This window comes from Arachis hypogaea, chromosome 20 (genome assembly GCF_003086295.3).
Source record: "Arachis hypogaea cultivar Tifrunner chromosome 20, arahy.Tifrunner.gnm2.J5K5, whole genome shotgun sequence".
NCBI classification, from domain to species: Eukaryota; Viridiplantae; Streptophyta; class Magnoliopsida; order Fabales; family Fabaceae; genus Arachis; species Arachis hypogaea.
Genome location: NC_092055.1, coordinates 17,784,132 through 17,856,220, shown reverse-complemented (window position 1 = coordinate 17,856,220; position 72,089 = coordinate 17,784,132). Strand labels below are relative to the sequence as shown.

Below are 72,089 nucleotides of genomic sequence, written 5' to 3'. Positions count from 1 at the left end.
TGAGTCAAGCAAGGCACCAGGCAGCGATGGGTATAATATGAATTTCATTAAGAAGTGCTGGGATGAAGTAGGTAGGGAGTTCACTGATGTAGTGATGGGGTTCTTCCAGTCAGCGGTACTGCCTAGGGATTCAAATATCACTTGGGTGGCGCTACCACCGAAGTTTGTAGGAGCCAAAGAAATAAAAGATCTCCGACCGATTAGTATGGTATGTTGTATGTACAAGGTCATATCTAAGGTGTTGGTTCGGAGGATGCGAAAGGTTATGCCGGGTTTAGTTGGGGAGACCCAGAGTGCTTTTGTGAAGGGCAGGAAAATCCATGATGGGGCACTGATTGCATGTGAAATTGTGCAGTGACTGAAGGTAAAGAAAAAGAGCTCCGCGGTTATTAAATTGGACTTTCAAAAGGCTTATGATAGGGTCAAGTGGGGCTTTGTGGATATTGTTCTGCAAAAGATGAGATTTGGCCTTAGATGGAGGGCTTGGATAAAGGAATGTGTCTGCTCCGCATCTATGGCGATTCTTATCAATGGCTCCCCTTCTAAGCCTTTCAAGATGGAAAGGGGCCTAAGACAAGGAAACCCTCTGTCTCCCTTTCTGTTTGTTCTAGTTGTAGATGTTCTCCACAGGATGATTAGAGAGGCTGTGAGGAATGAGCGTCTTTCCCCACTTTTGGTTGGGCGGGACAACATTGAGCTGTCACACCTGCAGTTTGCTGATGATACTATCCTGTTCTGTCCTGCTGAGGAGGCGACTATCAGAAATTACAAACAGTTGTTGAGATGTTTTAAGCTGATGTCTGGATTGAGTATCAACTTTGAGAAGTCTAGATTTGTCCCGGTTAATTGTGAGCGGCGCTGGACACGGCGGATGTGTCATTTGCTGGAATGCAAGGAGGCATCTCTCCCAGTCAGACACCTGGGCATTTCTCTGGGGGCAAATCCGAGGCTCGTTAAGACCTGGCAACCTGTGATAGACAAGGTGGAAGAAAAGCTGAGTCTGTGGAAGGCTAAGACGCTCAATAAGGTGGGCAAGCTGGTCCTCATTAAATCGGTTCTTAATAGCCTGCCCGTTTACTATCTCAGCTTGTACAAGATGCCTAAGGCAGTGGCGAAAAAGTTGATCTCTCTACAAAGACGGTTCTTATGGAGTAAAGAGGATGGAAGGTATGGGATACCGCTGGTAAAATGGAAAATAGTTATGGCTCCAAAAAAGGCAGGAGGCTTGCGAGTTGGGGATACAGTGGTTCGAAATACAGCCTTACTTTTTGAGTGGTGGTGGAGATTTTTGAAAGAGGACTGTCTGTTATGGAAGAAAGTTGTCTGCTCCTGTAATAATATAAAACCATCTGAGATGCTGAGTGGCCAGTCGATACCTACAAAAGGGGTCAATGGAAGGAGGTCTGCCAATTACAAATCAGAGAGCCGCATGTTAGAGAAAGGATGATCAGAGGCTTGTCCATGGAGGTAGAGAATGGTGGAACAACCCGGTTTTGGGAGGATAACTGGTTACCTGGCGGTCTGTTGAAAGATGTGTTTCCAAGACTGTTCTCGGTCTCAAACCTGAAAGGATCTATTATAGGGAATTGTGGGTTTTGGGATGAGTTAGAGTGGAGTTGGAGCTTTCAATGGAAGAGAAAGTTATTCCAATGGGAGTTGGAGCTACTAAACTAGCTTCATGAGAGGATACAAACAGTTAAGCTCACAAGTGAGAGAGAGGATAGTGTGATATGGAATTTTGATAAATCTGGTTTATTTTCGACTAACTCCTTTGTGCAGGTGATGCAAGCAGAAATTCTTCCGGCGGACATCACGAGATATAGTTTCACTAGTGCTATTTGGAGAGGTTTCGTACCTCCCAAGATCAAGCTGTTTTCTTGGTTTGTGTTAGTCGGCAGAGTAAATACCAAGGATAGATTGTATAGACTAGGCGTTATTGAAGCGAATGATAACATGTGTGTGTTGTGCTGTAAGTCTATAGAGTCTGCGTTTCATTTGTTTATTGGGTGTGAGATCACTTGGCAGGTGTGGAGTGCTTGACTGTTTGCTCTTGGGAGGCTCTGGACAATGGCAGGTTCACTAAAGGAGCACTTTTAAAGTTGGACAAGTGATTCAGTGAGGAAGAAGGACAGCAGGCGGTGGTTCATGGATTTTTATGCTGTTATATGGACAATTTGGGTTGAAAGGAATGTGAGGATCTTCAGAAATCAAGCTACTAGTGTGGAGGGAATTATCAGCAGGTCGTTCGAGTTCTCTGATGAATAGTTTGGTGGTGAACCCTATGGTTGTTGATGACAATGCCGTAGAGGACTAGGAATTATCACGTACTTGGTGTTATTGGTCTATACTGTTTGGTCTTTTAATGTTCCACCTTATGTGTTGAGCTCTTTATTTCAAAAAAAAAAAAAAAAATAGTTAGTTGAAGTTTTGTGCTAGCTAGCTAGGAATGGATAGCTAGGAATGGTGGAGATCGGAAGGGGTCAAAAAATGGATTATGAAATGATTAATGCATGCATAGTATATCTGGTTATCAATCGCATTTACATAAGTATATCAACAATGCAAATTAATTGATTGTTGGCATCACCTCCTACTCCTAATTACTAATTTCCGGATCCACCAAATGTAAGCACAACGGTCCTGTTCACAAAGCCCTTCACGTTTCAGCATCAACGATCATTGGTGGATTAAATAATTATCTCTTCTTTAATTTGTTTTATTAATTGGCACCACCAAAAACATGACCTGGCTACTACTGCATTTAATTTCTCTCTACAGTTTACAGATACAAACGACGCTTTTAATTAATTAATTAATCAAGGACCTAACATTCTAACACTATTATTGACAGATACAAACATTACAAAAAAAAAAAAAAACTATTTTAACATGATTTTTTTTAACAATCATAGTTAAGTATAAAAATTAATATATATTTTTTAATAAATATCACAAATATCAAATTTTCTTTATCATTACAACAGTATAAATTATTTTTTAGAATTATTATATATAAAAAAAATTAAAATTTATCAAAAAAATAAATTTTGACATTATTTTAACTATGAAAATATGTTAATAAAAGTTTTGTCAAAAATAGTATTTTTAACATATAAGTAATTGTAAAAAAAAATTTAAATCTTATTTTGATAAATATTGGCCGTCAAAAATAATTTGTTAAAAAAATTTGAGAATATATTTTTTTATACTTATTAACCGTCAAAAATGTTATTTATTTTGACACTTATTGACCATAAAAAATTCTCAACAAAAATTTTTAACAACGAATGAGATGAGATCTTGAAACTGAAGAATAAACTGAGATTTTGAAGATAAAGAATGAGTAGTATGATCCTAAACTGAGAGCAGTGTGATGCCAAAATTGACGGAACTCAACGAAAAAAAAAGGAATAAAGAGTAAGTTGAAAACAAATAAGTGTCTCTACAATCAAATTATTCATCAAAAAAATATAAAGAATTTGACATTTATAATATTTGTCAAAAATATATATTAACTTTTATACTTAACTATGGCTGTTAAAAAAAATCATGTTAAAATAGCTCTCTTTTTTTGTAGTGTGTTTTTTTTTTATAATTTGATTGTAGAAAATTATTCCTCAATTTTGACACTTATTTGTTTTCAACATGCTCCATTATTCTTTTTTTTTCTTGAGCTCCGTTAATTTTGGCATCACACTGTTCTCAGTTTGGGATCATACTACTCATTCTTCATCTTCAAAATCTCCGTTTATTCTTCAGTTTCAAGATCTCATCTCATTATTTGTTAAAAAATTTTTGTTGAGAATTTTTTATGGTCAATAAGTATCAAAATAAATAGTATTTTTGACAGTTAATAAGTATCACAAAAAATATATTATCAAATTTTTCTAATATTATTTTTTATGGCCAATATTTATCAAAATAAAATTTAAATTTTTTTTACAATTATTTATATGTTAAAAATACTATTTTTGACAAAACTTTTATTAACATATTTTCATAATTAAAATAATATTTAAATTTATTTTTTTGACAAATTTTAATTTTTTTTACCACATAATAATCCTTAAAAATAGTTTATATTATTGTAATGAAACAACAAAATTCAGGATCCGCCCGCCGGTTGCACAGACTAGAGATCATTATTATCGGTGCATTTGGTTCATATATAAATTAGTATTAGAGTAACAATCAGATTCCTAAAAATTTTGATCTTCGACTAATTAAATTTTAAAGAACAAAATGTATTAATTTAGTTCTTTATAATAGCATATAGTAATTATGTGATATTTTTCTATCAATTCATCGTATAAAATTTAAAGGTATTATTTATATATACCGTTATTTATTATTATGTATTTATTTATAAAAAATTGTCATGTAAATAATAATTTTTAAAGTAAAATTTTATCTATTTTAATAGAATTCATGATAAATAAAAAATAATTAATAAATATTATATAAAAATTTAAAAAATAGTAACTATTTTATTGTCTAAAATTATATTATTGTTATATTCATGTGGCGGTAATGGGACATATTTTATAGTAGATAATAAAATACATAGATAATTTCGTTTCGTTTTATACAATAATCTATTGATAGAAGAACATACATTTCCATCATTTATTATAGTGAATGATCTAATTAGTATTTTTTTTTCTTTAAGAATTAATTAATTCGAGGTCGAAATCTTCAAAGATTTAATTGTCATTTTACTATTATTATTACCAGGGACGGATCTACTCTTTAGGGTGTGGGGGCAAGCGCTCCCACTACAATTTGAAATTTTATTGAGTAGTATATAATAATAATAATATTTATTTGTCCATACTAAATTATTAAATTTGACCTTACAATAATTTTTTATTCAACTTTCGATATTTGATAGCCAATTTAAGAACTTCATATTAGATGTCCATTATAATTATCAAGTTTTAAATTTAAATAAGATTGATATTCTTTCTTAGAAATCGACTCGAAAGAATATTATCTATTCATTTGTATTTCTTCTTTTAAAATTAGCTTTAGTTTTTTTCATAATAACTACACTAATTAAATGAACTTTTTCAACTATGAATAATATCATCAAGAGCTAATTGTATGAAAGTTGAGTTTTAAATAATTGTTTAACGGCATATATAAAAAAAAAGACATTTTAATTATATTGTCAAGGTTTTAAAATATGAAATATAAAAAATTAAATTTTAAATTAAATTTTATTATTTAAATTACTATTTTAGTATTTTAATTTGTAATTAGATATTTTGAAACCTAATCATATTTTACAATAATAAAATATAATTATAACAACAATTATGCTATGTATACATAAAATAATCACTTGTACAGAATAAATCTAAAAATACAAATTTTAAAATATAAAATATACATTAAAAATAAGTTAAATGATATATGTATTTATACTTAAATTTATAGTAGATAATTTGATAGCTAATTTTTTATGTAAACGCAATATTTTTATTATAAAAATTATTATCATATTATATATATTTTACCCCACTATCAATATTTTCTGGATCCGTCACTGATTATTACTAATGCAAAAACAAATAGAATTAATAAATTAAGTATATTAGTTAATTATAATAAAAAAATATAATACAAGTCTCATATACTCTTTTTTTGTTATATATTAGTCTAAGTCATAAGAAAGATTTTTCTTTCTATATTAGTATAAATAATTATATACTCTTTTTTTTTATTAAATTGAGTTGAGCTAGTTATATTTAAATAAATTCTTTGCTTATTTTTTTTTATATTTTTTTGAGAATAAAAAAATATACATTTTTGGTTTGGCCAATTAAAATAGGTGTTTAATTATTTTTATCATGATAGAATTGTTAATTTCAAATGACATTTCAACAGCTATTAATAATAATAATAATAATAATAATAATAATAATAATAATAATAATAATAATTTTATTATTATTATTATTATTATTATTATTATTATTATTATTATTATTATTATTAGATTTGTTGGAGTAATAATTTTAAAAATACTTCTCAAATTGATTTTTTTAATTATCGAATTTAAATATAATTTAAAAATTTCATTAAAACATATTTGATTAATTAAGAGTGTAATTGAAAATAAGAATTTTTTCTCTGTTACAAGCAATCATATGAGATATGAGAAATGGTGTTTCCAATCATTAAAGACATTTGTCCTCACTCCCTCCCTCCCCTAAACCTCCCAGAAAGAGCTTACGCCTCACCCTCTTCACTCTCACTCTGAATCTATGGCTGCTGTCTTCGGATCTTCTCTGTCTCACACTCTCACAGTCCATTCCTCTCTCCTTTTTTCTTCTCCCTTCTTCTCACTTTCATTTCTCCAACACACAGAACAGTTGCTCATCAACCCACGCCACTTTCTCTTTGTCTTCAACGGCAGAACCTTATTGTCGCTGCTGCTTCTTGCTCGCCGCCCCTCCGTTGTCGTCAGAAGCGGATCTCGCAGTTCCTTACCCTCTTCACTCTCGCAGCAGATCTCCCGATCTTTTCTACCAGATTCGCCATCGCCATTGCTGTTTGCTCGCCACCTCTCCATCACTGTTAGAAACCTGTCTTGGAGCGCCTTACTCTCCTCTCTTGTAGTAAGCCAGCAGCGGACACTCCCTCTCTCCAAGGCGATGAGAAGATATCTTTTTAGCTCCTCTCTTTGTCATTTTTTTTCTTTAGATTCTATTTTTATTAGATTATTAAAAAAGCATAATGAGAAATTGTGAATTTGCTTATTATAGATGATTATTATTGATTATGGCTGATTATTGTTGTGGTTGAGATGAAGATGGTGAGACATAAGGTCTATTTTGGGAGATTTGGAGGAGGGAGGGAGTCACTCAGATGTTGCTTATTGTTGTTGTACTTGCTTTGGAAAGTGAAGGAGGATGGGAGGAGATGGCAACATCACTACAGGCGCCATCGTTAAGAAGAGAGAGAAGAAAAACAACAAGGAGAGAGAAAGAGAGAGGCAACAAGAGAGAAGAATTGAAGAAGGAAAAGTGGATGAGCAAGATGACACTAGCAAAGAGTAAGACCATTGTCGTATTTGAGGGAGAGAAACTGTGGAAGAAGAAGCGAAATCGTATTTAAGGAGAGAAATAGTGAGGAAGACGTTGTTGTTGTAGGAGTTTCAGCTAGCTAGGAAGATGATGTTGTTGTCGTTATTGCAATTTCTGGGTGACTGAAATATGTTGTTGTTGTTGCAGCTTGCAGCGGTTTCTAGGAGGTTTGGGGGAGGGAAGAGTGACTGAGATGCTGTTTATTGTTGTTGTAATTGCTTTAGGAAGGGAGGAAGTGAGGGAGAATGAAAGAGAAGGAGAAAAATGGGTGTAATGGAATCTGTTTGACCGTTCAGCCAACTCTGTTAACGAAATAGATTTTTATTTACGATCAGATATTTTTGTAGCGTTTTCTAATATTTTAAGTGTATTTTTGTCGTTAATAAAAGTGAAGGTTATTTTTGTCAGCGTTCTGATAATTCGAAGACGAAATTGGTAATTTACTCTGATAGAATATATGATGAGCTATACTGACCACCTCAGAAGGATGGATACTTAATAAAAAAATCTCTCAAAAGAAGAGATTGTCGTCTTTGAATATTGCAAACATATAAAGTTGTAGGGTGTAGCTGAGTTTTAGAGAAATCATGCAGAATGCAATGGTAAAATTTTGGCTCCAAAATATGAATTTGCTTCGCACGCTGAAATATTTGAAATGGAGTCTCTTTCATTTCTGAAAAGCAAATAAATGAGATTTATTACTTTGAAAATTTCTGAAAATTATTGTCACATAATTTAGTTCTTCTATTACTTATTATCAATTGTTTAACACATGTGTTGGATAAATTTTATTATAAGATAATTAAATTTTTAATAATATATATTAGAAAAAAATTTACTTTTTTTGAGAGATGTTAAAATGACACTCTTCTCCTCTATATTTGTACAATATACATTTTCTTTTTTATATAACTTTTAAAAAACTTCTTCTTTAATTCATTTTAATTTTTTTTGTATTAACTAATGTTAACTTTATCTATTTTTCAAGAAAAAATAAATTATTTTTTACAAAAATACCTTTTAGCAAAAATTTTATTTTTTTTGTCATTAAATTTTGCTTACCAAAATACCCTTTAATAATAATTTATCAATAAAAATTTAATCAATAAAAATTTATCCATTACATTCCACTCCTGGTAAAAATACAATTTAATCAATAAAAAAATAAGTTATTAACAGATATCTTGGTAAGCAAAATTTAATGACAAAAAAATAAAATTTTTATTAAAGGATATTTTTGTAAAAATAATTTATTTTTTCTTAAAATATAGATAAAGTTAACATTAGTAAATACAAAAAATTTAAAATTAATTAAAGAATTTTTTTTTAAAAATTATAAGACAGGAGAACATACATTTTACAAATAGAGGAAAAGAGAGTGTTATTTTAACATTTCTCAAGGGAGAGAAGTGAATTTTTTTTATATATTATTATAAGATAAATTAATTAAAAAATAAAATATTAAATTTAAAATTACATAAGAATCTATTTAAGTATTTATTTTTTATTTTATTTATTTAAAAAGAAAAATCCAATTTTGGGTGTAGAAACTTTGGAGTCATTGCTTAAACACATTTATTGGTCGAGTTAAGTCTCAAAGTAGTCCCTGAACTTACACTCGAGCCTCAAAGTAATCCTTGAAGTTAATAACTACTCAAATTCGTCCCTGAACTTGTACTCCAGGACTCATAATAGTCCCTGAATCATTTTCCGTTCATCGGAACCTTAAAACAACGTTGTTTTGAACAAAAAAAAATAAAAAAAAAAAAGAAAAAAGAATGTAGCGTAGAACCCCCCAATTTGAAAAAAATAAAAAAGAAAAAAATAAAAAAGAAAAAAGAAAGAAGCATAGCGTAGAAGCCCACCCCTCCTCCCAATTCCCAATCTGTTCCCTTCCCCATCCCATTCCCAACCCCTTTCCCTCCCCCAACCTTTCCCTTTCCTTTCTCCATCCCCAATCCGTCCCCTTTCTCTCCTCCAACCCTTTCCCTTCCCCTTCTGCTTCTCCAACCTGAGATCATTCCCCTTCCCCTTCTCCTTTTTAATTTGATGCCTGATAAAGCGATGATTATTGTCGGTCTAGAATTTCTCTTATAGAAACAAGCAAGAACTTCGTTGTAAGCATAGCTCCAAACCAACAAACAACTCTCACATCAAATTTAGATTGGTTTTGTCACATGTACAATCCCCAATAAGAATTAACCGAAGTATTTAAACTTCGGGTCGTCTCACAAAGAATTGCAATGAAGTGAATGATTATTGGCTATGAAGATGCAAGGGGTTTGATTTATAAAGGGGCAATAAAACAAATGACAAGAAGAGTAAATCAAGCAAGTATTTAAGGAAGACAAGTAATAAAGAGAAGCAATTAATAAGGAGAGACATTCATAGCAAAGGTTGAGATCATAGGCTTTCTATCCTAGTCATTAATCACAACGATACTTAACAAGAATTTATCTTATTTCGTCATCTCCAATATTGGAAGAAGGTGTGAATTATCTTCCATGAGAGAAAATCAAACAAGACTAGCTAATCTCAATCTAAAAATCCTAATCAACTCACTAATTAAATTAGCAAAAGATTGGAGTCAACGGAGATGATATTAACTAACAACTCTAGATCACCAATCCAAATTGGGTATTAATGCCTCAAGGTTGTCCAATTACTCTTCCCTACTCTTAACTCCACAAAGGGCTCTAAGTTGACCATCATTTTCAAGCAAACCATATTCAAACGAGAAAGTAAAGCTTAGGGAGAGAAATTTTACCCACTTGAATATTGTGTTGAATGATGGTGGTTTAGGGAGGGTGACCTCGACCCATTCCCCTGTGGTCTTCCCTTGCAACTTCCACCTCTTTGCAAGCTTTTTTAAATTTAGTTTCTCGCTCACCAACTTCTTCTATCTCTTCCCCATCACTCAAATCATAAATAGGAGGTTTAGTGAAGTCTACCTCAATATCAATTCCAAGCATAACGGAGAAGGACTCATCAAGCTCAAAAGGATCATATGTTGATGCGGAATCATCATATATAGGAAGAAGGCTCACTCACAATTCTTCCAATTCTTCACTCACAATATGCCTTGGAGGTTGCACATTCTCCTCAACATTGCTTTCTAATCCAATGGAAGAAGGCTCAACAAGATCATCGAGGGGATTGATCAATGTGGACAAAAAATCACTAATGATGGAATCCAATTCTTGATCAATTTTTCTCAATTCTCTATCCACTTCCTTGACATCACTCTCCTCTTTATCGTTAACTTGAGATTCCTCTATGTATTCAATATATCCTAAATATCCAACCACTACTTCCTTTTGTCCAATAATCTCTACCTTCTCCTCTTGTTGCACTTCTTGCTTTAACTCCTCTTCCTCACCTTGGAGCTTCAAGTTCACTTCCTCACTAAGCTCCTTGGATGCTTCTCCACATTTAACAATGGGAGTGTCTTGATCGCATAGACTTAGGCGGGATGAGACCATGTTGCTAACGGCTTCTACCATGATAGCCATTTTGGCTTCTAGCTCTTTAAACTCCTTTTTCGTCCCCTCTTGTTGCTTTCGGATATGAGAGTCAAGGTCTCTTAGTTCTTGTGCAAGGACTTCATTACGGGGCGGTGGTGAAAGAGAGGGTTCAATGTCTGAGGGAAAGGTATTATAGTCGGAAGGTGGTTCACATTGGTGAGAGTCTTGAGGTAGTGTATGAGAAAATTGTGGTTCATGGGAGTATTGGTGTTGGAATGGTGATGGCTCTAGATATGGTTCATATGGTGGTCGGTATGATGGGTATGGCTTAGGATCATGTGGAGGTGAATGGTGGTATGAGACTTGTGAGTATGGTTGTTGAGGGCTATGTTGAGGGAAGGGGTCATATGTATGTGGTGGTTGTGGTTGACAATCACAATAGGGGTCATCACATACATTAGATTGGTATGCATTAGGATTAGAATTATACCCGAAAGAGTTCCAAGAGTAGTCATGTTGGGGTGGCGCTTGAACGGCTTGGGTGGCATAAAATGCCTTTTGGTCCTTACGCATCTCCGTGAGGAGGGTAGTCATGTCCCCTAGCACTCTTGTCAAGTTTTGATTTTCAAATCCTTGATGCATGTCCTCATTAAAGCTTCTATTTTCTACAACATAGTTTGAACCAAACTCATAGCCAAAGTGATGAGAATTCATGGTGATAAAAGAAAGCAAAAACAAATTCTAACAAGAAACAAAGAAACCAAATCCTAAAACTAGAAAAAACTAACAAACAAACCAAAAATCAAACTATTCACAGTATATACAACAGTCAATAACATAGCACCATTGCAACTTCTCCGGCAACGGCGCCATAAATTTGATGGGCGAAGAATTTAGTGTCGGTTTAGAATTTCTCTTATAGAAATAAGAACTTCGTTGTAAGCATAGCTACAAACCAACAAACAATTCTCACATCAAATTTAATTTGGTTTTGTCACAAGTACAAACCCCAATGAAAAGTTAACCGAAATATTTAAACCTCGGGTCGTCTCACAAGGAATTATAATGAAGTGGTCAATTATTGGCTATGAAGGTGCAAAGGGGTTTGATTGATAAAAGGATTCAAGAAATTAAATGACAAAAAAGTAAATCAAACAAGTAAAGAAAGCAAGTAATAAAGAGAGACATTCATGAAAAGGATTGAGAATATAGGCTTTCTATCCTAGTCACTAATAACAATAATTAACAAGAATTTATCTTATTTCGTCATCTCCAATGTTGGAAGAAGGTGTAAGTTATCTTCCGTGAGAGAAAGTCAAACAAGACTAGTTAATCTCAATCCAAAGGTCCTAATTGACTTACTAATGGAATTAGTAAGAGATTAGAGTCAATGGAAATCATATTAACTAATAGCTCTAGATCACCAACATGAATTGGGTATTCATGACTTAAGATTACCTAATTACTCTTTCCAAGCCAAGAATGTTCAAAATCTACTCTAAAACCCAACCAAGTATTTGTCAAACACTTAGTGGGTATAAATGGAAAGCATAGAAAATGTGCAAAAATACTAAAATCTAACAACTACCAATTGCAAGGAAGTAAATTCACAACTCAAATCATCAATAAAAGAAACATCAAACATCAAATTTCATCAAATGTAAACCAAATCCAACAAGAGTTCATTAACATAAAAGAGGCAAAAAAAAAAAGGAAATTAACATGGAAACTAAGAGAATCAAAGTGTAGAAGTATGAAATTGTAAAGAAAGCAAGATGAGAACAATAATCAAAACCTAGATCTAAGATAGAAATAAGCCTAAGAACCCTAATTCTAGAGAGAAGAGGGAGCTTCTCTCTCTAGAAACTAAACTACATGATGCTATTCTACAACTAAGTGCTCCCCCCTTGCTCAATCTTCAACTCAGAAATGAGTTGGAATTGGGTCTAGGCAGCTCAAAAATCGCCCCTAGCGATTTCACTTTTAAGTGGGTCATGTGCCAAGCGTCATGCGTACGCGTGGGTGACGCGTGCGCGTTGCTTGCAAAATCTCCAATGCACGCGTATGCGTGCATGACGCGTGCGCGTGGCCCTCAATTCTCCAAAAGCTCATTTCTTCATGAATTCTACATTTTGCATACTTTTTTCTTTATTTCTTCCATCTGATACTTGTCTTATGAACCTGAAATCACTCAACAAACACATAAAGGCATCGAATGAAATTAAAGTGAATTAAAATCACCAATTTAAGGGCCTAAAAAGCATATTTTTACACTTAAGCACAAATTAAGGGGAAATTACAAAACCATGCTATTTCATTGAATAAATGTGGGAAAAGGTGATAAAATCCCCTAAAATAAGCACAAGATAAACCACAAAATTGGGGTTTATCAATGCCTTCCCCCTCTTCCTCCCCAACCATATTCTCACATTCACAAGAGCTCTCCTCAACCTTTGCTGCCGCTGCCTTTCAGTGGCCTCTGTTTCGATGCCGCCGTTGCTCGCTAGCCTCCATCTCCGCTTGGTCTCCCTCTTCTCTCCTCTGGCACGGTTCTCTCTCTCAGCCACGGTGATTTTTTTCTTTAATTTTTTTAGTTATTCAATCATTATTTTTTAATATTCTGGGTGATTGTTGCCGCTGATCCTGTTTAAATATAACAACAATGGTTAATTTTAGTTATTTTCTATTCTGTAATTATTCCTATTTTTTTGTTGTTGCTATTTTTTGTGCTTGTTGCTGTTTAGGTTGATTGATACTTGCTATTTAAGTTGATTGATCTTTTTTTATTAATAGATTTTTTTGTGACATTTTGTGTTGTTGATTTTCATTTTTGTGATCTGTTGAAGAAGAAGAACAGTGTTGAAGAAGAAAAAGAAGAACGATGACGTTTTCTTAGGCTTCTGTTTTCTTTCTTTTTGTTTGTTTTTTGTTCAAAACGACATCGTTTTAAAGTTCCGATAAATGAAAAATGTTTCAAGAACTATTATGAGTCTTGGAGTACAAGTTCAGAGACGAATTTGAGTAATTATTAATTTTAGGAATTACTTTAAAATTTGAGTGTATGTTTAGGGACTATTTTAAGACTTAACTCTTATTCGCCTCAGGTACATGAAGAGATATTATTGTCGAGAAGATTTAATTTGTTCCAAGTGCATTGCATGCAAGCAAGCTGAATTGGCTATCCATTTAAATCTTCCAACCGATTTTAATGTTAGATATTATTATCTATGTACAAATATTAATCATACTGATTAACCAATTAAGGTGGCAGCCAATTACAGTCAATTATTAGTTGAACCGTAAGAAAGTCAATTAAAAAACAAAAAAATTTTTAAACTCATCATCTAAAGTAAGTTTGACACACCCTTCAAAATAAAAAATACGAAACTTTCTCTTCCTTTTTTTCTCTCATTATTAATAAATATCCAAAATATTAAAAAAAAATCTAAAGCCAAACGAAAAAAAATTCAAGATTATTGAGAAACAAACATCCGAACTTAACAAAAAATGTTCCAAGTCTAAAAAAATATATTTAAAATTATTAAAAAAATCCTAAACATAACAAAAGAAAACATCTAAAATTATTAAAAAAAAATATTTAAAAATGATCTAAAATTATTAAAAAAAAATCATTCAAAACCTAAAAAATAATAACAAAAAAACATCCAAAACTTAATAAAAAGAAACATTCAAAAAAATAAAATATAGACAGAAGAAGAAGACGTACAAACGTTGTCATTGGACGAGAGAAGGGAGATGCCAAAATATTAGAAGACGTCGCGGTGAGAGGAATTGCAAGCGAAGAGCTTGGTGTTGCAGCGAGAGGAGTTAGACGGGGTTGTGCGACGTCACGATGAGCAGAGTTGCACGCAGAGGGCGTGAAAAGGCACAACAAGAGGAGTTCAAGGGGGAGGGCGCAACGGTGCAGCAAGAAGAGTTTGAGGGAAAAGGTGCGACGTCGCGGCGAAAAGAGTTGGAGGGGGAGGTTGCACCAGGAGAAGTTGAAGTGGGAGGGTGCGTGTCTTTTGAGCACAATCCTAATTTTTTAAAATTTAAAAATCATGCTTTTTAAAAAGTTAATTGCTACATTAACCAATTAGCTAGCTTTATGCCGTATATAGTTGGTTATCTATACCTTCCTTTTTGTCAACTTTTGACACCACTACTGGTCTTGCCATTGATAAATGGGTTAAATATGATATTGGTTCGTAAGGTATAGGCAAAGAATTTTATTCTTCTCCAACTTTTTTTTGCATATAAAATTATCCCTAAAGTTCACTTGATTTTAAAATCATCATTTTAAACAAAAATACCATTGTTCCCCAATTTATCCCAATCCCTCATCTTTCCTATTTACTACAACGAAAGGAGAGCAGAGACGTGAGCAGATAGGTGGGTGGCAGCGATGCTGACAGGCAGAGATGTCGGCGGCAGCAATGCAGGCAGGAAGACACATTGGCGGCAGCGACGCGGGCGCAAAAAATGCAGGCGACAGCGACGCGGGCGGGCAGAGATGCAGGCAATAGCGACTCGGGCAGGCACACACGCAGGTGGCAGCGATGCGAGCGGGCACAGACACTCGCGGTGGTCTGAGTCGTCCTCTTCTCATCGCGGTAGTTGCCCTCCATTTGTGCTCCCTCAAGCTTTGTTCTTCAGCCTCTCGTTGCATAATTTTCTGAGTATATGGTGATGATTTTTGTTGTTACTTGTTGCTGATTCTTCTTCTTCAGCTTCTGTTAGTTTTTGTTCTTGTTGTTGGTGATTCTGTTTGTTCATCCTTTTCTCTTTTGGAATTGGTCTCTGAAAATTTGTGAAATTTGTGTGAGAAATTGGTGTTGTTGATTCTTGGAGTATATGTGAGAAATTGTGAAAATTAGTGTTGTTGGGTGTGAGAACATGGTGATCCTTCAACAATGGTGGATTTGAGAGAGTAGGAGTCAGTGTGTGTAAATTGTGGAAGGGTAATTTTGTTAAAAAATTAGAGAAATGATAATTTTAAAATCAGACTGAACCTTAGGGAGGATTTTGTATGCAAAAAAAAGGTTGGGGACAAATAAAATTTTTTACTATACTTTAGGGAACAAAATTGTACTTAATCCTTGATAAATTGACTGTCGTTCATGGATAGGCCATCGATCGATGAGGGTGTAAACTCCGGGAAATTAATAAATAATTAGTTAATAAATTAATTATTATTCAAAGAAATTAGAAAATTAAATTTGATAGTTTAGAAAAGTAAAAGTATTTAAAATACGAATTTTAACACTAATTTAAAATATTTTAGCCCAAAACCGGACTAACGGACCGAACCGGCCAAATTAAACCCAAACCGGACCCAAGATCCAACATATAAGAATCTTGACTCAGCCATTTCCTCCCTCAAATCACAAAGAACATGCTGAAACTTTGGGGTGAGGGGAGAAAGCAAAACCTAAGCCCTAGCTCAACTTCAATTCCACATATCTTCCAATCCGAAGTTTCTATCACCGTATCGTTTGCGGCCACGCGACCACCGCATCGATCTGTTCAAAACCATCAAAATAAAGTGGTAAGGAATTGACAATTTTTCACCCAGCCTTTTTCTTTTTAATTTCGAAATTTTTGGATTTTAGTATTAAGGAATTAGATGATTTTGATGGTTTAGGTAAATTCTAGTAGTGGAAAATCATTGAATTTCGTCTAATACATCCGTGGGTACGGTAAGAACTATTTAAACCCTTGTAAATTATTGAAATTGGTAATTCTATGTTGATTATAGTGAAATTGTATGGTATTAGATTAAATCGTATGAATTGAAATCAAATTGTGGATGTTGGATGCCTGATTTGAGCCTTAGAAGCTAAGAATTCAATTGGTGAGGAGTTGGAGACTTGGAGCGTGTGGAAGGGAGGATTTTGAGGTGTTTCGAGTTTAAGAAGGAATTGGCCAATGTATGCTTTTCGTTTCTCGTAGTTAATGTATAATGTCACGTGAAAACTTAGGCTAGTTGACTGTAGGATAAGTTGAATTATGAATTGTTGAGGATTAATGACTATTGTTGAAAATTGTTGAATAGATTGGATGAATTTTGTATGTTGGCATGTTATAGCTTGAGTGAGAAGTGTATGAACATGATTAGAAATATTTTGGACTGTTTTGGTGTAAAATTATTGGTTTGGAATTGAGAATTTTAGAAAGTTAGAGATTTTGTAAACTTTAGTAATAATTGATTTTTGACCAACTTTGATGGGCCATAACTTGGCTTCCAGACTCCCAAATTTTGTAAAATTTATCTTGAATAAAAATTGGGTCCATGAAGTTTACCACATTTGAAAAATGGACTAAAAACAAATTTTAATAAAAAAGTTATGTGCATTCGAAGTTGGGTATGTAAAATTAATTTCTGCAACTTAACAGCTTTTTGAAAAAACACAAGGCATGCGTACACGGAAACATGCATGCGTATACGAGACTTCTCTTCTATTCAACACACTCGCGTATGCATGAGGCATGCGTATGCGGAAATGGCCAATATTGAACGTGTGTGTACACGGCGGTGTGCATGCATACGCAAGTGACCCCCTATTTTGAAAACCTGCGTACGCGGGCGGTATGCATACGCCTAACCACCCTATTTTGAAAAAGTTACATTTTTGAGATTTATTCTCTAATGTTTCAAACCTCTTTAATACCTGTTTAGGGTCCATTAACGAGTTTTTAAGCTTTGGAACAAGAGTGAATATGTTTAATGAGTTAAGGGGATATTGAAAAGGATTTACGAAGTGATAACTAAGTAATAAGGTGTTGGTAATGCTGAATAAGAAGTGATTGATAAAGATGATGATAATAATGATGAATTATGATTGAATGTGATATAAATTGATGGTGATAATGACATTGATAAATAATGAATTAAAATCTATTTGGCATGAGTATTTGAAATTATCTGAGACACAATTTTCCCTAGGTAGACGCAGTGGTTTGTCACTACTTGCTCCAGGTTGAGATTCGATACTCTGTTGACCCTTTGTCACAAGATGTGACTGGACACTTTAACTTTTCGGATTCCCCCATAGGCATATATATATATATATATATATATATATATATATATATATATATATATATTTGAGTTTGGGATTTTCTCATGGATATTTTTGAGCTTGGGGATGCGCGCACAGAGAGACTGTCCAAAGTTAGCTACCGGACATGTCGGGTTTGGCTATATGACCGATAGATGAGACTCATCAGCCATAGGACAGGCATACATAATATGCATTTGTATGTTTTGCTTGAGCGTGCATTGTTTTGGTTTGCCTAACTCTTTAACTATGCTTATCTGCTACTTGCTCTACTTGTTGTATCTATAACCTATCTGTGCGTTCTTTGTTTGATTTGTATGTGTATGTATCTAAGAGACCCTTTCTTGGCGGAGGTGTGATGAGGGTTGTTGCACCCAGTGATTAGGAGGTTTGAAGAAAACAGAAGGTGTAGAGTTAGACTAGAACTAGAATTCCTTAGATAGAATACCGAATTTCTGGTTTAGTATAATCTTTAAGTTAAATTTGAATGTCGGAGTTCTAGAAATGCCTCTGGCTTTTCCGAGACCTTATATATTATCTATGTGGGCACCATTACCATACTAAGAAACCCCCGATTCTCATTCCATACATATATTATTGTTTTCCAGATGCAAGTGGAGAGACACCTTGCTGAGTATTTTGGAGTTTCTTTGGAAGTGAAGAACTATTTTGGGACTTAGTGTTTTGTATTTTGCTTATATATATATTCTAGATCTCGTTATTTTTATCTTTCGGAACTTTGATATTTATGTATATGTTTTAGCCTTCTTTTCGGTCTTGTTTATCTGATTTACATTTATCCGGACAAGTGTGATGTGACTTTCTGTTTTGACTTTGCTTAGCTTCTTCAAGGATCCTAGTTATAATTTTCTTCAACTATATGTATATACGTCTTTTCTTTTAGAGGTCGTAATACCTCGCCACCTCTACTTTATGACTTAAGCGTAAGGCTTTGTGTAGTAGGGTGTTATATTATGGTATCAGAGCAATTCACTCCTGTAAAGCCTAAGGGACAGACTGACTATGCTTCTAGGCATACTATGGATGTGTGTATATGCTAATTAGGATATCTAGTTGATATATATGGCATACTTATTCATGAGCATGCATTTGGAACTTCGAAAAACTAGACTTGAGATATTGATACTGATCACCTTGATATCGATTGTTTGGTGTGAACAGGAACCAGATGACGTCTTGTGGATGCTGATATGGTCAAGGGACAGGTCGGAGTGGTAATGAGGAACCCAAAATGACTGCGAATAATCTCGTGAACTTTATGATTGCCCTGGAGAGTATGGCTGCTGCTATGCAGGCCACAGCTGAAGTACTCGGTCAGCAGGTTAATAACAAAAATGGGGGTAACGGCGGAAATGGGCCGATGACCTTAGCGACCTTCTTGAAGATAAACCCACCAATCTTTAGTGTAACCATAAATCTGACGAAAGCTGACAATTGGTTTCAGGCAATGGAACGAGCCTTGCAAGCACAACAAGTTCCTGAAGACCAGTGTGTTGAGTTTGTTACTTATCAACTAATGGGTGAAGCTCAATATTGGTGGCAGAAAAGTTGACATCTTCTGCAGTGAGACAATGCTGTGTTACCCTGGGACGCCTTTCAATCTTAATTCTACAAGAAATATTTTCCCAACTTAGTCAGGACGGCAAAGGAACTCGAGTTGCTACAGTTGAAGTAGGGTTCAATGTCAGTGGCAGAGTACACCAGTCGATTTGAGGAATTGTGTCAGTTTTCTAGGGTGTGTCAGAGTGCTCTGAGGAATTTTGAAGAGTGGAAGTGCACAAAGTACAAAGGTGGACTTCGGAGTGATATTCTGAGTACAGTAGGACCAATAGAGATTAGAACCTTCTCTGAACTGGTAAACAAAAGCAGAGTTACTGAAGATTATTTGAAGAAGGAAGCCTTAGACAAAGGTAATCACCGAGCTATATTTAGGAGAGATCAAGGGAGGAACTTTGCACCTAGAGGTCAGAATTTGAAGCGAGGAGGCTATGTTCCACAACCACATCAGGGTTAGAATAATTTTTGGAGGTTCAATAATAATAACAACAACCAAGGATGAGACAAGGGAAAGCAAACTCAGAATCCTCCTAACAACTTGACGTGTAGGAGATGTGGAGCATGTCATCCAAATACTCTGTGCAGAGCTAGTTTGGGTGTATGCTGTTACTGTGGTGGAGCTAGGCATCTGTCCTGGAATTGTCCGGAGAGGAAGAGTCAGAAAACTGGGAGAGCTCAACAGTAGGATGCGTATTCATTACGACGGTGGATGGTGCTAAGAGATCGAACACTCTGATCGGAGGTAATTGTGAAATTAGTGATAAACCTTAATTGCTTTGTTTGATACTGGGACATCACATTCATTTATATCATTTGAGAAAGCTAGTGAGCTAGGATTGAGAATATCCATGTTAGCATATGATTTTTAAGTACATACTCCTGCCTCTGAGGCTGTCGTGACTAGGTTAGGTTGTCAGCAAGTTCTATTTAAGGATTTATGCTTTTAGCTGCAAGTGTGTCGGGCGATGAACATAGTTTGAATTAGATTCTGGTTGTAAGTGAATTTTCTGAGATATTCCCCGAAGACATACTTGAATTTTCTCCTTCTTGAGAAATTGAGTTTGCGATTGAACTGGTGACTGTAGCCGGACCAATTTCAATTGCACTCTATCGAATGTCGCCTTTGGATCTGGCTGAACTTAAAGCTCAGATGGAGGAGTTAATGAGTAAGAATTTTATTCGTCTAAGCGTTTCTCTGTGGGGAGCACCGGTGTTGTTGGTGAAAAAAAAGGATGGAAGCATGCGGTTGTGCGTAGATTATAGACAACTGAACAAAGTAACCATGAAGAACAAATACCCACTGCCGAGAATTGATGATCTAATGGATCAATTGCAAGGAGCTGGAGTCTTGTTTAAGATTGATTTGAGGTCTGGTTATCACAAGATAAGGGTAAGAGATGAAGATATCCCTAAGACTGCTTTCAAAATTCATTATAGTCATTATGAGTATACTGTAATGTCTTTTGGGTTGACAAATGCCCTTGGCCTGCGGTGTTCATGCACTATATGAACCGAATATTCTATTCTTTTCTAGATAAATTCATCGTTGTCTTCATTGATGACATTCTAATATACTCTAAGACTGAGGAGGAGCATGCGAAACACTTGTGGATCGTCTTACAGATTCTAAAGGAGAGAAAGCTCTACGTAAAATTGTCTAAGTGTGAATTCTAGAAAGAGGAGGTGAAGTTCTTGGGTCATATGGTGAGTAAGCAAGGAATAGTTGTGGATCCTTCAAAGATTGAGGAAGTAACTGAATTAAACATATTCTCTAACTTTTCAAACCTCTTTAATACTTGTTTAGGGTTTGTTTGCGACTTTTTAAGCTTTGGAACAAGGGTTAATATATTAAATGAGTTAAGGGGATATTGAGAAGAATTTGCGAAGTGATAACTAAGTAATGAGGTGTTGGTAATGCTGAATAAGAAGTGATTGATAAAGATGATGATAATAATGATGAATTATGATTGAATGAGATATGAATTAATGGTGATAATGACATTGATAAATGATGAATTAAAATCTATTTGGGATGAGCATTTGAAATTATCTGAGACACGAGTTTCCCTGGTAGACGCAGTGGCTTGCCACAACTTGCTCCAAGTTGAGATTCGATACTCTGTTGAACCTCTATCGCAAGATGTGATCGGGCACTTTAACTAGGCGAATTCTCCCATGGGCATGCATATATATATATAAATTTGAGCTTGGAATTTTTCCATGGATATTTTTTAGCTTGGGGATGCACGCACAGAGGAACTATCCAAGGTTAGCTACCGGACATGTCAAATTTGGCTATATAACCAACAGACGAGACTCATCATCCGTAGGACAGGCATACATCATATACATTGGTATGTTTTGCTTGATCGGCATTGTTTTGGTTTGCCTAACTACTTAACTATGTTTATCTACTAATTGCTCTACCTGCGGTATGTGTAACTTATCTGTGCTTTCTTTGTTTGATTTGTATGTGTATGTATCTAAGATACCCTCTCTTGGCGGAGGTGTGAAGGTTGTTCCATCCTGTGATTAGGAGGTTTGAAGGAAACAGAAGGTGCAGAGTTAGACTAGAACTAGAATCCCTTAGATAGAATATCGAATTTCTAGTTTAGTATAATCTGTTAAATCTGAGTGTTGGAGTTCTAGGAATGCCTCTGGCTTTTTTGGAAACTTATATATTGTCTATGTAGACACCTTTACCATACTAAGAACCCCCAATTCTCATTCCGTATATATATATATATATATATATATATATATATATATATTGTTGTTGTTGTTTTTCAGATGCAGGTCGAGAGGCACCTCGTTAAGCATTCTGGAGTTTCTTTGGAAGCGAAGAACTATTTTGGGAGTTGGTGTTTTGTATTTTTCTTATGTGTGTGTGTGTGTATATATATATATATATATCATTGTATATATTGTATTTTGTTCCTCTTAGAGGTTGACTTGGAGAAACAAGTGTTTATTTTGTAGTTTGGGATACATTTTGGGTTGTATAAATATATGTATTTATACTCTGGCCGGCCTTAGCTTCGCACGTTGTGTCTAGAGCTCGATATTTGTATCTTTCGGAACTCTGATCTTTATGTATATATTTTAGCCTTCTTTTCGATCTTGTTTATCTGATTTATGTTTATCCAGACGAGTGTGATGCGACTTTCTATTTCGACTTTGCTTAGCTTCTTATTAAGGTTCCTAGTTATAATTTCCTTCAACTATATTTTGATACGTCTTTTCTTTTAGAGGTCGTAATATCTTGCCACCTTGTTTTACGATTTAAGCATAGGACTCTGTGTGGTAGGGTGTTACAGATGGCATCTATAATTATCTAGTTTATAGTATTAACTTATGCCTAGTATATCGTTTAATAAGTTGTTATAAAATTCAATTACCATTATTATATAATGAGTATTACGGATTCAGTGAACTCCAGAGGCAAAAAAGAAATATCTAAAATCATTTTAAAAACATCCAAAACCTAACAAAACGAAACATTCAAAATTATTGAAAAAAGAACATTCGAAACATAACAAAAGAAAACATCCAAAATTATTAAAAAGAAAAAAAAGCATCCGAAAACTAAAAAAAGAAACATCTAAATTATCAAAAAATCATCCAAAACCTAAAAAGAAGAAAACATACAAAAAAACATATAGAACTTAATAAAAAAAAAATAAAAAACATGATATAGACAGAAGAAGAAGACGTACAAACTTCGTCGTTGGAGGAGAGATGGAAGACACCGAAGGATTTGAAGGTATCATGGCGAGAGAATTTAGAGGGGGTGGTACAACGTCACGACGAGCAGAGTTGCACGCGGAAGGCACAGCGAGAAGAGTTTAAAGGTGAAGGCGTGGCGGCGCAACGTAAAGAGTTTCAGGGGAAAGACACGACGTCACGGCATAAAGAGTTGGAAAGAGAAATCTCACCATAAAAGGTTGAAGTGAGATGACGCATGTCTTTTAAGTGCAATTCTAAATTTTTAAAATTTTTAAACTTTTTAAAAATTTAGCCACCAGATTAACCAATTTACTGCGTGCCATATAAATATATTTATTTATACTTTTTCTTTTGACACCATTACAGGTCTTGTCATTGATAAATTGATTTTCATGCATGGATAGGCCATGGATGGGGCATCTATAGTTATCTAGCTAGTTTATAATATTAACTTATGGCTAATATATTGTTTAATAAGTTGTTACAAAATTCAATTACCATTATTATATAATGACTATTACGGATTCAGTGAACTAAAGAGGCAAATAAGTTTAATTATAAAAAAGTAAACTATTTTTAAATAATACTTTGCTATATATAATGAGAATTTTTCATTTTTTTTCTATATGACTCTTAGCATATCGAGGGGTATCTTAATTTTTGAATTATATTGAATAGAAAAATAGTAAGGAACATTTTAAACTTGTATAAAACCCAATTCATCATAAACATGTAATTGCGAGAGAGAGAGAGAGATCCTTATGGCCGGGAACATTGTGGCATATACACTAGAAATATTGATGATCGGAATGGTTATTTATTTGGTTGTTGCTGAACTCCACGAGGCTAATTTTGAACAACATTGGACTCCATTTTATCATATTTCATCAAATCTTCAAAGTTGTCTCGCGAGATGTGAGCGACTCTTTCCTCTTGATCTCCGTAGGAGGATGTCATGCCTTAGTAATTGCGAATATAAGCATAACTAATACTTTAGTAATGATAAGCATCTAAGTTATTGTGAATCTTTTTTGTTTTTTTCCCCTTATGTTTCTATTACCATATTGTATGAATATTTGAGGTGATGATAAATTCTCACATCTTTTACGAAGCTAATCATGGTACTTTAATTTGACATATCATGAAATAATAAAGACTTCAATTCTTCAAAAGTTTATTTTACCATTAAACATTTTTTTTTGTATCCATCGTAATCATGCAATGCTATTGGTTCCTTTATTTAATCTAATTCAACCTAAAAGAATTGGACTAGTATTGTCACCATACAATTTTTCGGGGAATACCATAAAAATTCCGTTGCCGGGACTTGAACCCGGGTCTTTCGGGTGAGAGCCGAATATCCTGACCAACTAGACTACAACGGATTAATGTTACAAGATGTAAACATCTTTTAATTAGTATAATATTTGGCTTTATCATTAGAAAACAGAAATTGTGCCCTAAAACATAATTAAGGAGGTTCGGTTGGATAAACATTCGAATTAAGTGTCGCGCAAAGAGAACTTTAATTTCCTAGTACCAAGAATTTATAAATGGTAGTAAAGTCATAAATTAAATATTTTATCACGATAAGAAAAGCGATGAGTACCATTAAATTTATCGGTAAATTTAGTGTTACATGTTATTATTAGATTTATCGTTAGATTTATAGACAGAAATAAGAACTATTTCATCATATTAAATTTTTGCCATTAGATTCACTATTTCGACAATGAAGTCGCTAATAATATATAATTAAAGAAAAAATGAGAAACTTGGTATGGATTAGTAACTGTCGGATTTACCGGCGGATAAATCCAACAGTAACTTAATTTAGTGTGATGCAGTGTTTTAGTCACCCGTAAAATGTTACCGTCGGATTTATCTGCCAATAAATCTGTCGGTAACTAGCCTTAAAATTCAAAGCACAAATCCTTTCCCTTTTCATTTCGAATCCCCTTCTCTCTCTATCCTCTCTTCTTTCACATTCTCTTGAAACCAATACCTTCTTTTATTCTCTCCCTTTTGCAATTCAGTGTCAGCCACAAAATCTTCTCTTCCTCTCTGTTTATCAGAGCTTCCTCTAGCACTATCAGAACTTCCTCCAGCACTGCTATAACGCTCCACCAACAGCAGCTGGTTTTGAAGTTCAAGTTCATGATCATTTTTTTTTCTGTTTTGGTTAATTTAGGATTTAGTTATATGTTAATTTTTAGTTAGTAAGTAGAATTGGTTATGATTGTTTTTTACTAGTTAGATAATTTAGATTAAGATTAGGATTTTTTTTTATTAAAATTGCTATTAGTTTATATATAGTTTAACATATAGTTATGTTTGTTGAATTTGAATTTAAATTTGTTTATTGTAATATTTATTTGTAGATCAGAGGAAATTGACTTCCAACAAATATAATTTGAAAAATGGAAGTTATAAATTTTCATATTACAATATCACTTTTTTTCATATATTTTTAAATTGTATCATTATATAATAATATACATTTTTTCCTGGAAGGTTTTTGAGCTTGCCTTGAAGAAAGAGAAGAAGAAATCATCTTGAAGATTTGAAATTAGTTGATATATTGGATATAGTTTAACATATGGCTTGTCTCTTTTTTTTTGGTCTTGTTGGCATTGGACTCGTCTTTCATATGTGGTATCCCGGTATCTATCTTTTTTTGATGGACTCATGCTGGTTGTTTATTTTATATGGTTAAAGAATTGCGGGTTTTGAAACATTGGATATTAGGTTTTGAAATGGTTATTGCTAAACATATGTAATAATGACTTATAACTATAAGTTAAGATGTGAATGATAGATGGGTCATGCTAACTTTTACTAATTTGCAGATTTTTGAATTGCCATGGCAACGTAATTATATAATGACTTATATAGATTTCTGAAGGTTATAATATTACTATATAGTAGTATAATGATTTAATTTATATAATATTTTGTTCACAATGATTAACTCTACTAACCATCTCTTATTATTATTCTTTTAATAATAAGATTTGAGAGATTTTTATCATTCTCACTAATATTTTTCTTTATATAGGCTAAGTCAGGTCAACTGTAAAGCCTTCAACAAATAATAAATTAGGTTTAGATTTAAAAATTAAAATGAGTTATTTAGTGTAAAGTTAGGAATTAATTGAATGTATTTATAATATAAGACATAAATTGACACACAAACAAATAATATTGTGACATGCGATATAACAGTCTAGATCAGTATATCATGTGTCAATTATCATTAAGTTATTATATAATTACACGTGGTCAAATCATAATATGATATATAATTCACATTATCAAGCGATGTTAGTATGTAAAAAAAATAAAAAATTAATGTGATATATTTTTATCAATTTTAAAAATATAATTGATATAATTTAAATTTCAAAAATAATTTTAATATAGGATGACTATTTTAGTTAGAGATTTAGTTAGGAAGTATACATTAAAAACTAATACATAAGCATGATGAACAGTAATTTTACTCAGGTGCTCATATATTTTTTTTTGAAAGACAGGTGCTCATATTACTCTATATGTTAAATCATCTCATATTAATCTATACCAATATATAATGAGATACACAGGTTTGGTGTCCAATTCTTTCTTCTTTTTTTGTTTTTGTTTCTTTTTTATTAAAAATTTGGTTTACCTACAATAAAATTTAAAAACTTAACCACTCCTAATAGAAAAAACTGACACTACATACTCAAGATACATGATAGTTTAAAATTAAATTTATTAATTATATTTTTATCTTTAATTTTTCATGATATTTTTTAAAAATTATTAAAATATAACTAATTAATATAAATAACAAAATAAAAATAAAATATAAATAAAATAGCCCATAATACAAATAAAATTATTTATTATTTTTTATTAATTATATTATTTTTAATTAATAATATAAATAAAATTACGTCAACAAAATATTAATTATTTACTATTTTTTATAAGTATTTTTTATACATAGTACCCCATAATATAATAGTATATAAGTGATCAATATATTATTATAGTATAATAACTGATAGTATATAAAATATATTTATTTTATTAATAGTTATTTCAATGGGACAATAGTATTTAAAGTATAAAGAAAAATAAATCATTATTAACTAAAGTCATTAGAATAATTGAATCTACAACATATGGTTTACAAATATTTGATGTCCAATATTTATTTTTTTTAAAAATTACACGTAAAAGTGTACTCATTAATTAAATTTATACTAATACAATATACAATATATAATGGACTATACCAATATATAATGGACTATACCAATGTATAATGGGAATAAGAAAATTTGGTATCCAATTTTTTCTTACTATTTTACTTCTTTTTTTTTGTTAAACATTGGATTCAATATAACAAACGTTTTACTACAATCCTCTATATTTATTATTTTTTAATCAAGGAAAGAATTTACCCACGACAGAGTACCAAACTGATTCACCATCAATCCACGACGTATTTTAAAAATGAAAAAAAAAAAACTGCTACTACTACGTACTCACTTTAAAAACTAACTCACTTTCAATAAAAACTGTTTCACCTTCAATCATACTTAATAGAATTAAATTACTCATTCTCTTTCAATTTTGGTCTCACAAAAGTTTTTCTTCTTTGCATATCATTGTTATCTTTCTGACAAATAGAAATGAAAATTTCACGGAATAAAAAGCCACGTCAACGTCGACCTACTTGGACAGATAATGCTAGGCGAAGAAGGCAGAACATGACCGAAGAACAAAGATAACAATACCGAACTAGAAGACGTGCAAGTTATCAGGAGATGATTCGACAAGGAAAATAAATTGCCATCCTGATAGAACTCCAATTCCAAATACTGGTTGAAGTATCAGATTGACTACAATCAGACAAATGGCCAGAGCTACCACCTATCATCAATTTACTACAGATAATACGACAACTAAATTTAAATTTCTTTGTTATGAATTGAATTAGTTCTTAATAATTATATTTTACTTTTCAAAAATACAGGAATGGAAGCACATGAGAATAAAATTGCCACCAGGGACGGATACATGGGGGACAAGTAAAGGCCTGGCCCCAGTTTTTAAAAAAAAAATAGTAATACTAGTCAGAAGCCCAAGTGCCCAACCTAACACAAATAAAATATTAAAATTTTTTAAATCCCTAAAACTAATTCTCTTCACGTTTTCTATTCTTTTCTAATTCTTTTGTTTCCTACACGCGGCGTCCTCACTCCTTTATCCTCGCTGGGTCATATCATTGAGCCATTGCCCAGTCTCTACTCTCTAGTGAAATCAAGGTATTTATTTTATTTTTTATTTTTTTATATAATTACATAAAATTATTAATTAATAAAGTACATTATTTTATTATGGTATGGAATAATTTTATTCTTTTGTATTTACATAGACAAATTATTGGCTTATTTTTAAGATTTATTCTCTTTTATTTTTTTATTTTATTTTTTAATGAAATTGATAGTGATTTAGTAAAAAAATTATTATTATTGATGTTTAATTAATAAAATATACTTAGACTTTGTTTATTCATGTAATTATATAATTATTTGAGTTTTTTTTTCAGGTAAAAAGAAATTAGAACATTTTATGATGAAAAAGCAAAGTAAAATTAATGCAATTTTTAAGAGAAATGTTACTGATAATGTTGGAGTTGAAACAAGTCAACCCTCTAATCCTATTTCACAAGAAGGTCAAGTAAGTGAGCTCTCTAATCTTACTCAAAATACATATCAACATGAAATCAAAGTACCAAGATTAGAAAGAGATGTTGATATCTCTTTACTAGAAAGGGATCCAAGAAAGCGACGTCCAATTTGGCAGTATAATGTCAATGAACGTGATAAGATTTGTAGAGCATACATAATAGCTGGGCTATACCAACCAACAAATATTTGCTATCCAGCTTCTGGTAATAACAATCACTGTCGATATTTTCAATCTTCTTGGTTTAAGAAATTTTCAAGTTGGTTAGAATATTCACCAGAAAAAGATGCTGCTTATTGTTTGTCTTGCTACTTGTTTGGTAAACATTATGGTGCTCGCAATGATGGAAAAAATACATTTTCAGAGTTAGGATTTAGTAACTGGAAGAAAGTAAACAATGGGGTAAATTGTGCATTTGTATGTCACGAGGGTTCTATTCCTAATTCTCCCCATAATTTATGTGTGAAATCTTGTGATGATTTAATGGCTCAATCTAAGCATATAGACAAAGTTCTTGATAGGCATAGTGATGAAACTATTGCAAATAACCGTTTAAGGTTGAAGACATCTATTAATGCTATTTGATGGCTTGCATTTCAAGCATGTGCATTTAGAGGCGATGATGAAAGTTCTGGATCTTTGAATAGGGAGAATTTTATTGAGTTAATTAAGCTTTTAGCTTCCTGTAATCAGAATGTTCATAATGTTGTCCTTGAAAATGCTCCTGAAAATGCTCAATATATATCTCCCAGTGTTCAAAAAGATATATTGCATATCTTTGCTAGAAAAGTGCGTGCAACAATTCGAGAAGAAATTGGTGATTCTAAATTTTGTATAATTATTGATGAAGCAAGAGATGAGTCAAAGCGAGAACAAATGTCTGTGGTTTTGAGATTTGTAGACAAGCACGGTTGTGTTCAAGAAAGATTTTTTGATCTTATACATGTTTCTGATACATGTTCTTTGACATTAAAAACAGAAATTTCATCAGTTCTTTCTCGTCATAATCTTGATGTTCAAAATCTTAGGGGACAAGGGTACGATAGAGCTAGTAATATGCGTGGTGAATGGAATGGATTGCAAGCTCTATTTTTGAAAGATTGCCCTTTTGCTTATTACATTTATTGTCTTGCTCATCGATTACAATTAGCACTTGTTTCTGCAGCCAAAGAAGTTTGTTATGTTCATCAATTCTTTTCAAAACTTACACTAATTGTGAATGTTATGACTGTTTCTCCTAAACGTCATGATCAGTTAAGGGTTGCTCAAGCAAATAATGTTGCAAACTTAATTGCCAATGATCAAATTGTGACAGGTAGTGGACTTAATCAAATTGGTACTTTGCAAAGAGCTGGAGATACTAGATGGGGGTCTCATTTGAATTCTGTACGTAGCTTGTTATGCATGTTTGATGCTACTTGTGAAGTTCTTGAAAAAAGCACTAAAGAAGGTAATTTCTCCACTCGTAGTGATGCTAGTGCTGCTTATGATGCTATCACATCCTTTGAATTTGTCTTTGTTTTGCATTTGATGAGAAATATTTTGGAAGTTAGTCATGATCTTTGTCAAGCTTTGCAACGAAAAAAATCAAGACATATTGAATGCTTTAACTTTGGTTTCTACTACGAAGACTTTAATCCAAAGAATGAGAGAATCAAGTTGGGAGGCTTTCATAAAAGAAGTTATATTATTTTGTGAGAAACATGAAGTTGAAGTTCCTGATATGAATGCATTGCATATTCCTAGAAAGTATGTGAATTAGTAGAACGGTTTTATCCAAGTGACTTCAGTGACCAAGAGAAATTTCACATTAGAATGCAAGTTCAACATTATGAACTTGATGTTCCTAATCATGTTGAATTAACTAATTTGTGCACAATTTCGGAGTTATGTCAAGGATTAACGAAGACAGGAAAGTATTTAATATATCCTTTGATTGATCATTTGATTCGCTTGGTATTAACTCTCCTTGTTTCAACTGCTACAACTGAGAGATCTTTTTCAGTTATGAATATTGTGAAGAATAGACTCAGAAACAAAATGGAAGATGAATTGCTTGCTAATTGTCTTTTGATTTACATTGAGAAGAAGATTGCTGAAAGATTTGACACAGATTCTATTATCGATGAATTTTATGATATGAAGAATCGACGTGTACCACTTCGTTAATAAAAAGTACACTTTTTTTACACTTTAAATATATATTCTCTATCAGTATATTTTTGTAATGCATCTTACATTATAATTTATTTGTATATATTTTTTTATATTATATATATTATTGGCCCCCATGATAACATTCCTGGATCCGTCCCTGATTGCCATAGGTAACAGAAATCAAAATAACATACACAAAATTAAACAAATTAATATTATTATACATGGTTTAGTATCCAAAATATATATATCACGAAATTATACATTTACTGCAGTGTCTTTCTTAATCAAACAACACATCAATCATATATTAAGTTATAAAGTTAACATTAAAAATTTGGTATCCAACTTTTTTAGACATCATTCATCCTTAAAAATAATTTAAAAAAATTTAATGGTCAAAATAATAATAATATTTTTTTAATATATTTCATTTTCATCTTACAATATAATATATAACGTAATATATAATATTTATATATTTATATTTATATTAAAAAAGAATAAAAAAATGTCATGTAAGACTAACGACAAAAACAAAAAGTGCTCATATATTAAAGTTTATGATAATGATTTCATAATCAATAATAAAATTTATATATTAAAGTAATGAATCAATATAACATTCAATTTTTTAACAACACGTTAATTTAATTTTTTTAAATTTTTTATGTTCTCATATTTTAGAGCCTTGGTAATGATATATATTTTTAAAAAATTAAAAATAAAATTAGGATATATCTTACGTACATATAAATATAACGGTTAAAAAAATTACAAGAGCTATCTATACCAATATGTAATGGGAATACACATGTTTAGTATCCCGTTCTTTTTTTTCTCTTTTGTCACTGTTTCTTTTTTATTAAAAAAATGGGTTTACGCACGACAGAATTTAGAAACTAAACCACTTCTAATAAAGAAAACTGAAACTACGTACTCCGGATACATGATATTTTGAAATTAAATTTATTAATTATATTTTTATCTTTAATTTTTTATGATATTTTTTAAAAATTATTAAAATATAAATAATTAATATAAAATAGTATATAACCGATCAATATATCATTATAATACAATTACTGATAGTATATAAAATATAATTATTTTATTAACAATTATTTCAATGGGACAATAGTATCTAAATTATAAAGAAAAATAAATCATTAACTAAAATCATTAGAATAATTAAATCTACAACACATGATTAACATATTTTTGATGTCCAATATTTATTTTTTAAAAAAATTACATATAAAAGTGTACTCATTAATCAAATCTGTACCAATATATAATATAATGAACTATACATAACGGTTAAAAAAATTACAAGAGATATTATTTTTTATTTCTTGTGATTAAAAAAGTACTGCATAAATAAATATTAATTAATTCCTTTTATTATCAACGTAAATACAAAAAAAATAAATTAAAATATCTCAAACATTAATGTACGAGATTCAAATCTTTGAAAAAAAAAACACTATAAAAAATATAATAGAAGCATAGAAAAACTATTTGTATTATAATAAAGAAATATAGATCAATTCTAAAATAATTAAAGTTACCGATATTTTGTTTCAGGCAATTAAAGTTAACTAATATTAAGATAACTAATTATTCTCTTATGAGTTTAATTTATGCTTATTTTCTATATTACTCTTTAAAAATATAGGTACGAAAATACATGGTAACGGAGCTGGTCCAAGTAATAGATCCTCTGGTTAGTATCTCTATATGCTTTAAACATGTAAACACATCGATATAATTTTTGTCTGCACGTTAAATCTTCTTAACGTAGAATATTAACAAAATTAACCAACTTAATTAACACGCTTTATTTTATTACTCAGCGCTAATTTTTTATTTTTTCATAAAAGTATATAACATAAAATTTGCAATTTTTTTAAATATAGGTGTACGTCGAGACACCATTGCTACTACTAATTCAATTCTTCAACCAATTGCTTCTTATGAACCAACTATAAACAATATTAGAAGCCATGTAAATATGAATGGTGAGTACTCTATTTCTAATATTTTATCACCATCATATAATAATCATTTAAAACATTTATTATATTGAATAAATATAAAGTTTTATTAATATACATTACTATATAAAATGTGTTTACTTAAACTTATCGTATTATTATCATGCTTATTAGTTATCATAATAACAAATGAATTTTTGTTGTGTTTATTATCTGTATTGCTCTTTAAATTATGCTTACTATATATTGTAAATAAAATTTTGAATTTAATAAAAAAATTTAAAATAAATACTTAACAAATAAAACATTTAAAATAGTTGATACATTCATAAAACTAATAATAATAAGAATAACTTTATAATAAAATTTTCGTAATAGCATATATCTTTTAAAGAGAAAAACTAAACAAAAAAATTTTAAACACAAAAACAACAATTAACGGATACTACAAAAATATTGATGTCCTATCTCATGTATTTAAAAATAAACTATACAAATTATATGGATCCTTTTTATTATAAGGTTATTAATAACTTAAGCATTTAATAAATGGTGAAATTTACTAATGGTACAATGTGTTCTAATTTTTTAAACTAAAAAAAAAAACTAAATATTATATTAAAAGTTATATTAAAAGTTACAGGTCAATAGGTAACTAAATAATGTAAACCTCAAATTAAAAACATAGATAACGGTATTTACATTCTTATGAGCTACATGAAAAATTTTTAATGAATCAATAATTTAAGTACTAATTAAAAAAATGCTACTACAACTGTTATCCAATAGCAAAAATCATGAGACACATAATATCATTTAGTGATGAAAAATAAATTTTAACATTGTTACAGTAACTAGGGAATAAACCCTTGACGATAACAAGATTATCAAATTAAAAATTAATAATGTAAAAAATATTATTAACATAAACACCAACAAAAATAACAAAATAAAAGTACACCGTACCATAAAAAATATTTATGCAATTTTAATGGACAAAATTTTTACTGTACCGTTAATTTATCATAATAATTTTAAAAAATATAATTAAAATTATTAAAAATTACTGGGCGATATTCAAAACTTTCATAAAATTGAATAGCAAACAAAAACACAATAGAATCATGTCATTTTAAAAATATTCTTTATATATTTCAGTATAACTCAGAATAAAAATTTGCTCTATTAAATATATATATATATATATATATATATTTAACCTGATATATTACCTAAAATTTCAAACTTTGACTATCTTATATGAGTTTAGGCAATAGAAAAAAAAATACTACATCTTTAAAGATTACGTTTATTTTTCAAAAAACAAACCTCAATTGATATATATATATATATATATATATATTCTTTGTTCACTCTTGATTTCACTATCTAAAATAATATGAAATAATTAATGAATTTTACCCGAGTACCTAACCATACAATTATTGGCACATATAGGAAAAAAAATCTATAACATAATATTTTAATATTCCTATGCGAGTGCAGAAATTAGACACCATGTCCGAACATCTCACAATTGTGCTCGAAATTTTTAAGAGAATACAACAGTTCTTCAAACTACACTACCTCCTACAAGGACATGTATACACTGTAATGCACGTCTGTTTCACCATGAAACATTTGACATGTGTTGGAATGGAGGAAAAGTCTCTTTGCCCCAAGTAAATGCTCCTCAGGAATTACTTGAGATCTTCTTAGACCCTTCTGCAGAAGGGAACCATTTCAGAAAACACATTCGTGGTTACAATCATGTTTTTTCATTCACTTCGTGTGGTGTACACATAGACGAACAATTAGCTACAGCAAGTCATGGTATATATATATTCCGTGCTCAAGGATCAATGTACCACAGTATAGGAGAATTTCATCTGGATCAAGGGGCGCGGCCACACTTCTTGCAACTGTATATATACGATACTGAGCACGAGTTACAAAATAGGATGCTGGAGAACATACAACTGCATGAAAGTTTGGTTTTGAAGTTACAACAATTGTTGCACCGATATAATCCTTTTATCCATGTATTCTGCCAGCTTGCACAACGACTAGATGTGCAAGAGTGTAGTTTGGTGATCAGAGAGCGACCTGCTAATCAACCACAATACAGTCTCCCAACTGCTTCACAAGTAGCAGCCATAATAGTCGGTGATGACATTGAAACAATGGTGCGCGGACGAGATATCAAGGTTCAAACTCATACTGGTAACCTCAAAAAGATTCAGGAGTTTGTTGGGTATTACGATCCACTACAATATCCTCTTCTTTTTCCATTTGGAACCCATGGATGGGATATAAATACTCGAACTCAACGTGGAAACAAAGTATCATGCCGGACATATTATAGCTATATGCTCCAGGTACAAACTCCTATATTTTCTACATCATTTATAGACTTCCGTAGATGATAGTTTGTACCAATACATCATTTCATAACTTATAACAATATTTTATAATCCTCGATATTTGTAGATCCGCCCTAATGATCACTCAACAGTTTTGCAAGTGGGGTGACTTCTTCAACAATATGTTGTTGACAACTATGTGAAAATGAAAACAGGAAAGTTAAGATGGGTTCGACAAAGACAAAAGGAACTTCGATCTGAACTGTATTAAGGCTTACAATTACACACAGGAGAGAATAATGCAGGTAATTATTCAATTTAATGGCCACACGATTGATCATTATGTGTTCCCGAATTTAAACTTTAAAACTAATAATACTTTTCTCTAAAATTGATTTTAGAAAATGTTGGCAGAAGAACGATATTACCATCGTCGTTTGTGGACAGTCGTCGAGACATGACTCAACGGTACGAGGATAGAATGGCTATTGTTCTTAAAGAAGGAAAACCGGATATCTTTCTAACTATGACATGCAATCCATCATGGTCAGAAATAGCTTTGGAACTCAGTCCTACTCAAACTCTACAGGATCGCTCAGATCTAAAACTAGGATTTTCATAGCCAAGTTCGAACAATTAAAGCAGGATGTTATTACAAAAGGTGTACTGAAAAAGGTGAAAAGTTATATTTATGTCACAGAGTTTCAGAAAAGAGGATTGCCACACGTACATATGTTGCTAATCTTAGAAAACAATGACAAATTGAGTGATTCTGACCAATATGATAGTTTGGTCCGAGCGGAAATACCATGTAAAGAAACAGAACCACACTTACATGAGGCAGTGCTAAGGCATATGGTCCATGGTCCTTGCGGAACACTAAATCAATTTTCACCGTGCATGAAAAACGGTCAATGTAAACACAACTACCCAAAAGAGTTCGTACCAGAGACACGACGAGGTGATGACTCATATCCTCAATACAGGAGGCGATTTGATACTCCAATCCCTATCAACCAAAATGTCACAATTGACAATAGATGGGTGGTTCCGTACAACCCTTGGATACTACTGAAGTATGATTGCCATATCAACGTAGAGATATGTAGCAGTATCAAGAGCATAAAATATCTATACAAGTATTGCTATAAGGGACCAGACTGTGTGGCAATAGAAGTTCACAGAAGTTCTCATTATGATGAGGTGCAACAGTTTATTGATGCAAGATGGATTGCCACTCCAGAGGCATGCTGGAGGATATTTCGATTCAACCTTTACCGAATGTACCCATCAATTGAGAGGTTGCAAGTTCATTTGCCAAATCAACATCAAGTGAGATTTTATGAGCACCAAACTATTTCTGAAATAGTTAATAATGACTATTTCTCAAGAACAATGCTCACTGAATTCTTTGCACTTAATCGGGCCGATGACCAACAATCTAGGCATCTTTTGTACAGGAAAATCCCATAATATTACAGTTGGCACAGCAAGGAAAAGGAATGGCGTCGACGCAGGTCACAAAAGAGAGCTATCGGTCGGATCTATACCGTTTCGCCAACAGAAGATGAAAAATTCTATTTGTGTATTCTGTTGTCAAATGTAAGAGGCCCAATTGGTTGGGATGATTTGCTAACAGTCAATGGTGTCCAATATTCGTCCTTCAAGCAATCCGCTTAGCATCGAGGACTGTTGGAGAGTGATAGTAGTATAAGATCATGTTTGGTTAAGGCATCCATTTTAAGAATGCCATGATCTTTAAGAAGGTTGTTTGCCACCATTTTAATTTTTTGTGAGCCAACAGATGTAAGAAGTCTGTGGGACGAGTTTCTTTCATGTATGGTAGATGATTACGCATCAACAAGCACCACAACCTGCAATGGCTTAACAAATTGTTTGCTAAGGGATTTAAATGACATCCTCCTACAGCATGGAAAACATATTTCACAATACGATTTACCAGCTCTAACCTCGGACAACGACAATGACAACTTCATGCCTAGAATTATTCAAGAAGAAATGTCCATCAAAGTTCCTCAAGAAGACCTGTGTTCTATAGAAAGATTGAATCATGACCAGTCTGTAGCTTTCAGGTGCATCATGAATACAGTTGATCGAAGAGAAAGTGGAGTGTTCTTCGTTGATGGACCAGGAAGAGCAGGTAAGACATTTCTTTATAGAGCTATAATTGCAGACTTAAGAAGTAAAGGGCATATTGTCTTGGTAACTGCGTCCTCAGGAATAGCTGCAACTTTACTGCCTGGTGGTCGAACAGCTCATTCTAGATTTAAGATCCCAATCAACGCAGAGCCATCCTCCACGTGCAATATAAGTAAGCAATCTGATCTCGCAAAACTGATAAGGCAGACGACAGCGATAATTTGGAATGAGGCGCCAATGGCTAATAAAGAGACAATGGAATCATTGGACCGCACATTGCGAAACATCTTAGAAAACAGTAATCCATTTGGAGGGAAGGTGATGGTTATGGGAGGGGATTTTCGCCAAATACTACCTGTTGTGCCGAAAGGAAGTAAGTCGCAAATGATTTCAGCTTCTATTGTTAAATCACATTTGTGGGCATTTACCAAAATTCTCCACTTGCGACAAAATATGTGATCTCTTAATGATCGTGCTTTTGCGGAGTATCTTATGCGCATAGGGGATGGGATTGAGCCTACCATATGTGAAAACTTGGTACAAATAGAAGCACACATGGCAATACCATGGGAAGGTGAGGCATCATTACACAAATTAATAGAAGAAACCTTTTCAAATTTGCAATCTCATGGGTGAGATGCATCTTATATGGTGGAGAGAGCGATATTGACACCCAAGAATCATGATGTGCAACAGCTTAACGATATAGTCATCAACCAATTTTCGGGAGACAAACGAATTTTAGCATCCTTTGATGAAGTAGAAGAAGATACAAATAATCTGTATCAACAAGAATATCTTAACTCGATCTCCACAGGTGGATTGCCACCTCATATGTTGAAGGTAAAAAAAGGTGCTCATCTGATGTTACTAAGAAACATAGATCCTAAGGCAGGCTTATGCAATGGCACAAGGCTACTGTGTCGAGGAACTTTTCAAAGCATGTTAGACGTGGAAATCTTAACGTTCCATCACTCTGGAAAAAGAGCTTTTCTGCCTCGGATAAAACACAAAACAACTGAGAACTCAGGATTACCCTTTGTGCTTATTAGAAAGCAATTTCCTATAAGGTTGAGTTTTACCTTAACAATAAATAAATCACAAGGGCAAACTATCCCTAAGGTAGGGATCTATCTCCCTAAACATGTGTTCAGCCATGGTCAATTATACGTTGCTCTATCTCGAAGTGTTTCTCAGTCAACCACAAAAATCTTAGTCAAAGAAAGAACAGTAGATGGAAAAAGGGAACAATTCACAAAGAATGTGGTGTTCAAAGAAATTTTGTTACCTGCACCTCAGGTAATTTATGTGCTTGGCAAATATGTGAGCCTTTTTACAAGTATAATCCGTGTATTATGTAATTTTATCATTACAATATCAACATTGGAATAGATAGTTTTGTTCACTAATTTCAACAACTAACGACTAAGATTTTTAACAGATGAATTGAAATCAAGAGAGCTCATCAGCATATTCAAAGAGATAAGCGAAAGGAACTGGAACCTCTACTTTACCCAACAGGTATGCACCAACTACGATTTACATAAATTATAAAAATTAATAAACATACATCCTTAAAATATATCATTATTGATTTTTTAATTTTGTTATAGTTTGCCATGTTTATATTTACTTTGAAAAAAATTCCAAAATTTGATTTCTTTAAATGTTGCTATCAATTTTATAATTTTAGCAATAAAATTATAAAAATTAAAATTTTAAAACCAATAAAAGGTAGAGGTATGTCTTATTTGGGATGTATCATTACTTAATTCCAAAGTTATATATAAAACACTACTGAAATATATTGTGATACAAATATGCAATAAATTACAGGAAACTGGATTCCAATTGTTATGGAGTACATGGAAGGATGAGCAATCAATTGCATCAATGAGACCAATCGACAATAAAGTAAGGATTATAGCATTAATGACAGGGACAACTGCATTGATGATACATATTTTTGTTTTAGTGTTATTGATCAAACGTGAAATTGACTCAGGTTCATCCAATCAAAATTTATTCTATTAGTTGGAGAGGTACAGTTAAAACAGACAAAACTCAATTATGGAAGATGGTAAAAAGAGAAATATTGGATCAAAAAAATGAAAGTAATGTAATAAACTTTTATTACATAATAAATATTTCCGTCTATTTCGTCCTATATACCAATTATGTTAAACCTTTAACTCTTTTTTTTCAGCCATGAACTTAGAAGAACACAACTAACTCATTTCGATACAGAACAATATCATTACAGGTAATTGTTATTAAAAAAAATTCCTAACAAAAAAAGATGTATATCATTTAATTTATATTTTGTCAATGATAAATAAGGATTAATGTCATTTCTTTTGTCCTTTCAGAAAGTTCAATGCAAAACAAGATATCACAATTCTACAGGTTTTAATTGAATTCTTCTCTATAATAAGCAATCAATTTAATTGAATAAACCTGAAGCATTTATATGGTTTTTTTATGGAAAACAAAATATGACAGTTTTTCAAGATGCAAGAAGTTATTGACAAGGAGATGTATGATGAATTACGAAAGATTTTTTCAGGTACACAATCTTTATATTCTCCTAATTTTTTCATTAATACTCTTATAGTTTGATATTTAAAAATGAAATTTATAAGAATATTCATTTCTTCTGTCCTTCCATTATTTGTAGGAAAATGAAGGCATCTTCAGATTCAGAATCATATTTTGGCCTACCACTTAAAAAAGAAGAAGACAAACATAAATGGTGAAGTCTGTGGTGGCTTGGATTTCTATGACTAAAGATGGCTAAAGGTTGACTAACGAGTAACAAGATGACATGTGGGGAGAGCTTTAAAAATCAAATATATAGAATTGAATAGAACTGGTTATTACCATAAGGACAAATATGTAAAAGAGACATGCAAAAATTATTGTGTTGGTGAAGGCTGACAAACGTGGATAAAAAATTCTAAGATTCAAAGATATGGACAAAAATATTTTTATTGCAAAAAGAATGAAGAATATTTGACTTTTTTATTGCTTCGTGGACTCTGGTGATATGTTGGGTTGGGTAATTTGAATAATGAGAGAGAATAAATAAATAATAAGCAACTACTTTTAGTAGGTTTACAAAACAAATAAAATAAATATAATTTTACTAAAAGACATCTCAAAACATATAAGTTCAAGATAAATATAAAAGATAGTGACTAATGTTTATTATAATAATTTTATATAAATAATAAAATCTAAATTATTTATATATGATATAAAATAAGTGAATTATGTTTACTTTAATATTTAAAATAATTTATCTAATAATATAATAAATTAAGATTAATTTAATAATTCAAGTATTTAATTAAAGGTGAAAGTGTAAAATTAATTTTCTTTCTTTTATTACTTTTGTAAACTAAAAAATTGATGAGTTTCTAAATATCTTGATAGTAAAGCTTTTATTTGAAATTCATTAAGAATATAAATGCGGAAAATTTATTTGTGTAATAGAATAAAACTTTTAAAATTTATTTTTATTTTCTCCTTTGAAATTCAATCACCTTTCTGTTTCTTAAATTTTGGTATATCTGTTTTAAGGGACGGTTCAAGGTGTAAAGGTATAAGGATAAGCGTTTTCACTACAATTTGAAATTTTTTTGAGTAGTACATAATAGTAATATTTATTTGTCTCCGTTAAATTATTGATTTTGACTCCATAATAATATTTTATTCAACTTTTGAAATTTGATGTTGAAATTGAGAATTTCATATTAGATGTGTTATAATGATCAATTCTCAAATTTAAATGAGATTAGTATTCTTTTTTAGAAGAAATCAACTTGAAAGAATATTATTTATTCATTGATGTTTCTTCTTTTGAAATTAGTTTTAGTTTTTTCTGTGACAACTACATTAATTGAAAGAACTTTCTAAACTATGAATATCATCAAGACCTAATTATATGAGATGTGAATTTTTAAATGATCATTTAGTGATATATGTAAAAAATAAGATATTTTAATTATATTATTAAAAAAAATTTATTCAATCTTTTTAAAATATAAAACTTAAAAAAATAAAATTTTAAATTATATGTTATTATTTATATTAGTGTTTTAGTATTTTAATTTGATAATTAGACATTTTGAAGATTAATCCTATTTTATAATAACAAAATATAATTAAAATAATAATAATTATTGTGCATAAAAAATAACTATTTGTAAGAATATATATTTAAATACAAAATATATATTAAAAATAAATTAAATAACACATATATTTATACACAAATATATAATATATAATTTAATAATTAATTTTTTGTGTATATATGATATTTTTTATAAAAATTATTATCATGTTATATATACTCTATTCCTATTATTAAAAGTTTCTGAATTCATCATTGTCTATTTTTAATTTTGTGATGTAAAATATTTTGTAAAACAAAAAATATCTCATTCCTCATATAACATATGTGATACATTAAATATGAAGGTTAGCATAATTCACCTATTTTAATTCATGTCATACATTTATAATTTAGACTTCTTTATTTACATAGAATTATTATAATAAATATTAGTCACCATTTGTTGTATTTATCTGTAAGCCTATTTGAGACGATTTTTGGTGAAATTATATTCATTTTAATTTTTTGGTAAAAAACCTATTAAAAATAGCAAATTGAGAGTAGCATTGTTTATTATTCATTTATTCCCTCTCATTGCTCCTACTACCCATCCCGACATATATACCATTAGGATCGACGAAGTTAAAAAATGATAATTTTTTTTCATTTTCTTTTTGCAATAAAAATTTACCTGCCCAATTCATCTTTTGATCTTATTTTTGGTCCATGTTTATCACAGCCCACACCAAAATAATATATTTTTGTATCTCTTTTACATATTTGTCCTTCTAATAATAATCAATTTTTATCTCACTCTACATATTTGACTTTAAAATTCTTCATAAGGTGTCATCTTACTATTCATTAGTCAACTTTTAGCCACCTTTAGTCACCAAAATCCAAGTCACCATAGACATCACCAACATAAATACCCATGATATTTAGGCAACAATAATCTTTTGTAAATAACTAACATGCATTTGGATTTATAGATATACTCTTTTTAAATTTTAAATTAGGATAATATTTTTACCGTTATTTCTTGAACTATATCTTTTTCTGATAATATATATATATATATATATGTATATCTTTATTGTATGCTTTTATAATTTAGCATTTTAATAAAGGTTTTTTTATAATAATTTTACTCTCAATAAAATATCATATAAATAATGCTACGTTAATTTTAAAATGATGAAAAAAATATTTATCTGACAAATTTAAAGAATAAATGATATATTAACACCAATACTAAAATATATGATATAAATAAGATCACGTCAATATTAAAATTAAAAAAAGATGATCTAATAAATTTAAAGAACAAATAATATATTTTAAAAATAAAATTAATTTCTTCAGAACAATAGAAAAACGACTGAACAGACACTGTTGAGCCGCTAGTATCAATAATGTAAATAGATAATTAACATTCGACACAAAAGCCTATTACAAACTCCTATAGTTTCTAGATTCTTCTAAAATACATCAATAAAGATTACTATTCATGCCTCTCCCATTACACACTAGCTATTATTTCCATATTAGAGCCCCTAAATTTCGTTGCAACACCATAAAACTAATAACAATAGTAGCTACATAATGAACAAAAGGTATCCAGAAATCGGAAAGCAATAACGCTATTTCTATTTTTTATAATGCTACTTTTACGTTATTTATTCTTTTGCATGGTATATTTGTATAAATTTATAAAAAAAAAATAGTATTATAAAAATAAGAATGACAATATTGAATAAAGTTAGTAAAATAGAAAACCCAAGACATAACTTTTATCCCAAATTGTGAAATTATTACACCATCAATTTTCTAGAAAATACCTCCGGGTAAGTACATCTTTAACAATTTGGAATTATGTTATCCTTTTGGATACAACCTCTAGTTGTTGCAAATAAAGGAATGAACCAAACCATTTCTTCTTCACATATACATATAATTTTTCAAAATCATCTGTTATATATATTCTCTTTATCTCTATCTCTCTTTAGATCAAAATCTTCTTCAATCTTCATATCCATATAAATCAAACTAAGTGTTTATGGGTGTGTGAAGGAAATAGTGCAGTGGGTTTGATTTTGATTAGAAGCCATTAGAGTATGAAATTACAATGCGTAACAAGAAAGTTGCTCTTAGCTTATTGAAATTGAATTACACGAGGAGGTAGTTAATCAATTTTGAATCAACAATAATGTGAGTGATTTGGTCACATGATTTGCTTGTTAATAAATAATGAACATAATTTACCTTGCTCATCTTTATCTCTAGGTTACCAAGAGATATTTGAAGAAGAGAATCAAATTTGAAGAAGAGAGCTACCCCTGATTAGGTTTAAAGTCTTGCTAATTTTTTTTCCTTTTGCCAAAGCCCGTGTACCTATCTCCCAGTTCAGAAAATATGCTAATTATCTGGGACGAAGTTTCATAGTGTGGACTGTGGAGTCTTGGGGTCTTGGGCATAGTTAATTGAGGAGTATTAGGGGTCAGTAACTTTTGTGTTTTGTAACCATCAATTGACTATTAATAGTGTTTTTAATGGTGTAAGATTACATCAAATAGTGAGAGATCACTCACATTTTTTTTATGGTTAAGTGTTGGTCACAAAACACAAAAATTGCTGGCCCCTAAACTTTCTCTAGTTAATTAGTTATCATAAATAAAAAAAGAAAGGAGCTATTAGCACCCTCCTTGTTTTTTCTCTGCACAAGCTAACGTTTCAAACGGCCATCACCGCCCATGACCGGCAACGATAAGCCGGAAAGGGCCCCCAATGAGCACTCCCGACCACCATAGGAACATGAGAACCAAGCAAGGAAAAACAAGAAGATTAGGAAAGGGGAAGATGGGTTCTCAGACACACAAGCGTTTGTCCTTTGTCATGAAGATTGGATGGAAGATAAAGTAGAGAATTAGAGAACGAGGTCCTATGCAAACATGGTCACTGGAGTTGGAGCAACACCTATCCGAGACCAAAAATGAAGAATTGATGAGTGATCAGGAGAAAATACCTGAAACAATAGAACCAAGAGAAGATGTAAGAAAAAAAAGACAAAGAAGACATATGTTGTGGATATGAAAAACGGTCTGTTCAACATTGTTATAAATGATAATGCTAAAAGAGAACTCTGGAAGCCATGGTGAAAATTCCTAATTGTTAAACTCATGGGGAGAAAGATTGGATACACAGCCATGAAAAAGGAGGCTAGAAATGATGTGGGGCAGATTTAGTGGAGTGGATGTCATAGACCTTGGCAATGACTTATACCTGGTGAAATTTTATACTGAGGATGACTTAAATCATACTTTTTTTGATGGTCCTTGAAAAATATATGACCACTACTTGGCTTTAAGATTCTGGGAGTTAAATTTTAACCCCATTCTTATCTCGATTGACAAAATAAAAGCATGGGTTAGACTTTCAGGCCTTCCCATCGAACTCTACAATGAAAAGATTCTAAGAAAAATAGGTGACCTCATAGGCAAAACCTATAAAGTGGATTACAACACCTCGCATCTCTGTCGAAGAAAATTCGCAAGGTTATGTGTGGAGGTGGACTTAACTAAGCCACTGTTAGGAAGATACATGGCAAATGGAAAGAAAAACCAAGTTGAGTATGAGGGCATACACCAGATTTGCTTTACATGCGGTAAAGTAGACCATGAACAGAAAAACTGCGATATTTGAATGGAATTAAAAGAGGAAAATAGCAGCAACAAAAAGAGAAAGAAGAGAAGGGAAAACAAGCAACAAAAAATATGGAAACAGCAGCAATAACTCAAGAAGCAACAGGGAAAAATGAACAAGAGAAAGCAAAAGAAAATGAAGCCACAATAAACCAGGAATCAGATAAGTACGACCCATGCATAATAATGCAGAGACAAAAGAGAATAAGAAAGGAAATAAACAAAGAGGAAGCTGGTGCCAGCCACACCAAAGAGAAAGAAAGCAAGAAAAATAATAAGCCAAGATATAGTGTGTTAGAAATAGAAGAGCCAGATGAAAGTGGAATAGAGAATGAGGAGGAAAGAGAGCCAAAAAGCAACAAAAAAGTAGTACAAGAGGAGAAAGAACAGAATCAAAGAGGCAAATGAAAAGAGACAAAACAACCAAACAAGAATCAAAATGAAAAGAGCAACACAGCAAAAAACAAGAACAACCAGATAAAACTGACTCAGGCACAAACTCAGCAAATACAAGCAGGAAAAATCAGAACAAGACAAAGAAAGTGATATACAAGGGAGAAAGCAGCCAGAATAACAAGGAAAACAACATAGCTAAATACAAGGAGAGTTGGAATGTGACAAATGACGACACGCAAAATTTAAATTTCCAAACAACCAACAATAAAGAGCAAGAATACCACAAAATGGAGGAGGAAGAACCACCAGACCCTAGAGAGCTAGAACAAAGATCTGATGTGCCTACAGAAACAGACATGAAGAAGGAGATAAAAGACCTGATAATGGGAGTGGAGTGTGAAACTCCCAAAATCAGTGAGATAGGAAAGACACAACTGTGGATATGTAGCTAAACTAATTCCTTCCAAGGGTTTTAATGATTATAATGTCTTGGAATATTAGAGGTGCGGCTAGTTGTGCTTTTAGACGCACCTTAAAAGAATTCTTAAGACAATACAATCCTAACATTGTGATCCTATTGGAAACAAAAGTTAGCAGTAATAATGCTAGAAGAATTATCCAGGGTACTAGTTTCAACAATTTTAGTATTGAGGAAGCTCAAGAATTTATAGGAGGAATTTGGATATGCTGGAAGGACAACAGTATCTCTATTGCAACATTAGAATTTAACCAGAAATTTATACATACAAGAGTGCAGCGTCACAACCAAGATCCCTGGTGCCTTACAGCGGTTTATGCGAATCCACAACCAAACAATAGAAGAGTGATTTGGCAGAGTATTGAAAGAATAGCAAGAAACATGGGAGAACCTTGGCTGTTAATAGGAGATTTTAACGAAATAAAAGATAGCATTGAGAAAAAAATGTGGCAGACCTATTGATCTTAGAATGTGTAGAAACTTTGCTAATTGGATTGATAGATGCGGATTAGTAGATCTAGGATTTATTGGAACTAGATTTATCTGGAGCGGACCGCAATGGAAAGGATACGATAGAGTTTTTAAAATATTAGATAGGGCTCTATCTAATCCCTCGTGGAGAACCAAATTCCAAGAAGCGGTTGTTAAAGTCCTGCCTAGAACCAAATCTGACCACCATCCTCTTTTGTTAACGAAAAATAAAGGAACCGATTGCAGGAGTGGCAGACCTTTCAAATTCAAATCTATGTGGTCAATGCACCCGGATTTTAGGCCGTGTTTGGAAAAACATTGGAAAGAGGACATCATGTTCATTCACAACCTCAACAGTCTCAGGGAAGATCTAAGTAAATAGAATAAAGAGGTCTTCAGAAATATTTTCAGGACAAAGAAAAGACTTTTAAACAGAAATAATGGCATCCAAAAAAGCATTAGCTACGGGAAGAACCATTCTCTGGATAATTTGGAAACAAACCTAAAAAGAGAACTAGAAGACATTCTAGATAAAGAATAAGCTTTCTGGCTCCAAAAATCAAAAGAACAGTGGGTGGTAGAAGGGGATAGAAATACAAAGTTCTATCACACTAAAGCCATTATAAGAAGAAGAAAGAACAAGATTCACAAGCTTAGAGATGCTAATACAAATTGGATTGTGGAGGAACAAGAACTAAAAGATCACATCATCAATTCCTACAAAAGACTTTACCAAGAAGAGGTAATCATCACTCCGCTATGGTTAGATAATATAGACATGCCTAACTTGGACCCTTTGGTTGGCAGGAATATGGAAATGATACCAACAGATATGGAGATCAAAAAGGCCCTTTTCAGCATTGGTTCACTCAAGGCTCCAGGAGAGGATGGATTCCCAGCCGTTTTCTTTAAAAACAACTGGGAGGTTCTAAAGTGCAAAGTGTGTGACTACATCAAGGATTGCTGAAGGAATCCCACCCTTTTGAAGGACTCTAATTCCATCCTGATAGTTCTCATCCCAAAGCTCCAACACCCAGAATTTATCACACAATTTAAGCCAATAGCCTTATGCAACATCGGGCTTAAAATTCTAACCCAAATTCTAGTGCAAAGACTCAAACATCACCTAAATGACAGAATTAGTCCACGTCAATTAAGTTTCATACCAGGAAGGAAGATTCAAGATAACATCCTTATTGCAAAGGAGGTAATGCATTCTATGAAGAAAATGAGAGGGGAGAAGAACTACATGGCGATCAAAATCGATTTTAAAAAAGCATATAATACAATCAATTGGAATTTTATTCAAGAAAGGCTCTTAGAACTAAAGCTCTCTGAGAAAATCATTCACATCATTATGGAGTAGGTCAGATCAGTCAGTTACAACATCCTGTAGAATGGCAGCAAAACAGAAAACTTTAGTCCTATCAGAGGAATTAGATAAGGGGACCCCATTTCCCCTTACCTATTTGTCATTTGCATGGATAAACTATCATAGTACATAGAGAAAGAGGTGAATCATGGATATTGGATCCTTTTCATGGTGGAACGTGTAACAGCCCAGACCACCCGTTAGTACGATATTGTCCGCTTTGGCACACAAGGCCTCACGATTTTTCCTTTGACGATAGGGATGATAGCCGAAACCCCCCACACTCACTCGTCAAAACGCGTCATGCTAGGGAGAGGTATCCACACCCTTATAAGGCATGCTTCATTCCCCTCCCCAACCAATGTGGGCTCCCTTAGGGGTGGATTGTAAGGTCCCACATCGGTTGGGGAGGGGAACGAAACATGCCTTATAAGAGTGTGGATACCTCTCCCTAGTATGACGCGTTTTGACGAGGCTATCATCTCTATCGTCAAAGGCAAAATCATGAGGCCTTATGTGCCAAAGTGGACAATATCGTGCTAGCGGGTGGTCTGAACTGTTACAGATGGTATCAGAGCCAGAGCCCAGATCGATGTGTCAGTGAGAGCGCTGGGCTCTCTTAGGGGGTTTCAACTATCATCTCTATCTTCAAAGGCAAAACCGTGAGGCCTTATGTGCCAAAGCGGATAATATCGTGCTAGTGGGTGGTCTGAGCTGTTACAAGAATCAGAACGATGTTGTCAGAGTAGAATTTGGATCTCTGTTTCTATAGGTTGGGTGTATTCAGTTGCACTTGACCCTAACCCAGAAAAAAAAGCTAATCCAAAACAAAAATTTATTTCGACGAAAAAAATCCAACCAAAAAATCATATAATTTATTATACATATATCAAAGTTTAACCCAATATAGTCTCTCATGCAATTTTTGAATGGACAAAGTCAATTTTACCATGGAAATACTAGAATTCAACCAATTTATTTTTCAAAATTTTGATTATTTTGTTATGCAAAATTTAATTATTCTCTTGTAAAAATTTAATTATTTTACTAATTAATTATTTTGTTGATAAACTATATAAAATATGTATAAATAAATACATAATGAGTAATTTATTAGTTACTTTTTAGTTTTTAACATTCACAAAATATTTTTAGGACCAAGTTATCCTGAAACTTGGATAAAATATAGTTAGTGACAAATTTATAAAAGGATTCATATGTTTCCCCCCGTTTTGATTGGTAAGAATTAATAAACTAAGAGAATAAATCTTAAATATTCGAACTTAATTCGTTTGTTCAAATTTTTTGGCAGGGGATAAAATATAATTTTTTATTTACCATTCTCTAATTTTTAGATATACAAAATTTTTACTGAATAATAATAATTATTATTATTATTATCGTGAAATATTAAGGATTTTTTTAAATAAATAATAAAATAAATATAAATATTACATATTTAGACACAATGCATGAAAATAAAATTACGATTTCGTACATTATTACTTATCGCATTGGCCATGACAACAAAATTATTTTGTACGGTACTACAAGAAATACGTCAAAAGAAACTACGAATGTATCTTATATGCAAACCGGATACAAGTAACAAATTTTGGTATGCAAACGAGATACATTTAAATTAATTTTGATTTCACTAACAACGAAACAAATAATAAAGTAAAAAAAATGTGTTTTTTCAGCATATCAAAATTCTAAATACGTAATATTTTATTTATTTATTTTTATAAAAAATCCGAACATTAAGTAATGGTTGGAAACAAATCCATTGCCATGGAAAATGCCTCATGATTGACATATCGGTAGGAATTCGAATGCGATTCTTTTTTGTCCATAAGACAAAGTAGGAATCGGATTTGCCATTTTCATGCACCCAAGCCATTGATGGTGGGCTTAGAATTTTTGGGATGAATAGCATTTCCCATATTATATTATTATTGATCTAAAATTGGATCATTTGTTCCTTTGATTACTAAAATAACTTTTTTCTTTTTTGATTAGAACGTGCTAGCTATTTATTTGATTCATCATGAAACATTCTCTATTTTAAATTTTTTGAAGTACATTTTCTATTTTTTAAATTTGTTTCCGTTTAGGATTTTTATGGAATTTTTTCACTTATGAAATAAGTTTTTTAGCGAATATGTTCATGGGGAATTTCTTAATTCCGTGGTGCTAATGAATGGGTCATATAAAAATCCATTTATACATGGTATCGGAATTCCAATTATTTGACAAAGAGAATAAAAATTCTGCATAAAACACACAAAGTCTAAAGCATATCTTGGAAAAAGATGTGGGCAACCCAGCTTCTGAAGATGTGGAAAACAAAAAAAAAATCCTTATGTAACGTTGTATAAATATACGGCTAACTTACATTTAATCTTAAGATGAATGTTAGGGCCAGCAACTTTTGTAATTTGTAACCATCAAATAGTCATTAATGATGGTTTTAATGGTGTGAGATTAATGTGAAATTTCATCTAATGGTTTACTTTTCTTTGCTGGTTACATGCTAGTCAGAATTTAACAAAGTTGCTGCCTCCTAGACTTTTCTTAATTTTAATATTTCCAAAGTAAAAATATAATTATAATAAGAGTAAGAGTTCAAGTAGACTATAGTTCAAATAGCATAGTCTCCTCATATTTACTTAAAGATTGCGAGTTTGAGTCTCATTCTTAATTTTAGAAAAAAAAAATAAAAACTCATTTCAGCCAAATATTTTTTTTTTTTAAATTTTATATTCACAATCTTCCTTTCTTTTAACATCACTTTTAACATCATCACCACAATTTGATTTTTTAGTGCCGTCCCTTCCTGTATTATCACCATCAGCCAACTCGAATATTGGGATTAAAAAAAAGTAATTTTAACACTAAAAAATAATTCATTAATATTAACTTATCTAAAAATTGGTTTTTTTTTTCACTAAGAATATATTATTTAGTTTTGCTGGGACGTTTTACTTCCAAAGTATCAGAGAGGAAAAAAAAAAGTTATTTTCTTACCATATAGGAAAATATATTTTTTTAACTAATGCCTTGAGAGAATTAATAGAAGAACAATGATTTTTTTTTAATGTTTATATGTATATATCACCACCAGTGGTCGGTGGAGCTTGAGAAAATTTTTTGGAGAGGCCAAAGATTTCATTTTAATACAGAATATATAATAATAACAAAATTAAATCAAGTTTGGTTAAGAATATTCATTAATTTTCTCATCAAATAAATGAGTAATACTCTAAATCAGTTTCTAATAAATTTTTAGCCAGACACATTAGTTTTCGGATCAACAAATTTTACTTATCAAATTAATTTTTAAATTTTTATTTTGTTAGACAAATTAATCTTCATATATATATATATATATATATATATATATATATATATATATATGGAGGGACTGATTTGAAAATTATAAAAATATTTAGGATTATTATGTCTTCATTAAAAAATAATATGAATTGATTTGTCAAACATTTTTCTAAAATTTGATGTAAGAATTATTATGACTAACAAAATAAAAAGTTACGAATTAATTTGATGATGTTTTAAAGATTTTTTTTGCAATTAAAAGAATTGATCAATCACAATTAACCTGAAAATGATTCGAAATCTAATATTTGGGAGCGAAATCTACTTCTCTTTGTAGATATTAGTTTTATGTGCATAAAAATTTTTTACTTTGTCAATGATAAAAAAGAAATTTGTAAAATTGATAAATGGCATAAAATAAACTAACTTTACTTGATGTTGTCTTTCAAAAAATCAAAATGATATAAACATAAAATAGAGAGACCTTTTACAAAATCTTGAAGGTTTCAAACGAAAACGATGAAATTAATAAAATGTAAAAAGAAAGATATTAACGTTACAATGAAAGTAAATTGCATAAACGTAAAATTCAGAATTTGTAAAGAGAATGCAAAGAAGATAGAAAAAAACTTATAAAAAATAAACTCAAGACAAAGTCTCAGAAAGTCATTGAGATTTGAGAGTTTGTGAGAGTGTACTGCTTCTGAAGAAAATTTTTAACCTTTTGTTCGTCGCATGCCACTTTATTTATAGGCATGCATCTTCCACTAATACTGTGCTGTCACATGTCGATCTAAAAAACAGACTCAAAGATAACCGTTCTCGCCAATTACATGTCTAATAACCTTCTCATACACTACGTTCAGTCGTTCACCAACTTTGAAAATTGATCTCTTTATTAGTCAAAAAGATTAATAATCAAATCTCTTTCAAACATCATGCTGTCGAGACCACCTCAATTCCTTTGCAAATTATTGATTTATAAGTAATTACTTCGTTGAATTTGAATTCTTTTTTAGTTCTTCTTTCAATATCTTGTTATCATGAAATCGACTTCAGTTTATCGATCATCAAGATTTATCTAGTCGAGTAACAGATGATTAAAATTTGTTAAGAATTAATAAATTATCCAACCATGCAGAAATATTTTAGAGACTGATTTAAGATATTACTCGATCTTTAATAAATACATTAAAACTTAATTTTATTTTAATATTTAATAAAAATTTTATTTTTTTTAAAATCTTTATAAATATGATACTTATCAGTCAAATCATTAATTTTCTACATATTATAAGATAAATTTTAAAAATAATTATAAAAATTATTGAGAAATAGGATTTGAACCCACAAACTCATAAAAGAAAAATCTAATTCTAAATATGTTAACCAAATCAATTATAAATTTTTTTTGTTCTGCTATACATATAGAATACTCACATGCATTTTGTTTTTATGTGAAGTTGATAGTTGAGAGATATTAAATAATAATTTAATCAAATATATCAAATTATTTAACGGTTCTCAACTAACAAATTCACATGAAAACAACTGCAAGTAAGTTTTTACCATACATATAATTAAGAAATTTTAGAAAAAACAACCACTTAGAGCTTGTTTGGGTGAGATTCTAAAAAAATATCTTTTTTGAGTTATCTTTTTTTAAAAGATCTTATGGAAAAGTAAAAATAATTTTATGTTTGGATATCTCATACAAAAAGATTTTATCTATCAATTATGTTTGGGTATAACAATATAAAAGCACTTTTTTGTTTATTTATTATATAAAAAATATCTTTTTTTAAACGAAAAAAGATCTTTTAAAAAAAATATGCAAATCGCAACTTCTCAAAAAAGATATTTTTTTCTTAATTTTTCTAATACTTTTACTTTTACTATTAAAAATTTACCAAACAAGCTAAAAAATAAAAAAAAAAAATCTTTTTTCATTAAAAAAAATCTTTTTTTTATCAAGATAATGACACCCAAATATGCACTTATACCCATAAGAGTTGCAAATGCTGACAAAATTACCCATAAAAAATGAAACTAACTATGTACACATCAAAGATGAGGTTTGATTGACAAAATTAACCAAACACTAAATTTTAGTTGACTCTGTTAAAAAATTATCTAAATTTTCCAAACTATCCATATTATCTCCACTACACTTAATCACTCACTCTTACAATCACCTCCCTTCATTCTCTCATTCAACTCTAACGATTCAGAATCAAAATTATTTAACTAATCTTAACTTTAACCCTAACCTTAGCTTAATTTTTCCAAATCAAAATCATAACCATCACAACTTTCAAAAATCATAACAAAGTTCAAGAACAAAAATTTTTTCAAATCGAAAAATAAGAACAAAATCATAATAATATCCAGACCGACCATAACCATAATTAGATTTTATCAGATCCAAGAAGCAAGAATCATTAATAATCCTCAAACTCTCACTAAAAATTGTGGATACAAATTTGTATTGCAATAATATTTTTCAAAAAATAAAGAAAAACTCATAACATAGAAAAGATAAAGACATGTAATTTACAAACAGAAGAAAAAGAAAAGAACCAACATGAAGCAGAGGCTCTATTCTTGATAATGCAGATAAAGAATAGTAAAGTACAGTGAGGAGTTGAATGTTTTGCGCTTCACAAAGGATGTCATAGTGGTTGGACTACGTTATGCTGTAAAGAGGACATCACTGAGGCTGGACAACACGACAGATACTATTAGTTGCTGCGTGGCTGACGGTAGCTATGAAGAAGGGAGACGCAAAAGAAGGGTTTCATGGAAACTTGATGAAGGTCAAGGAAAAAGGAGGAGGAAATGACCGTCCATATGACATCTCGACGGCATCTGCTATTCCAATTTGAGACCCTTCTAAAATTTAAGATCCTGTACTGCCATTTAAGCACCTGAAATTCAAGCCATTTTCGCTGATAATTGGTAGTCCTGATGCTAGTGAGCAGAGCAAGCAAGAGACAGATCTTGATGCTTACAAGGGAGAAAGCCAATAATGGATGCTTGGAATTTGGTCACGAAGACGTAGTTACATCGCGTTAGAATTGGAAAAATTGAATTAGGGTTGGAATTTGGGTTAGATGATTTTGATTCTGAATTGTTAGAGTTGGGATGAGAGAGTAGAAGGTGATTATGTTAGTGATAGTGTAGTGGAGATGATGAGAGTAGTTTCGAAAATTCGGATAACTTTTTAACAAAATCAACTAAAATTGAACATTTGGTTAGTTTTGTTTAACAAAATTCATCTTTGATGGATACAAAGTTAATTTCATTCTTTTATGGATAGCTTTATCAATATTTATAACTTTTATACTTTTATGAGTATAAATGATTATTTTTTCTAAATTTTAAAAGGAAAAATCTAGGGAGCAGCAATTTTATTAAATTCTGGTCTGTATGTAACTAGTAAAAAAAAGTGAGCCATTAGATAAAATCTCATACCATTATTAAAATCATTATTGATAGCTATTTGATGGTTACAAATCATAAAAATTACTGCCCCCTAACATTCCTCGTTTTAAAAACCTTGAGAGCGCCATGACCATTAATTGCCAATATTAAGCTACGCCCCTGATCACCAGCACAGTATAGCAGTACATAATTGTTTAAAGAAAATGCATTTTATTTGATTTCAAGATGCTTGATATTATAGTTGTCAGAACTAAATTCGTAATCAAATTGATCATACTACTGATTTATTAGTTTAACTAATGAGTTATTGATTGAACCGACAAAATCAATTTTACGTAAATAAAAAAATATAAAATAGTCTAAAATTTAAAATTAAAAGTTAATATATATATATATATATATATATATATATATTTTAAAAACAATCAAATTTCAACAAATGATAACCAACAAGTTATAATCTAGTTATTATTGAATAAGTATATAAAATTTTAGTATTTTTTATAATAAAAATTTTTTAATTTTATTTTTATATTAAAGTAAATATTTTTTATTTTAATAACTAATTAATTAATTTATATTTATTATATTGTTATATACTATATGTATTTATTAAAAAATAATATTAATAATATCATATAATTATAAAAAATAATTATATTGTAATTAATAAAAATATTTGATATTTTTTTATATATATTTAATTATATTTATATTAATAATTATAAATAATAAAAAAATAATTAATTTAAATATAAGTGAATATAAAATTAAAATTATATTTACAAAAATTATTATACGTTTTTATTATATAATTAATAATTAATATTTAAAATAATAAAAAATAACATAATTTAGTGGTAAGGAGAGTATTATTATTGTTGTTGTTGTTGTAATAGTAGGATGAATTAGTATCTATTTTTACCAGCACATAATAAAGTTATGAATTTATTAATTTTATCTTGGTGGAAAAGATGACGTAACACATTTAATATACTTATTTCATTATTTTATTTTTTCTTTTTGAAACCTATTCACGCAGCAAATTTTTAAATAATTATTTGTATATATATATATATATGATAATAGGTAATTTAATTCATGAATAAAATATCTTTATATTGCAAGAAAATTAAATAAATACGTTATTTTTGGGTAAGAATTAAATAAGTATGTTGTTAGCTAAAATGATATAGGTTTTTCATCTTTATTTAAAAGTTTTGGGTTCCACTCCTAATTTAAAAAATAAATAAATAAATAAGAATGTTATTGCAACGATTGATTGAGGAGGTGCCTATAAAAGGACAATCGCTAAATGAGAAACGCAACACATCAATCAAAGATCTCTTTACTAGAAATTAAACAAAAAGATGGGAAAGGGTCTTCTTTATCAACAACAACACTACGGTGACAATGGCATGTGGATGGACACTCAGGCTCAACAGCAACAGAGCTATGCCTTCCATGAAGAATCTTGGGGCGGTGGTTCCGATAACGGTTACCACAAGAATCATTTCCCATCATCAGGTATGCCCATGAAGCCACATGGCGCTTTTCCCGCCATGGACTACCATGGTGGTGGAGCAAGCAGGCCCGGCTTCTTCGGCGGCGCCAAGAAGCATGGCTTTGGAGACACTCATCACCATAACATGTTTTCAAACGGCGGTGGTGGCCACAAGTTCAATCCCCATGGTGGCCATCACGGCGGCTATTACTCTGAAGAGACAGAGTACGAAGAAGCCGCCTATAGCGAGGAGCATCACGGCGGCGGAGGCAGCATGCAGATGCATAAGATGGATGAGCATCGCAATAATTGGAACAACCATGGACATGGCTTTAACAACCACGGCAGTCCATATTATCAAAACCACCATATGAACATGGACGGTTGGAATCCTCATCATCATGGTGGCGGCTCATACAAGGCTGACTGGACAGCAAAGGGTGTCTAATATATTCCTCCGATCCAACGTGGCAATATATGTGCGCGTACACGTGGGTGTGCGTGTACTAGCTACCTCTTTCATGACTACTTGCTTGTTGCTCTTCTTCTTCGTAACCTATCCACCCAATGGTGTAATAAAATATGTGTGTGCTCTCTTATAATAAAACGTAATCAGGTTTCCCTCATTGTAGCTTTGATATGCTTGATGTTCGATGCAATAGCTAATATAAGTAACAACAAATTAAAAGATCTAACCAAAAAATCGTTTTTAAAAAAGAAATGATAAAAAAATTTTGAAAGATAATCATACATAAATTATTCAAAAATAGCTATTCATCAATACTATGATTATTTTTTTTTTTAACTGAACTATCATCGTTTTGAGAATTATTTAATAAATTGCTAACCTTTTTGAAATATATTATTCGGCTACTATTTTTTTGGCACCATGGTAATTAGTTTTTGGTGATTTATCCGATACCCAACTAATTTGAGGGTATTACATACTCTTTTTACATGTTTCAATTAATTGGTGATAAGTATATTTATTAATTCCAATTAGTGAATGAATTTTTAATTTTTAAAAATAAAAATAATGAATTAAATACATGTATTAAATACTTTATATATATATATATATATATATATATCTTAATACATTGTATATACATTAAACTCTGGTTAAATCAAATTACCATATGTGATAAATCTTAACTAAATTATTTAAAAGAAAAAAAGAAAAACAATTAGAATTGAGTCGTTGTATATGCTGCTGGAAAAAAAGGGAAGAACATAGAACCCTAATCCTTTTCATCTAATTTCGACTTCTTTCTTTTTTATATTCACAGCAAAAATTCGTTTTCGTTGGCGACTTTGAATGGAAGAACGGTAAACAGAACGATCGATTGTTCTGGGTTCCAACAACAAAATCGGCGACTTTGAATTGAATAACAGTAAAAAGACGATGGATTGTTCTGGTTACAGCAACAAGATCGACGACTTTTGAAAATTAGAAGGAGGAAAAAGAAGGTATATCCTAAGAATGAAGGAGAGAGAAGCAAAAATTCGTTTTCGTTTTCGTTTTCTTCTCTCTCCTTCATTCTCAAGATATACCTTCTTTTTCCTCCTTCTAATCTTCAAAAGTCGTCGATCTTGTTGCTGTAACCAGAACAATCCATCGTCTTTTTACTGTTATTCAATTCAAAGTCGCCGATTTTGTTGTTGGAACCCAGAACAATCGATCGTTCTGTTTACCGTTCTTCCATTCAAAGTCGCCAACGAAAACGAATTTTTGCTGTGAATATAGAAAAGAGAAGAAGTCGAAATTAGATGAAAAGGATTAGGGTTCTATGTTTTTTTTTTTTTGAAAGCAAAGCTCAACACAACAAAGGTGGAGCAAACCGAAACATAGCATAACCAAAAATAAAACCAAAAATAAAACTACAAACTAACAGCTAAAATAGTCGCACGAACCGATCCTCAGTCATCTCCGGCATAGCCATCAACAGCAAAAAGGATCTACACAACTCCACTCGTTAGCACTAAGGAAGGTCATGTTGATAATTTCTTTAACGCCTTTGCTGGTATTTTGGAAGATCCTCCTATTTCTTTCCAGCCAGATGTTCCAAAGGATCGCACAGAAACACCTCAACCGCTGCCTTTGATTCTCCTTACTCAGCGGTTCCTTTGTCCAGCTCAAAAAGTGCTCTTTCATCGAACCCGGAAAGGACCAATGCCGGCCAAAAGCTGCTATCCAAGCATTCCACACCTGCCACGCAAAAGTACAGCCTAGAAACAAGTGATATACATGCTCCACATCATTATTACATAACACACACACATTATCTTCCTGAGTGATGATACCAAACCGGCTTAGCCTTTCCTTAGTATTCACTCGGCCTATCAGCACGAACCAGGCAAATAGCTCCACTCTTGGTGGAACCAAACCTTTCCAAATACTCCTAGTAAAGCTGAAGCTGGTTATCTCCTCTGGTAGCATTTCCTCCTGCCATACCTGCACAAACGATTTAGTTGAAAAAACACCTTGCCCATCATATTTCCACACCACTCTATCCTCTCTGTTTTGTACTATCCTCACAGGTCTCAAAGCCTCATGCAACTGGTTCAGTAGTTCCAATTTCCATTGGAATAGCTCACGCCTCTATTGGAAGTTCCAAACCCATTCTAACCCGTCCCAAAACCCACAAGCCCCAATAACATAACCCTCCTGGTTTGAAACAGAGAAGAGCCTGGGAAATCGATCTTTTAGAGCTCCACCAAGAAGCCACACATCCTCCCAGAACCGAGTCCTTTGTCCATCACCTACCTCCATGGCCAAGCCTGTGACCAACTTATCCCTAAGTTGTTGGTTCGTGATATTTACTTGGCATATATCCTTCCATGGGCCTCCTTTAGTAGGTAGAATTTGAGTTGAGAGCAGTTCATTTGAGTTCAGATTGTGACACGAACACATTACCATCTTCCACAACGAGCACTCTTCCTTAGCAAAATGCCACCACCACTTAAATAACAAAGCAGTGTTCCGAATCAAAGCATCCCCAATGCCTAAACCACCTAGCTTCTTAGGAGCTTGCACCACTTCCTATTTTACCAGCGTCGTGCCATCCCGACCATCTTCCTTACACCACAGGAACCGTCTTTGTAAGGATATCAGCTTCTCAGCAACTGCCTTTAGCATCTTGAACAGACTCAAGTAATACACCGGCAAGCTATTTAAGACTGACTTGATAAGCACCAATTTTCCCGCTTTATTTAGCACTTTAGCTTTCCACAGACTGAGTTTCTCCTCCACTTTGTCTATTATAGGCTGTCAGGTCTTCACCAACCTCGGATTTGCACCTAACGGGATTCCAAGATATTTAACTGGAAGAATGTCTCGCTTGCATCCCAGCACATTGCACATACTCTGGGCCCACTGCTCATCATAATTGATTGGAATCAGGCTGAATTTATCGAAATTGATAGTAAGCCCTGACATCAACTCAAAGCATCTCAGTAGCCTCCTGTAATTCCTTATAGTCTCCTCCTCTGGTGGGCAGAAAAGAATAGTATCATCTGCAAATTGAAGGTGTGACAATACTATACTGTCTCTGCCAACCAATAGAGGTGATATCCGTCCATTCCTAACAGCCTCTCCAATCATACGATGCAGCACATCCACAACTAGAACAAACAAGAAGGGTGAAAGGGGGTCACCTTGTCTCAAACCTCGTTCCATCTTGAACAGCTTAGAAGGCGAACCGTTTATCAGAATCGACATAGAGGCAGTGGTGACACACTCCATAATCCATGCTCTCCACTTCTGGCTGAATCCCATCTTCTGCAGCACAATGTCCACGAAGCTCCATTTGACCCTGTCATAGGCCTTTTGGAAATCCAGTTTGATTATTGTTGCCTCCTTTTTCCTCAATTTGAGCCAGTTTACCGTTTCACATGCAATTAATGCCCCATCATGTATTTTCCTCTCTTGGACAAATGCACTCTGAGTCTCCCCTACTAATGCCGGCATCACTGATCTCATTCTTCTAACAAGGACCTTGGATATAACCTTGTATACGCATCCTACCATACTGATAGGTCGCAAGTCTTTAATTTTCTCCGCACCAATGAACTTAGGAGCTAGTGCCACCCAAGTGATATTGCAATCCACCGGTAGCTTAGAAGTCTGAAAGAACCCCATCACTGCTGCCATAAATTCTGTCCCAATCTCATCCCAGCATCTCTTGATGAAATTCATGTTGTACCCATCACACCCTGGTGCCTTAGATGACTCACAGTCCCATACTGCCTCGCGGATTTCCTCAGCCGATGGTATCACTTCTAAAGTCACAGCATCTTGCTCGTCTATTCTCTCCACCATTCCCTGAAGCTCACCTTGGGAGACCGTTCTTGATGATATAAGTCTTTGTAGAAATCTCTGATAGCAATCTTTATTCTAGCTTGGTTCCGAACCCTTCTGCCATCAATGACCAGTGCACCAATCCTATTATTCCGCCTTCTTGCTGATGCGATATTGTGAAAGTATCTTGTATTTTTGTCCATATCCTTTGCATGTCGAGATCGAGACATCTGTTTCCAATGTACCTTTTTCCTCACATACCATCTCTCGCAGCAAGTGACTAGCACCTTTCTTCTGGCCTCCATTGTTCCATCATACACTCCATTACTGACCATATCATCAAGTCTCTTGATTTCTTCCTCAAACTTTACAATCTTCTTGTCCATCTCACCAAAATTGTCTTTATGTCATCTCCCTAGTGGAATAGTCAAAGCCTTCAATTTATCTGTGAAAGGTTTGTCCCCCAGCCCTCTCTATTCTTCCTTCACCATTCTGAGGAAGCCCTCATGTGTGAACCACGTGTCCAGGCTTCTGAACAGCCTTGGACCACAAGACAACTTCCTGTCCTCCAATATTATAGGACAATGGTTTGACAAGCCCCTTGGCCCACCTCGAAGCCGAGACTCTGGGAACTCTTCTAACCACTTAAGACTTAGCAGAACCCTATCTATCCGGCTACAAGAACGTCCCCTGAACCATGTAAACTTGCGGTCAGAAAGCGGCATATCCACTAAGTTCATATCTTGTATCCAACTCTTGAATTCTTCCGCAGACCGGGTCAAACTAGTACCACCTTTTCTTTTCCCTTCATGTACTATTTCATTAAAGTCTCCTAGAAAGCAACAAGGAGTTTGACATAACCCAGCTATATAACTCAGCTCCTCCCAGACATGATTCTTCTCAGCTCTAGTATGTGCTCCGTAAACCAAGATAAAAGAACAATTGAACCGTCTCTTTAGCATTACTCCTTCAACACACAACCACCTCTCCCCTTTGTAGCAATTATTCATTCTAAACACCAAATCATTCCAAATTAACAACAGTCCACCGGAAGCACTATCAGATCCTACATATTCCCATCCTACACCGTCATTCCCCCATATTTTTGTAACGTCAAACCTCGTCACTACCTGCTTTTTGGTTTCAATCAACCCAATCATGTCTAACTTATGTTTATTCCTAAGTTCCTTCACCATTCGCAGCTTCCCATCACCTCGTAACCCCCTAACATTTCATGAACTAACAATTATTTATAATATTTTTACACACCTTTTTTTATATTTTGGTCTGCACCGTCTCAGCTTCGCCTTTTACTTTGCCACTCTTCTTTTGCGATCTATTTCTTCATTCTGTGCTCGGAAAATTTCCATAATGTCCACATCCGCATCTTGCAGTTCTGCCCCAGATTCTTTATCCAGCTCCCAGGTCCTTTGGTTTTCCAGTGCCTGCTCCGCTACCCTTGAAGGCTGACTGTCACCATCCTGTTCTTTATTTTCCAGGTCCTTCTTCCAGTCAACCCACTGTTCAACGCCATAGTCAAACCGTTAGGGAACCCCTCTTCGATTTTTTTGGGTAAGACCCTGGCCACCATCAGGTTCCAGGTTACACATGGCATCCTTGTCTTCTAGGTTCCGGCAGCCCTGTGATGCGCCTCCTTCAAGCACCGTGTCCCTCCTTCCTTGATCCTCTTATCACCTTCATCCTTCTCTTTGCCACCTTCGTTCTGGTCGTCCGCCACCCCAGTCGTCTCACCCTCGGCTCTGTCTGCACTGAGTTCATCTTCACCAGCCACCATGTTGCCATCGTCTTCCATGGTGAAGGTGTCGTCGGGTTGGATTCTGCCATCCCCACCGAACAGTGACTAGCCCCGTTGGTCGACATCGAGGTACAGCCCCTGGCTAAGTCCCTTTCTTGCGCCGTCTTCAGCTTCGCATTCGTCTAACTCGGGAGCGTTACCTCCCTCCTCCTCAGCGTTAGGGTCAATCGTTCCTACCCTAGCCTTTCGGATCCCTCTTTTACCCGACCCACCCACATCGGGCCCTGCTCATGTCTCTACTCATGCTGCATTCATCAGGCCCATTAAGTCCAGCCTTTCCCCCTGTAACTCTCTATTAGCAATGGCCCATTCCTTTGTTAAACAAACAACCCTTCCCTCCTTTTGAGACTTTGAGTAACCGGTCACGGGCCTAGGTTTGACTCCCTTTTTTTGTTTTTGTAGTTGTTCATTAACGGGCCCCTGTTTCAGTCCATGCAGAGCGCAAGACACGGTCCTCTCTGAGTCAGCCTTGCTGCTTTGAGCATTGCTTCCCCCGAAATGAAGATCAACGTGATTCTCTCCCCTAACGTCTTGATGCATTACGATTTCCCCATAATTGCGGTATCCACTGCCATTAATCCATTCATTCAAAAATTCGTCTGTAATTACTGTTCTACCCTTTCCATCATCTTCTCCCCTAGGCACCTTCAACACCAGCTCTTCGTCATGGATTCCCGTACACCATGATTCAGCTTCCTGCCTCGGCCATGTAGCCAATCCTGACTTCTTGCGTGTGCTATTCTGATCCAAAAATGCATTACCTTCTCTGTCTCTAGATTTCTCCATGCACGCTAAATTATACGCCTCATGTCCAATCTCTTTAACCAGAACCTCAAAGTCTTCCGTTCCAACAGTAATATGAATCAACTCCTGAATGATCTCCTTCACACGAGTATCAATCTGCACCCGTCCAACCGTGAATGAGCTGCACAATTCAGTTCCTCTATCACAGGTTATCACATCACCCCATAGGCCTCCTATCGTTCTGAACGTGTCCACTGACCAGACGTGCAACGGAACACCAAAGCATTCAAGTCACACTCTCCGGTTATCACTATGCTTCGATGTTCTTCCCTTTTTTTCCAGCAGCATATACAACTGCCCAATTCTAATTCTTTTTCTTTTTTTTTTAAATAATTTAGTTAAAATTTACCACATACGGTGATTTGATTTAACCAAAATTAAATGTATGTACAGTATATTAAGATATGTATATATAAAATATTTAATACATGTATTAAACTTATTATTTTTATTTTTAAAATTAAAAATTCATTTACTAATTAAAATTAATGAATACATTTGTCACCAATTAATTGAAATATGTAAAAAGAATATGTAATACCCTCAAATTAATTGGGTATCAAAAAAATCACCTTAGTTTTTTTGGTTAGCTGCTGATCGAGATTCGCTGAACCGGCTTGTAACATTCGTACTAAAGTCACTAATAAAGTCGTTGAGTTGGACAACGACACCAGGCACGTAAAGGATTCGCATCCCTTAAAAGTGACTTCAATGCCATGTGACAAAAAAAATGAGTAGAGTTTAATTTTGATGCACCATATTATAAATTATTTTACGCCAGTTTAATAATTATATCCATTTTTTTAGATGATCATTCACGTACTAATAATTAATTATTTAAAATAGTTATTTTTACTGACGTAGTCATACATAATTGAATGCACATGTAAAATTCTTTTAGGTTTAATTATTTTATTGGTCTCTATAGTTTCACCAAATTTTTAATTAGGTCTTTATACTTTTTTCCTTTCAATTGGGTTCCTACGCTGCTTTAATTTTGTAATTAAGTCCTTTCTAGTGTAAAAAAATATTAGAGTTAACTGAATATTTCTTTACAAATTAAAAGTATTTATAATTAAAAACTTAATTAAATATTTGACCGCATGTATTTTGGTAAAAATATTATGTTAATTTTAATATTTTTAACATAAAAAGAATGTAATTATAAAATTAAAAGCAGTATAGGAACTCAATTGAAAGGAAAAAAAGTATAGGAATCTAATGAAAAATTTGGTGAAACTATAGGGACCAACAAAATAATTAAACTATTCTTTTACACTATTAGTGCATTAAAATTATATATATATATATATATATATATATATATATATATATATATATATATATATATATATATATATCACTATTTAATATTAGAAAATAACTAATAATAAGTTTCCCTCTATTTTAGCTTTGTGATGTGCTTGACTATTGGTGCACCACTACCTCTAACTAACTTTTGATTAAATTTGTGACTAAATATAACTGCCTTTTCTATGCTAATTTCATTTTTCTTTCAAATTTTCTCTGCATTCACTACATTCACTTTGCTCTATGCATTCTGTTCGTTCACGATCAATGCTCTTTGATCTGATTTAAAAATTTGGATCAATTTTTTTTAAATTAAACAGTGAATTAGATTTGAATAGGTATTTCATTTTTGAAGATGATAAATGCTGCAAGTTCAGACTATCAATTGAACCAAGACGAATTGGATTATTGTTTTGACTTGAATAAAGTGGATAAGGTTTGGTTCGAACCTAGTTAATGTAGTTCGTTAGTAATTAATGCTTTTGTATTTGAATAATTTTGCTTTTGTTTGTGAAAATTGATGTTCATGGTTGAAGTTTGAATTTAAATGTAATGTACGGGCTCTAAATTGTTATTTCGATGAATCTATTTAGTTTATAGTTTCGGCGCATTTGGAAAGACAATTTGGTTTAATATAAAAATATTTTTGGTATTTTTTCAGTTTTTTGTGATGTTGATGAGCAGTTTGTGCCAAAGGTTGGGATGACTTTTAACACACTTGAAGAAGCTAGAAAATTCTACAAAGATTATTCTAAACTTGCAACTTTTTCTACCAAATTTTGGAACACAAATATGAAGGGAAATAAAATTAAGAACAATTGATTACATATAATAGAGAAGGTAAATGGAAATTGAACATATCTCCAACTCAGAAGACGAATCTCTCAGCTGGATTAATTTGTTCTACAATAATTTATATACATATACTAAAAGACGTTGGTGTTTGGGTTATTTTGAAGGTTGTTTTGCTTATTTCACATCCATGCTGTCCAAATCATGCAAAGATGCTGAAACAACATAGTACAATTGAGAATAACGATGAAGTTGGAATCCGACCAAGCAAAACATATCAATCATTTGTCACAGCAACAGGGGATCATCGTGAATTAAGCTTTATTGAAAAAGATGTGAGAAATTACATTACGAGGGAAGTCTGTAATGTTTTCGAACTAGACGGTGCCAAAGAATTTGGGAAATACTTATTAAGAATGAAAGAGAAGAATCATATATAACTTCTTTTATGAGCTCGAACTTGAGGTTGATCACTCAATCAAAAATGCTTTTTGGACTGACGCAAGAAGCAGGGATGCTTGTGAGTATTTTAAAGATATTGTTTCATTTGATCCACTTACAATACAAACAGGAAATTTGCTGTTCTGATTTATGTGCTTTTTGATACAACTTTCGGTGAATATCAAACTGTTTTTCAGTGCATATCTGACTTTCTTTATGCATTGTTGACTTTAGGTATAATTTAGTTTTTGGTTCTTTTTGTTGGTGTCAATCACCATAGTCATTCTACATTTCTGGGATGTACTTTGATGAAAAATGAGGATATTCAGTCATTCAAATAGTTATTTCAATGTTGGCTTCGTTCTATGGGAGAAAAGTCTCCAAAAGGCATTTTAACCTATCAATGTGCATCGATGCAAAGGGCTACTGAGAGTTGTTTGCCAACAACAATTCACAGGTGGTGTATTTGGCATATTATGAAAAAGATTTCACAGAAATTAAATGGCTACAAGAGACACGAAGAAATTGAACAAGAAATGAGTCATGTAGTTTGTAACTCTTTTACAAAAGCTGAATTTGATAGAAATTGGAATGATTCCCTTATGAAGTATGGTGTTGGAAATAATAATTGGCTTTCAGATAAGGGTATCTTTATTGGAATTAACTGATGCTGCTATTTTTATTCTTTAAATATTTATGTGTTTTGCCTGAGTAATGAGGTTCCAAGCTATATACCTTTCGATGCATTTTGTTTTTTATTTACGTATTTTATCATTTTTGCAGAGATTTTTGAAGATCGTCATTTATGTATCACAATTTATCTTTATCACCACTTCTGGGTCGGGATGAGAAGCACACAAATGAGCGAGAGCGTGCATATTTTTTTTAATAAGTTTATTACACGCAATAGCTCACTGATCCAATTTGTCAAACAATATGATAGTTGCCTAGAAAGTAGAGAGCAAAGAGAGAGAATCCGATGCAGTAGATTTTTATACTGTCATACCATGTGCAACAAAATCATCAATATAAGCTCAATTTCAGCATGTGTATACTCACAAGAAGTTCGGGAAAAGTTCAAGCACAATTTAGAGGAAAGGTGAATTACACCACAAGATCAACGGAGTCCTCTCTAGGTTTTACGGCATATAAAGTTGTAGAACAGGTTTCAAACTCAATATTCAATAAGTTTGTGGTTATATATGACGCGATTTCATGGGAAGTAAAATGTCAGTGCTTATTATTTGAGTTTAGAGGGATATTGTGTCGTCATTCTCAGAGCGTGTTAAGATTTGAGGGAGTAGATAAAGTGGCACCAAGATATATATTAGAAGATGGAGTATGAATGTAAAGAGGAGGCACACACGTATCAAGAGCAGCCACGATGAGCCTCTATTAGAGCCAAGAAGTAGGAGATTTGATGATTTGGTGTTTCGATCACAATATTTGTGAATTCGTATCAGAATTTGAGAAGTTGACTGCGATTTTGAACCACACTTATGATCATGTGATGGCTGAGATGCAAGAATATAAAACAAAGAGTAAAGAAAAATGTTTGTTATCGCACGAAGATGCTTCCTTAGAAGATATTAACGAGTTTCAAAACCCGCCCCGTGTCAGAACAAGAGGACATCCCAAAAATATATTGGGATCAAATACTGAAAAATAGATTGCAAATGCTTCAAAAAAAAAAGAAGAAAGCTCTAAGTGAGATAAAATTGATGTGTTTTAAGTAGAAAAAATTGTCTTTGTGCAAGTTAATAGTTGTGCTAATATATTATTTACTTTTTACAGTTGAACCTTTTAAATGGTGGATCATTGGTGTAGTCAAATTCCAGCATTTATCATGGACAAATTATGAATTATCAGTTCCGAAATTCAATGTAATAAGATAGATGTCTCGGTGTCTATTTTAACGATTTTCGGTGTTTCATTGTAAGAATTTCGGTGAAATTCATTTAATATTATTGTCTGCAATTGTGTGAACTTGGATTCATTCAATATAATAAAGATTAGGTCCATAGAATTTTATCAAAAGTTTTCTAATGAATATTTACAAAGATGCAAAGAATGTGTTTGTTTTAACTATACAATACATAGACAATTCAATGTAAAAATTCTTAATAATTTACAGCATTCAACCTATACACTTTCTATATCTCCTGATAAAAATTTACAGAAAAATTGTAAGCATTCTCAGTGTTTATTAGAATGATTTCAGTGTTTCATTGTAACAATTTTGGTGCAATTAAATTTTCTTCTTTATTTGCAATTTTTGTGAACCTAGATTTATTCATATTGACATGATTTCAATACAGTACAGACAGGTTCATAGAAAATTAATTTGGCAAAGAAATTTATGAAAAGCTTGGATTAAATATTTACAAGTGTTTGTTTTAACTATATAGTACACAGACAATTCAGTACTCAACCAATGTATAAATTCATAACAATTTACAATATTCAAACTATCAACTATCAATATCTCCTTATGAAAATTTACAGAAAGGACTTGACAAGGTAGCGAAAAGGTTTTGAGAGTCTTATGATTTCATATTCATCAATTTCTTTATCTCTCAATTGATTTATTTCATCAAAAAGACCAATCGAAGTATATTCTTGCTTGAAACCATCAACTTCTTCCTACATTTGAAACAAATTTATTAATTTGTGTTAATTTAGAAGTAGAGAAACCAACTACATTTATTGTTACTTACCTGGTTCCAATTTTTTCATGCATATTTCACTTTTTTTTTCTTTTTTGGATCGATTATCTCCAACTATTTCATCACATATATTCTGCAGTCTTAACTGATAAACAAAAATTAAACAACACAGTAAACAAGTTTATTAATACAACATTAACAAAAATAACACTACAATAGAAAAGAATAATAGGAAGATCAATACCTTGTTCGTTGACCACTCATGTTAATATAAAAGGCTCAAATAGTTGAACAAAAAAAAAAATAAGATAATTCGATTAAACTAGTATTTCTCAAAAACCAAATTTGGACTTGGTTTATTTATTCTAGAAGAATGTAAGAGGACCATTAGAATTCATTATTTTTGGCTATCAATTAGTCATCAGTATTTAAAAGTATGGGATAAAATATGTTGTTGGATTATTAGACTAAATGAACTAGACTAAAAGAATTGAATTTATAGTTAAGTGACAGCCAAAAACAATAAATTTTGATGGTCCCCTAGTATTTCTAGTTTTATTCCAAGCCAAACATTACACATGATTTTTTTTAATGACGTAACACAATATCTTTCATAAAAGATGTTTGTGGCGTATGGATTGAATCCGTCACTTGACAACCCAAGTCTCACATTACGAGAATCGAGAGAAAAATTTGTATGACGATTGTCAAAGTCCTTCGATGACTGGCCATCCGTGGGATGCCTTAACTTTTCATCATTTTTGCGTTCCTCATCATGCCACCTCATGTTTTTGGCTGTTGCTGAGCACATGAATAGTCTTTGAAACCTGGGAATTAAGGAAATGTGTCGCAACATTTCCACAGGAACATTGTGAGATTTTTTGGAAGGCAAAACATCAGCTTCAACTACAGGATGCACAATCCAATGAGAAGCGCCACATTTATGACAATATGTTTCCTTCTCGTGCTCTTTCCAATATAGCATGCAATTGTTCGACCATGCGTCAGTTTTCTTATAGTCAAGTAGACCTAAATCTCTCACCATTGTCTTGTGCTTTATTGAAAGAAGTAGTAATATTCAAGTTAGGAATAGCCTCTTTTAGCAACTCCAAGAGAGAAGTAAAAGAGACATTACTCCACCCATGTGGATACTTTAATAAGTATAGTCGGATAGTAAAAGACAACGTAGAGAATCCCTTACAACTGAGATATAGTTCTTTGCTAGCCTCTTCAACCAAGTTATAGAATGTCTTTGCATCTTCATTTATACCTTCTTTTATTCCTTCTGCTTGTGCCACATCCCTAAATCTATCGTTCAACAAGGCCTCTATATATATATCATCATATGAGTTAGTCTCACTCTCACTATCACTATCACTATTGCCATCAACATCCATGCCGACTACGCTTTTCCCATGATAAATCCATCTCGTATAACCATTAACAAATTCAAAGGCAATCAAATGGATATAAATTGTTTGCCTTTGGTGCCACAAGAAATTATAACACTTTACATAAGGGCATAAGATTTCTTCTATTTGCGGGTTTTTGATAGAGTAAGCAAAGTCTGAGAAGTCATTGACACCGTTATTAAATGCAGCTTTATATCTTGGTAAACTCATCCAATCTTTTTCTAAGTCATGAAAAAACCTAATTATTCATATATTGTTACTACTATTTAACTAAGCATGTAAATAATAATGTTCATGCATATTAAGCATATAAATTCATCAAATGACACAAAATAATATTATTATTAAAATTAAGAGAATTATATTAGTTATCCAAAAGTAGACTAAATATCAAAAGACTTTCAATATGAAAAAAAAAAACTGCACAAAGGTACATAATATACGTATGAAAGCATACAAGGATAAGCAAGATAAAAAATTTTACGGAGTCATAGCTCAACGAATTGCAATCTTCAAGTCCTAGAATTTTCACCAATGTTTCTCAAACTCTTCTGAAGTAATCTTTTTTTATAAAGGAGTAAAGAATAAAATTTATATTATTCTCTATAAATTATTTAACTCAATCAAAATGGCCAACAGAACAAACAAACAAAAATCAATAATCGATTCTATGAACTAGTTAACTCAGCGAATTACGAAAACCAATCATTTTGTAATTTACATTAAAAATGAAGAAATAAAAGGGAAAAATACCAAAGTCAATGTGGAGAACCAGAAAGTGCTGAATCAGTAATAACCAGTGTAGAGAATCTTTACCGACATTTTTCCTTCGTCAATTTTTTAAAAAATTGAAAAATTGACGGGCGAAAAATTACCGGTTAAGAAATATTAATAGAAAATGCATTGTGAGTACAGTCTTAACCGACGAAATTCTCACTATCAATTTAAAAGATGTCATAATTAAGGAATAAATAACTGGAAGTAAAATTCCCAGGTCGTTTCCCAAAGAGTTGACACAGCAGTGTAAATTATTGATCAGGGATTTTCTGAGAGATTTATGAGGTTAGAAAACTGGAAATTAAATAAATAAAAATTAAAGCAGTGAATAATAACAAGAGATGTTGTGTATTTGAAATAAAAGCCTTGGCTAGAAGAAGATTAATTAGAAGTTATATCCTTGTTGGCTTTCCCAAGTGTAATGGTAAAGATACATTGCTCCCATTCAGTTATCCTCTTGCAGTTGTAGAGGAAGGTCAAATGGATGACACTAACTTTGGTTCACAAGTCCTAATCACTTACCAGTGAAGGATTAGAGTTAGTGAAAAGTGAGTTAGCCAGCAACTTCCAATTACCTATTAACACTTGAGTATTCCAACTCAAGGATTTTCTATTAATCAACTTCAAAGCTAAGTTGGAAACTCTACTCCATTGATATGAATGCCATTTTCACAAACATATGAAGGGAGTAGAGAAAAGACATGGTAATTAAAATTAAAATTAATAAAATTAAAATCGGAATTGGTAAATAATTGAGAGGAATTCAACAAGTAGTGGAATTAAAAGGAAAAATAATCATTGCATTAATAAAATTGAAATTGACAAAATCCAAACATGAATCTCAAATAACTAGATGGGAAATAAAAGAGTAGAGTAATGAAAGAGCAAACTATGGTGGTTAAAACTTCAATCGGAGGTAACAGCAACTCTCTCCAAATTCAATCCTAAAAGCAAAATTAAGAAAAACTAAGAACCCTAGGAGAAGTGGTATTTTCTCTAGAATTCCAAACTAAAACTAAAAACTATGTATGAGTGATGAATGTCCCCTCACTACAAGAAAATTGAACATTTGTAATAAAAATTTTGTATCAAATTTAAAATTGTTACAAAAAAATAATTTTTTGTAATAATAATTAGTAATTGTTACAAAAGAATAATTTTTTGTAATAACATTAGAAGTTGTTACAAAACATGCTAATATTTTGTAACAACCTAACTTTTGTTGTTACAAATTATGTTAGTTTTTGTAACGAACTTTTGTTTTGTTACGAAATATTATAATATTTTGTAAAAAAAAATAAAGAAGTTGCAAAAATTCGTAATATTTTGTAACAAAATATCTTTTTGTTTCAAAAACTCCAATTATTTTGTAACCAAAAATTAATTTGTCACAAATTCAACATTATTTGTAATAAGTTATTTGTTTATCACAAAATGTAAATATATTTTATAACAATTTTTTTTTCAAAATGTTAAACACTCTAAAAAAATTTGTTTATATAATTTTTTTAGAATAATTTTATTTTGTTTCAAAAATTAAAATTTTTTACATATTGTTCATATTCATTAATTTTTATTCATAATAAGATTTTTAATGTTAACT

At 32.1% G+C, this 72,089-nt stretch overlaps 5 protein-coding genes and 1 non-coding gene across 6 annotated transcripts in view; 5 read left to right on the top strand and 1 right to left on the bottom strand.

Moving 5' to 3' along the window:
* The window catches only part of LOC112783353 (putative clathrin assembly protein At4g40080), a 10,534-nt gene extending 8,122 nt beyond the window's left edge, over positions 1-2,412 (top strand). The window contains exon 2 of the mRNA XM_025826278.3: positions 2,026-2,412. The gene's annotated coding sequence lies outside the window, so the exon portion shown is untranslated. The remainder of the gene's footprint in view (positions 1-2,025) is intronic.
* Positions 2,413-24,232: 21,820 nt separating this feature from the next.
* TRNAE-CUC (transfer RNA glutamic acid (anticodon CUC)) lies at positions 24,233-24,305 on the bottom strand. The gene has a single exon. It is a non-coding gene; the product is annotated as a tRNA-Glu (tRNA).
* Positions 24,306-28,591: 4,286 nt separating this feature from the next.
* Positions 28,592-35,643, top strand: LOC112785536 (uncharacterized). The gene is made up of 6 exons (XM_025828998.1): positions 28,592-28,656; positions 28,815-29,222; positions 29,280-30,213; positions 34,874-35,197; positions 35,473-35,487; positions 35,584-35,643. The coding sequence occupies exons 1-6, from the start codon at positions 28,592-28,594 to the stop codon at positions 35,641-35,643; spliced, it is 1,806 nt and encodes a 601-aa protein (XP_025684783.1).
* Positions 35,644-35,914: 271 nt separating this feature from the next.
* Positions 35,915-36,655, top strand: LOC112785535 (uncharacterized). The gene has a single exon (XM_025828997.1). It carries the CDS (start codon positions 35,915-35,917, stop codon positions 36,653-36,655), a length of 741 nt encoding a protein of 246 aa, XP_025684782.1.
* Positions 36,656-37,021: 366 nt separating this feature from the next.
* LOC140182984 (uncharacterized) lies at positions 37,022-37,801 on the top strand. The gene has a single exon (XM_072230970.1). It carries the CDS (start codon positions 37,022-37,024, stop codon positions 37,799-37,801), a length of 780 nt encoding a protein of 259 aa, XP_072087071.1.
* Positions 37,802-55,872: 18,071 nt separating this feature from the next.
* On the top strand, positions 55,873-56,793 carry LOC112783867 (uncharacterized). The gene has a single exon (XM_025826946.2). The coding sequence runs from the start codon at positions 56,034-56,036 to the stop codon at positions 56,613-56,615; it is 582 nt and encodes a 193-aa protein (XP_025682731.1). The 5' UTR covers positions 55,873-56,033; the 3' UTR covers positions 56,616-56,793.
* The last annotated feature ends 15,296 nt before the right edge of the window (positions 56,794-72,089 follow it).

Coding starts and splice junctions, on each gene's coding strand:
- LOC112785536 (XM_025828998.1), top strand. CDS start 28,592: ATGTTACTGATAATGTTGGAGTTGAAACAAGTCAACCCTCTAATCCTA. Junction 28,657..28,814: donor CTATTTCACAAGAAGGTCAA/GTAAGTGAGCTC, acceptor TAAGATTTGTAG/AGCATACATAATAGCTGGGC. Junction 29,223..29,279: donor ATTGCAAATAACCGTTTAAG/GTTGAAGACATC, acceptor ATGTGCATTTAG/AGGCGATGATGAAAGTTCTG.
- LOC140182984 (XM_072230970.1), top strand. CDS start 37,022: ATGGTAGATGATTACGCATCAACAAGCACCACAACCTGCAATGGCTTA.
- LOC112783867 (XM_025826946.2), top strand. CDS start 56,034: ATGGGAAAGGGTCTTCTTTATCAACAACAACACTACGGTGACAATGGC.
- LOC112785535 (XM_025828997.1), top strand. CDS start 35,915: ATGTTGCTAATCTTAGAAAACAATGACAAATTGAGTGATTCTGACCAA.